The following is a 72,089-nucleotide window of genomic DNA, read 5'->3' on the forward strand; positions in this document are numbered from 1 at the left end:
CCTTCAAGAATCTTCTAATGAGCCATTTTAGGATACAAGTACCACAGGAAAGCCTCTGAACGACTCCATTCAAATATTTCAAAGATATATGAATCTGTTAAATAATTCTTGCACCATGAGTAATTCTAGGTACCCTGAATATAATGGCAGTACTCCAATTCCATGCAGAAGTGTTAAACTATATGATTCCAAGCTGGATGTAATGGAACACACCTATAATCACGATACCTGGGAGGCTGACACAGGAGAATCACAGGTTCAAGGCACCCTCAGCAATTTAGCAAGACCCTCACAGCAACTTAGTGAGACCCTGCTTCAAAGTTAAAAACCGGGCTGGAGGTATAACTCAGAGCTAAAATGCTCCTGGGTTCAATCACCCATACCACAAAAACAAACAAACAAACAAAGTTGTGCTGTAACTCAGAGGTAAAATGTCCCTAGGTTTAATCCCCAGTATTATTACCAAAATAAATAAATTTTTAAAAAAGATGATTCCAACTTATTTTCAATCCTATACAGGTATCACCTTTAATTTTCAAATTTCGGTTAGCTTGGTATGTTGGTATAAGCCTATTATCCCAGTACTGGGAGGGTGAGGCAAGAGGATCTCAGGTTCGAGGCTAGCCTCAGAAATTATCGAGACCTTGACTCTAAATGAAAAATAAAAAGGGCAGAGGGTACACCTTGGAGGTAGAATGCCCCTGAGTTCAATCTCTAGTTCAAAAAATATAATAAATAAAATATTGGGAGTAGAAGTGACTGAGATAGTCTATTTAAAACATTCATACTCAGGAAGCTGAGGCAGAAGAATCACAAATTTGAAATCAGCTTGAACAACTTAGCAAGACCTCATGTCAAAATTAAAAATTAAAAAAGGGCTACAAGTATAGCTCATCAGTGGAACACTCATAGGTTCTATCCCCAATAGTGTAAAACAAAAACAAACAGCATCTAAAGTTACATACTTAGATTTTCAACTAATATATTGACCTTTAGATTCATATTTACACACTGTTTTTCTACGTAAGACACTGCATCTAGATGACAAAAACTATTTCATGCCTTCTAATACAAGTAATGCTTTTCTCCCCCTTATAGTGGCAACTCAATTTTATTTTAGAACTGAAAAGAGAATTATTCAAGTATTTTCATCCTAACTTTCAATTTGAAAACCTTGCTCAATATTACTAAATTAAATGAAAGACTATAAAACACATGTCTCAAAACATTTTAGTAAATGAGTATGTATCCATTTCTATCATCTGACTGTGCTATTCAGAAAATTTTTTGTAAAGCTTTAGTGTGACCCAGAAACAGCTTAATAAAAGATATTAAAGTATAAGATGTTGAGCATTCCTATATTACTACTTAAGAACATTTATTCACATTTATTTATATTAAAATGGCAGCTCTATAACTTAGTATGACTAAAGTTAAAAAATTGAGATAAATACAGAAATGTACTGCTGCTTTTAATCACTTGATATCCTGCTCGTATATTTTCCTTTATGATAACAAATACCAAGCCACAAGCTACTTTAACTTTAGTCATATAACACTTGTAATAGTCAAATGGCTTTGCAAATGTGCTTCAGCACTTTGTTTTTAGGGTGACAGTATTATCTTTCCATATGTAACAGATGCAAATAGGTACACTTAGGTGATAGGAGGGAGCTATGTTTTCTGCAGAAAGATAGAAAAGGAGATAAATCCTTTTCAAAAAGGAACAGATCACATTTATTAAATAATTCTCTTATACACTCTAAATCTTGGGCTTAGTTTCACAGAAATTTTGGAATGATATCAAACAGTCTTACTTCCTCATCTCTTTTTGTTTAACAACTATATATTAAATGTCATCTAGTTTAATAACTTTTAAGGCAACAATGTGGAAGTCTCAAATCAGATGCAATATTTTTTGTTGTTGTTTTTTGGTGGTATTGAGGGTGAAACCTAGGGGATTTTCTACCTCCGGGCTATACTCCCAGACCTATATTATTCTTTATTTGGAAACTGGGTCTCACTAAGTCGCTGAGAGCCTTCACTAACTAGCTGAGGCTGGCTTTGAACCTGTGCGATCCTCCTGTCTCAGCCTCTCAACCGCTGGGTTTACAAGCATGTGCCACCACGCCCGGCTAACCAGATGCAATATTTGATACAGATTTTTTTTTTCTGACTTCATTTCTTCACTGGTTGGATAAGTCTATAAAAAATAATTTTAAAAAGTAAATTGTCCAAGGGTAAAACAACGAGAGGCTAAAGCATGTCATACATACTTCCTAAAGAACTGTTACCTTTGAGTAAATATGAGAATTTCCACCTCAGTTATTCTCTCATGCAAAAATAATCTAATGCTTAAAATAAATTAAGGTCATTATTTATATTATTTATTATAAAAAATGAGGAACTATAAAAGTAGAGATCTGTTGCTTCTTAAACCACATTTGCCAACTTATTAAAATTAAAGCCAACACTCCAAAATCAGAAATACAAAACAAAACTTTTCCCTACGTACATTTTTCTCAATAGCTTACCAAAAAATGATACCGATTATTCCTCCAAACTACAGACATATAGATTTATGAGTTGTAAGGCAGAGAAATATTAACTTCAAAGAGTTACTTCATCTTAATTATGAATTGGTATTACATTTTAAAACAATGGTAATACTAAAATACACTGACAGATATGATCACTATGTGCATATATGTAATGATCTTAGCAAAATATGCAACTTGCCAGTTAAGTAGAAATATTTCTTTTCACAAATGCTTTGAAGAAAAAGAATCTTAAAATTATATAAGAGCTGAAAATATAACTTTAACAAAGTTTACATGAAAGGTGGAACATTAGAAACTGGTGAAATTGTTTTGATTTTTTTCCCACAAATGATATCTTTATAATCCCTGTCAGAGGATGAAGTATTTTTCTAGGAAAAATAAAATACAAATTCTGCTTCCTGTATTACTTTATGTTTCAGTCACTTGCAGATCCTGGTCTGTTGTTATCTGCCACATCACTTTCTTTGTCCCAGTCTTTCATAGAGGCTCCCATCATGAAATCATCTCGTAGAATTGTCCAGCCCGGGCCCTCTTCTGATTTCATTTCCATCTGAGGAAAATTAACAAATTAAAATATTCAAGAGTCAACTTAATCACAAAAAATTTAAAAGTTCAAGGAACAGAACAAACTTTCCAATACTTAATTCTACAACAGAGGTGAAACCAAAACAACTTATAAGTTGACTTTACTTATACACTAATAAAATATTTTGGCAACCCTATAAACATGAAAGCAAAATATTTTCTGGAGTGGGGGAAAATACTGTGAATTCTAGGTTTGATATCAATTTTCAAAACCTTTTGACAACCCAAACAAACTTAAAATATTATTTAACTTTCAATGATAATTTATTAGAAACTTCTTGGCAAATTGTTTTAATATAAATAGAAATTTAACAATGACTTTTAGCCCAATATGTTATAGAAGACAAAAAGAATCTAATCCTTTTTTTTTCTTTTTTCAGTACCAGGGATGGAACCCAGGGGCATTGTAGCTCCAAGCTATACCCTCAGCCCTAGTTTTCAGTCTTTTTATTCTTGAAACAGGGTCTCACTGAGTTGTAAAGGGCCTTGCTAAGTAGCTGAGGCTGTCTGTGAACTGCAATCTTCCGGTCTCTGCCTCCTGAATGCTGGGATTACAATTGTGTGCCACCACACCCGGCAAGAGTCTAATCTTGATCCTGTGCTAGGTTTTATAAAACTATCTCATTTAACATTTAAAAAACCTGAACAAGAGCCGAGCATGGTGGTGCATGCTTGTAATCCCAGTACTTGGGAGGCCAAGAAAGGCAGATCACACAGGTTCGAAGCCAGCCTCTGAGGCTCTCAGAGAGACTGTGTTCCCAAGTAAAATAAAAAAATAGGTCTGGGAGTATAGTCCAGAGGTAGAAGACCTCTCGGTTTCATCCCCAGTACCACACCAAAAAAAGAAAAAGAAAAAAAAGAAAAAAAAAAACCTGAACCAAATGTTCTATATTTAGGTTATGATCTCATTATGTGACCCAATCATGTAGTAAAAGAGTAATCACATGCTAATGTTATAAATAACTGAAGCAGACAATAAGCATAATATGCAGTTCATTTTATTTAGTCATAGTATTACAGACCACTAATAAAACCCCAGCAATTACAGGCTTTCATTTCGTGGTACAACAGTGCCACCTTGTGGTATTATTAGTAATACAAAATGGGCAGCTCTGAACTAAATAGTTTTCCCTTCTTTCCACAAATATTTCATGAGACCTGTGTATCAAGCACTGTTCTAAGTATCAGAAATACAGTGATGAACAAAATAAAGTCTATCTTCACAGAGTTAACAGCCTATAAATATCTAAGTATTAAGTATAAATGACATTTACTTAAAAAAGTGTTATCTTTATATGTATTACAGGCATCTGCTAGGATACGAAAGATTACTTATCTAACGCTATTGAAACTTCAATCCTGAAACTTCAATCCTGAATCCTGTATTGACACTACAATCCTGAAACACTCATTACATTTTTGAAAATTTGCACACTACTAGTACATGAAAAAATATCCTACTGGCTAAGTCCTATATTCTTGGGATCAAAAATACAAGTAGAACTTGTGCCTGAATATAACCTGAAAGTCTGGATACTTCAGTAGAGTTCAGAACTGACTCAGTATGTTAAATATCAGCACTTTGTACTATAATTTAACCAACATAAACAAAAAAAATCTATGCTAGTTAAAAACTTATAATAAAACAGCATTAATACTTCTCTTGCCACATTAATGGAATAAAGTATGAAAAGTAATTTCAAACTCTCCTCATAGAGTATTTTAACATCTGCCATTCCCTTAGCTCTTATTTTCACTATATAAAAACTATATTCCAAAAACTAAAATCCTACTTCTATTGGATTAAGCTACTTCACTGGTAAGAGGCCACTTTTTCTGTTTCAACCAAAGTTTTCTTTGCCAATCTCTTCACTGTGTTTTGTGTGTACGCGCGCGTGTTAGTAACTAGGGATGGAATCCAAGGACAGTCTACCTCCAAGCTATACCACCAGCCCTATTTTATTCTTTTATTTTTGAAACAGGGCCTCACAAGTTGCTCAGGCTAGCTGCAAACCTATGCTTCTCCTGTCTCAGCCTCCTATGTACTGGGATTATAAGTATGCACCAACATGACCAACTCTCACCTTTAAAAAAAAAAAAAAAAGCTTAATAATGAACAGATACTCACTTTGAATAAGCAATTATAAGACTTCTCCTGGCACATGCTTGCAATCCCTCTACTTGGGAGGCTGAGACAGGAGGATTGCAGGTTCGCGGCCAGCCTTGGCTACTTAGTGAGGCCCTCTGTAACTTAGATCTTGTTTCAAAATAAAGATAAAAATAGGTCTAGGGTATATAGCTCAGAGGTAGAATGCCCCTGGGTTCCATCCCTAGCAACACACACACACACACACACACACACACACACACACACACACACACACACAACCTCTGCTGTCAAATTAACTCAAAGCCTTTAATTAAACTGTAAAAGAATGTATGGTCATATCTCAAATTACTCACTAGCAAAGACTTGTCCTGACTTTGATATTCATGTTTACGTATGAACATGCTCAATCTCAATATTAAGCCTCTAAGTCTATACAACAACATCCAACATGCTATCAACACATTACCAACCCAAAGCAGGCAGATCCCTCCCACCTGACCTCAATGCAGTGTTTGTACAGAGGGCTCCCTAAGACAGCCAACCCTGGTTGGTCTCTGAGTTACTCCTCTGCTAGGTAGCATCAGAAAAACTGTAGCAAACAGAAGAAATAACAAGAAAGGGAAGAATTCAGAAAAAAGCTTTTAAACAGATGTGTCAGAAAGAAGCAAACAATAGTAAAACAAAAGAAAAGATTAATTAAAATGGCAATACCAGTATCGCACAAGTTTGTCTCAAAAGACAATCAGTGTAAACATACAGTGGTAGTTTGTAGGGTGATTTTGGTGATTCTTTTTTTTTTCTTTTTTCTTTTTTTTTTTTTTTTTTTGCTCTTGAAGCAATTGATAACTTTATATCCCCGAGTCTTAAAATGTGATCCCAGGCCAATGGTATTTAACATCCACATCATTTGAAACTTTGTTAGAAATTAAAACTCTTCAGCTCCATTCCAGACCTACTGAATAAGAAACTCCATGGGGTGAAGCCCAGATATCTGTTTTTATAAGCTATCCAGTGATTCAGCAGTAAATCCTAAGAACCACCCATCTATAAAAGGACAAGTATTTTTTAGCAACAGTTTTCATTCACTGCTATAAGACCAAGTATTCTTTATGATCAAGAGGAAAAGATCTTAGAAAATCTGAGATTTGAAAAGCAGTATTAAGACTCAGTTCTGTATGCCGTAAGTATACCCATCAGATTGAAAAGAGCTTTCTTGAGAGCCCAATACACAAAATAAAAATAGAGCTACATCAGACATCATTGTAAACTTTCAGAACAATGGGAAATAAAAGAATATACCATAAGCTTCTAGTAATACAACAAAAAAGTCAAATAAACACAAAGAATCAGTAATCAGATTTCCTTATAGCAACCCTAAAAGCAAAAAGTGTTTTGAAAATGCCAAAAAATTCCAATTAAATTATAATACTCAAGACACATTATTTTTCAAGTATAAGTACCCAAGAGAGATATATGCAGATATAAAAGGTCCGCCAAATGTATAATTTAATGCAGTCTTTCTCAGGAAAACCACTGAGGATGTCCTCCACAAACAGATGGAGTAGGCCAAAAAGAAGAAGACATTGTACAGAAAAAAGAGGAAATTTAACAAAAGAAGTGAAGGGAATGTTTAAATCTGAGTGAAGGAAAATTCCAGAATAACTTAATGTTAAAAAGCTCTCCGCCATGGTAGTATCATTTACTATCATTTTACTCTGGAGAGTGATTTAACAAAAAAGTAGAAGTAAATGAAGAAAAAAGCAAAATATAAGTACCAGGATAGGAAAATCAATCAATCCAGTAGAAATTCAAAGATCACAGGAAATTTAAATCCCAGAAGGATAACTATGAAATAACCTCAGAGACCAATCAACCCGGAAAAAGGAAAATGGAGGCTTCTAAGAAAAATGTCTCAGAGAAAATAATTATAATAGATGTATTATATGAAGTAATTAGATTTTTGGAAATTAAATATACTGTGGAAATTGAACATGGAAATTCAAACAGTTACCCCAGACAAAACAGAGAGAAAACATATATGTGGAAAATTACGACATTCAGCTGGTAATAATACTTGCATGGACATAATAATAAATACCAGCTTAGCAAATAATTGTAGACCATATTGACAGGACAGGGGAGAGGAAAAAGACCATGTAAGAAAACTAAATCTTTGCCTATTAACATAGAAAATTAACAAATAATACCTCAAATTGATTGCTCCAAATATAGACTATATACACATTTGTTAAGAATACAGAGAGTATAAATGCCAACAACACTAGATAAAGAAGTAAGTAGCTATCACTGCGTTAAACCTATTCAGAATTAGTCAGAAAATGACATTATGTTATAGTATTCATTCTTTGGCAAAATGCAGCTTTATATATCATATAAATAAAAAGTTATTTAAAACAGAAAAACAGAAAAGCAGAAACTAAAGAAAAAAAAAACAACAACTAAATCATTTCTACAACCTCAAGTTTCCCAAATTTCTTCTAAGGTCTGCTCCCAAAAATTTCTCCCAAGAAACATACCTTTTTTGAATAATGATTCCACTTCATTTTTGAACTTATTCAATAAAAACATTATTCACAAACACAAATTATAGTATGAAGTCGTTATGTGGCAGATACTTTATAATAGTCATATTTTTAATTCTCTTAAGGGTCCTAGCCAGATGGCAATTATAATTCTTATCTTCACTCAAAGAAGTGAAGGAATTTATTCAAGTCCAGAGTTTATAAATTGCTGAGTCACTACTCAAACCCAGGTCCACTGATCTAAGCCCATATTCTTTTCACAATTACTACACTGTTCTAAAACCGAATCAATGATTAGAAAGCATATTACTTTGCTTCCTATTGGAACCTACTAACTACACAGTAGAACTACTACTCAAATTATAAAAAAAGATCTAACTGCATTTAAGAAGCATAATTTGAGCAAAATTATATTACACATTGGGTTTACTCGTTTCAATTTACTGTATCTTGTCCATAAACATGATCTACTACTGACTACAAAACCTAGAGCATACATTTGACAAAAACCAACACTCATTCATGTTAAATAACAAACACTGCAGAAAATTGGAATAGAAGGAACACATTTCAACATCATTAAGGCGATATACAATAAACCCAAAGCCAGTATCATACAGAATGGGGAAGAACTACAGGAATTTTCTCTAAATTCAGGAGCACGACAAGGATACCCACTATCACCACTCCTTTTCAATATAGTCCTTGAGACTCTTGCCAGAGCCATAAGACAAGAGATATCAAAGGAATTCAAAGAAAAAGAGGAATTAAAATTATCCTTGTTTGCAGATGGCATGATCCTTTATCTAGAAAACCCAAAGAACCCAACCAAAAGACTACTAGAGCTGATTAACAAATTCAGCAAAGTTGCAGGATACAAGAAATCAGTTGCTTTTTCTATATGCCAACAATGAATCCACAATGAAAGAAATAAAGAAAACAATTCCATTCACAATAACCGCAAAACTAATAAAATCCCTAGGAATAAACTTAACCAAAGATGTAAAAGACCTCTACAATGAAAACTACAAAACATTAAAGAAAAAAACTGAAGAAGACCGACCTTAGAAGATGGAAAAATCTCCCTTGCTCATGGATAGGCAGAATAAATATCATCAAAATGGCCATTCTACCAAAAGTGTTCTACAAATTCAATGCAATTCCTATCAAAATACCAAAGACATTCTTCATAGACCTAAAAAATTAGTCATGAATTTTATATGGAGAAAGAAAAGACACAAAGAAATAGCCAAAGAAATTCTCAGCAATAAGAACCATGCAGGAGGCATCACAATCCCTGACTTCAAATTATACTACAGAGTAATAGTAGTTAAAACAGCATGGTAGTGGCACAAAAACAGGCACGCAAACCAATGGAACAGAATAAAAGATACAAAAACAAACTCACACACTTATAGTCAATTGATCTTTGACAAAAGGGTCAAACTCATACACTAGAGAAAATACAGCCTTTTCAACAAATGGTGTTGGGAGAACTGGCTATCCATTTGTAGAAAGATGGAACTAAATCCTTACCTCTCACCGTGCACAGGAATCAACTTGAGATGGATCAAAGACTTGGAAATTAGACCAGAGACTGTGAAACTATTAGAGGACAGCATAGGCTCAACACCACAACATATAGGCAGAGGAAGTAACTTTCACAACAAAGAACTGAAAATTAAAGCAAGAATTAACAAGTGAGATGGCATCAAACTACAAAGTTTCTCCTCATCAAAGGAAACCATCAAGAACCGAAAGAGAAAACCTACAGAATGGGAGAAGATCTTTACCAGTCATCACTCTGAGAGGGCTAATATCCAGAATATACAAAGAGCTCAAAAGATTCTACACTTCAAAACAAATAAGCCAATCAAGAAATGGGCAAATGAATTGAATAGCCACTTCACAAAAGAGACAGAAATAGCCAATAGATACATGAAAAAATGTTTAACCTCATTAGCCATCAGGGAGATGCAAATCAAAACTACTCTGAGATTCCATCTAACCCCAATCAGAGTGGCAGGCATAAATAAATCAAAAACAACAAATGCTGGTGAGGCTGTGGGGAAACCGGAACTCTTTTACACTGTTGGTGGGAGTGCAAACTAGTTCAGCCACTATGGAGATCAGTGTGGAGAGTCCTTAGAAAACTGGGAATGGAACCACCATATGATACAGTTATGCCACTCCTGGGTATCCTTCCAAAGGGTTGAAACCAGAGAACTACAGTAACATATGCATACCTGTGTCCATAGCAGCACTATTTGTAATAGCCAAAATATGGAACTAACCTAGGTCTCTATCAACAGATGAAAGGATTGCAAAATTATGGGAAATACACATAATGGAATTCTATTCAGCAATAAAGAACAAAATCATGTCATTCGCAAGAAGATGGAACAATGTGAGATGTCATTATGTTAAGTGAGATCAGCCAAGCACAGAAAGAGAAGGGACATATGTTTTCTCTACTATGCCCAAGCTAGAGAGGATTAGGGATACCAGAGGAATTCCAGATAATGGAGGGGGAAACTTAGCAAAGCTAGAAAGGAAAAGTTGAAGACGAAGAAGGTTGAGGTTGATTAACTGGAGGAGCTACAATAGAATATGTGTATAAATGTGAATGTAGCATGGTCACCTGGACACTCATTGTGTTGGGAAGGGAGAAAAGGGGAAGTGGGGTGACACCAAGTACTGTGTAAATGTACGCCATTTTCAATATGATTCACATAAAAAAAGTTGGGGAAAAAAACACGGAGCACACACAGGATTAATAATAATTAAAAAAAAATAGAAAATCAGAGGAAAAGCTTGCTTAGGGTGATCCTAAGACATTCAATACAAAAACTTGCTTAGGGTGATCCCTGAGTAGATCTGATTAAATGTTAAGACATCAAAAGAATGAAGGGGTTTAGGCTTATTGTTAACACAGAAGTAGCAGAAATTTGATGCATTTTCTTAGAATAGTAATAAAAACCAAGAGAGTTCTGAATTTGAATCTCCATTAATCCAATGACTGGCACTTCAAATCAGAATGTTTTAGAGGACAAGGATTTGAAAGAAATTAAAAATTTCTTAACCAGGGTATAAATAAATTACAAGCCAGAGTAAGCCATATTATATATGTGAGGCACAGATATTTATTACCATTAGTCAGCTTTGCATTATTTTGACAAAATAGCTCAGTTATATAACATGAGGAAAGGCTTATTTTGGGGTCATGGTTTCAGCCTGTGGTCAGCTGGCTTCATTCCTTTAGGGCATGGTATGAGCACATATTAGAAGAAACTGCTCACCGTCTGATAATTGGGAGGCAAAGAGAGTGAGAGGAAAGCAGCTGAGGGCTCAATGTTCCTTTCAAGGCCACACACCCAATGAACTAACTCCTTCCAGCTAAGTCCCACCTCGTAAATGTACCAACACCTACCAACCGCACCAGAGCCTGAGGGCCACTCCTTTAACACATGGGATTTGGTGGACATTTTAGATCTAAACCATAGCACAGTGTTAACATCTAAGTAAAGACTGATAATCAAAACTGATCAACTTATGGAGTCCTTCAGTGTTGATGTAAGGCAGCACTGATTCAATGACCTAAAGCAGTCTACAGGATAAAAGTGGCTCTTTGGGCTTACATGGCCTAAAAAGTGATTAAATGCAAAATTGTAATGAAAACCATGACACAAAAAGCAAACAGCCCCCCAACCTAATTTTATACAAATACTTAATCTGCATCATATAGAGGCCATCTGTGTCAATTATGAAGATGGAGACAACTCTGAAGCTTCAATTTCAGTATTTAAGCATACACTTGCAGCTATTGAAAAAAGCATCAAAAAAATGTTTGGATTTATTAGTACAACACCAAATAAATAAAAGCTTAACCTCAGTTCATTTTGAAAGGGGAAAACTATATGAAACCCTAAAAAAATATAAACAGGTGGAAGTTGGGCATGGTGGCACATGCTTGTAATGCCAGTACTTGGGAGGCTAAGACAGGAGGACCATAGGTTTACCACCAGCCTCAGGTACTTAGTGAAGCCCTATTTCAAAATAAAGAATAAAAAAAAAATAGGCTGGGGTGTAGTTCGAAGGTAGAACAGCCCTCGGTTCAATCCCCAGTTCCATAATCAATCGATCAATCAAACAAATACTAGAGTCATACCTATATTTGCAATAAGCAACAGTTGATTTCATTGCTTTTCCCTAAGATTGTATGATTTTCAATTTAGGTTCATCGATATTTAAAAAGGTTCTTAACACTAGCTAAATTCAACTAAATACCTTTGTTGCTAACATTTTTTAGTGAGCTATTTATAACTGCAGTTAGTAATCTAGCTGAAACTGATAAACCCTACTTGAATATGCTTCTGTGGAATGAAGGATATACTGGGTAATGTCTTTACATTAAAAAAATTCTTGTAGAAATAAACAAAGGTAAAATGTAGGCTCTAATCTTCAGAAGTTGAATAAGAATATAAATAATTTTTAATCATTCAAGATATTCTAGCATCCTATTAGTCATTAAGGATTAAAATTCTTTCTTTTGCAGTGCACAAAATTTTCAATTAAGAACCTGCAAATCAGGATTATATGACAATATAGTATATTACTATATTACAAAATATGTAGGATTATATATAATCCTGTGTATCAACACAACCTGAATTTTTATTCTGCTTCTCAAAGAATTCCTATCAAGCAAATCCTAATCATCTTGATCTATTTCTGTCTTTTCCATCCCTCCATAAACCTAACTATTTATGTAGAATAACATTCTAGGCATTAAGTTCACTTGAGCTTCAGTTTTGTGAACTGTGTGTGTGCGTGTATGTGGTACTGGGGAAGGAACTCGGGTATTCTACTTCTGAGTTACCATCCCCAGCCCTACTTTATTCTTTTATTTTGAAACAGGGTCTCACAAAGTTGTGGAGGGCTGTACTAAGTTGCTGAGGCTGGCCTTGAACCTGTGATTCTCCTATCTTATCCAAGTACTGGCATTAAAAGCATGTGCCACCATCCCCAGCTTGTTAACTATCTTTATACTTTTCAAAATTTTTTATAGTTTTCAGATTCAGAGAGATAATTTATAAGGTCCATGTAAACTAGAAAAACATGTATTAGACTATCCTGCAGGGGGAAAAAAATCAATAGTCTGAAATTGCACCACCTTTAATGATAGTAGAAACATATGTTAAATGTATAGAGTTCTCTAAGAAAATCTATTTTTGTCTTTCCAAGCATTCAAGTTTATTACTCCTGAAAACATGCTTTGTTTATTCACTGTTTTTCAACCAATGCATTACTTTTGTTTTAATTTCACTTTCTGCCCTTGGTCTTGCCATGTAATCAACACATATATGTACTTGCTCAAAATGGTTCTGTTTGATGGTTTCTATTCCAACTCACTATTCTACAAAAATGAGTTTTAGGAAACATTAATTTGACAGTGATTTTCCCCACTGCTTATATCCTCTTAAGAATTATAAATGACTTAGTCAACTAAACTAGCTAAAACGCCAAATGAAACATCTCAAAGAAACTTTCAACACAAAAAAAGCTCTACACATTTTCACACTAAATTAAGAAAATGTTTGAAATATTTAGAATACAATCTGGCAGTTAATCTCTTCAAATACATACTTGCTACATTATTATATATTATGTAAATGAAAATCCAGATTTATAAACAAATAAATTGGCAGAGCCATGAATTCATCTGGAAAACATAGGAAGGTCTTAATATCAGAAATTTGTTAAAAAGCTTAAATGGGAAAATATATGTAAAAGAGCTTTTTAAAACATGAAATATATAAACAAAATTAAGCTATATATAAATATAGAATCTGCATATTATCAGTATTTACTGAATCCCATGGAAGATTTAAAAATAGAAGGATGGCTCTCATCAAAAGGGGTGATTTTAGGTTTGTAACACAGAAAGCACAAGGTTTGGGATGGAACATCTTGTCCCAGAACCCAAAAGGGCATGGGCCAGTTTATATGTTTTCCCACAGCCACATCTGTGAGTTTAAGACAACACAATGATTACAAAGAACTGTAAATATTACATGAATAAAAATAACTATGTTTGTGATATTTTTAAAAGATGGACAACAAAGAAAGGTAGGAAGGTTAACTTCCCAGCATAAGAGGTAACTTTAAAATTTATTCCTTACCCTGGAAAAAAAGTAATTAAAAGAAACAGTAGCTCCCATTTTGGGGAAGTTTAATTTGTCCTCCCTAAAATATTAGCTAGTAAGTTAGGAAATTACCATTCTGTAACCTCCAATGAATGACCTATGTGTTCTACTCATGGATCAGTAATTGAGGCTAAAAGAAAAGATGGGTGTTGAAAGTGTAGTTGCTCCTGCAAAAGCATTCATCACAGAAACTTCTTTCTAACCACAGGGAATGTGGAATGCAACATTAATAAGGAAACTTTTATTTATTATCACTCTGACCAAGGAAAAAACTGAAAAACTAATATGGGGCATTCTGACACTGTGCCTCCTGGCACAGTATTTAAGTATCACACATATGAAATATGATACTAAGAAAGTTAAATCTAGGCTGGACATATTGGTGCACACCTGTAATGCACCTGGGAGGCTGAGATAGGAGGACTGCAGGTTCAATGCCAACCTTAGCAACTTAGAGAGGCCCTATATATCTTGGTGAACCTGTTTCCAAATAAAATAGATATGGGGGTATAGTCCAGAGATAGAATCCCCAGTTCTACAAAAAAAAAAAAAAAAAAAAAATTAAATTTCATCAAACTTTTAGTCCTAATTGCCAGCTTACAGAAAAAAGTTAAAAATACTATGATGAAACAATCAGACAACTTCAAGCCCTGGATTTATTAATCATTCTACATGACAAGTGACTTGACTGCTTAAAAAAGTGAGTCTTTTTTAATTTTTGCAAGGAGCTGGTCAAGAATAAATAAGATACAACCAAGGTATGACCTTAACTGGATTCTGGTCCTCATAGTTAGAAAAAAAAATCTTTTAAACTGCATAGTATATGAATTGTATCTCCATAAATCTGGTTTTTAAGAAAGAGAATCTTTGGCATACATGTGGGTACTGCTTTTAAATAATCAGCCCAAACAAAATCTAAGTAAAAAAAAAGATAAGCAAGCTATATAAAACAAAAACAAGGATTGACAATTTTTAAATGTATCCTTTCAAGTTTACTTTGTTTAAAAATGTTCATGAAGGAACTGAATAAAAACAAGATTCTAAATTTGTATTAGATATACAATAATTAAATACAAGATGCATTTGATTTATACTGCATTTTAATTTGCAGATAAATAGCCAATTCTAACATTTACAGAAAATTTTCTAAACTAAATTTAATTCTGAAACATCTAATTATATTTTATATATTATATAAGTTTTGAGAAATTAGTATTTTAATATACATCAGTCTCTATTATGCTCTACATCAAGTGAAGAGGATGAAGAAATAGTAAAAGTCAGTCTTCAAGCTGCTTCTCACCACTCTTCTCACTCCTGAGACCACAGTTCCTTAGCCAGCCCCAACTCTAGCTCATCTGGGTGAGAGTAGAATGAGATGTTTTCTGTTCTGATTCTCTTTGCATCAAGCATCTCCTATCTTCCAAAACCCAGCACTAATGTCTACAACAGGGTATTACTGTAATACGGGCTGCATGAGAATCCAGATTCTATCAATGAATGTCTCTTGGGATAAGTGATTTAACCCTTCTGATTCTAGGTTTTTCAACTCTAACATAGGAATTCTACTACTTCTAAAAATGGTAATTATGACAAAACATTTTACATAGTATCTAGTACAAACCAAATAGGCCTTCTCAGCTACTATACCTACTTGCTGATGCCCTAAATTATGTTTCCTCAGAATTACCAACTTAAGATATCTGTAATTATCCAATGATGTTCTGCATACTATTCATAAAGAAAAAACATTCAAGTAAAATGACAGCATCCACTTAGAAACCTCACTGTCTTGATAAGTATATTTTTATATGTAATACATTTTATCTTGCATAGCCTGAAATGAAGAAAGAGAAAGAAAATTCCTGCTTCCTCAAAGTCTAGTTTTATTATTTTCGAAGAATTATAAATTGCCAAATCCAACATACCTGAAGTGAGGATTTTACAAATCCAAACATAATTTTTAATGTTTTTGGTATCTTTTGAATTGTCCAGTAATAAAGTAAGAAGCAGTAAGTTTCTTTGAAAACTGGTTCCCAACTTAAGAAATCATCTTTTAATATTTATTAGAGGAAAAAAATTAGTACTAAGTATAAAGATCTTATCCTGATAACATCCAATACAAAATAACAATAACTTACAAGAATTGACATAGCACTTACTATGCATGAAACATCTTTCCAAGCACTCTCTATATATTAACTCATGTGGCTCACATAACATCCCTTTGAAGTGGAGAGGACTACTACTACTATTGCTGCTGCTGCTACTACTATATGACAGGTGCTCTGAACCTAGCAGACTGGTTCTTGAATCCATAACCTACTACTTATACCCCACAAATGCTCTCAATTATCTACTACTCAAAAATAATGAGTTTTGGCTGGGCGTGATGGTGCACACTTGTAATCCCAGCATTTGGGAGGCTGAGAAAGGAGGATCACAGTTGGTGGAGAGCCTCAGCTACTACTTAGGGAAGCCCTTTGCAACTCACTGAGACTCTGTTTCAAAATAAAGAATAAAAAATAAATAGAAATAGGGCTGGGAGTGTACCTCAGAGGCAGAATGCCCTGGGTTCCATCTTCAGTACCACAAAAACAAAAGAAAATAAGAAGATGAGTTTTAGCAAGAAATAATATTCTTTGAATTTTTAAAATGTCCACATAGGTGGAAATGTAGTACAACACTCCTTTCTCCCTCTTTTTTTAATGACACAGTCTCACTTATGAAACTCCTATACAGGCAGCTACTTAGACAACATTTTTTCATATACTGACAGAATTTCCTCATATAGGGCCAAAGGATGCATGGTACCATTATTAATTTTAATATAACAGTAGTAAAGATGTCCACAACAGTTCCATACAAACCTACAATGGTTCTTATACTTTACTTATCCCCTTATTTTCCCCACGTCAAAATGCTGCGTGTTACCATATTGCCAAACATAAGTTCCCTCTGATTACAACTGCTGTTCGGATGAGAGACTACCCTACATTAAAACCAAATTGCATACTTTAAAGGAAGTAAACACAATGAGAAACTGGCTTTAAAGAGTTCCCATCAACAATAATGTGTACAATCCTGCACATTCTCATTCAAACTTGGAGTCTATCTTTTGTATAAACTCTAATCTATTTAGGCATTTTCAGTAAACAAACATTAAGCTGAATTACTTACAAATTTAGGATTCCACACATTCCAGTGAGAGCAGCTTTTTTGTGAGAATAAAACACTGCTGCCCTGCAAGCAGGGGCAATTTAAGGACAATATCTTTCTCCTCCCCCTTGCCTGTCTTCCACACCCCCAACAACGCTTGAATACGAGCCCTGAAAAGTGCTGGGGGACCACCTAGAGAACTGTGTGAGGAAGTCCTTCCTTCCACTCCTGGGTTTCCTTCTTTAGGACTAAGAACTCAGTCATCTAAGAGGCCTCAGAGGAATTAACAGTTTTAAAGTATACAGCAATCCACACTCTGGGTTATAATTTACAAAAGAAACCAGGTATTTCAAAAGCATTCAACCACTAAATATCTAGCTATGAAGAAATTACAAGGTCACTATTTATGAAAAATGTATGAGAAACAGAGCACCCTAGTTTATCTCTACATTTGGCATTTGCTTTAGGATTTCATTATCACAAAATCAGAGAAAATTATACAAAGCCTATTCTGGGAACTTTTATTGAAATCTGTTGACCTACAATCACTACAGAAATTACGTAGTTAAGAAAACTAGCTAGCCGGGCGTGGTGGCACACGCTTGTAATCCCCACGCTTGGGAGGCAGAGACAGGAGGATCGCGCAGGTTCGAAGCCAGCCACGTGCTGGCTTAGGAGACCCTGTTTCCAAATAAAAATGTAAAAATAGGTCTGGGAGTGTAGCCCGGAGGTAGAAGGGCTTCCAGGAACCCCAGTACCACCACCAAAAAAAAAAAAAAAAAAAAGAAAAGAAAACTAGCTAACATTTCCTCTTACAACAAAATTACTGTGGTTTTATTATAACAAAACATGTCCTGAAATATGGGTGATTTCTGATAAATAAAAACTTTGAAGAAAGTCTAATTCAAGAGTATAGGTAACATAACCTATGGTTTTCTTTTTTTGATTTTTTTTTTAATTGGTGCATTGTAGTTATACATCTTAATGGAATACAAGATGGTAGAGGTAATATAAGCACACATCACTCAATTAACTCTTCCCCAATTCCCACCCCATTCCCTTCCCACTCCCTCCTTCTCATGTTTGGCTTAGTAATTAATTTTGATATGTTTGTCAATATACATAATGTACATTAGGGAATAGCAACCAATATATTCTCCTTTGAGACAGATTTAAAATGCATTATATTTGCTTCTGTCCTGCCTTTATGAAAAGAGAGCTAAATTTCACGAAATATGACAAGTTTAGTTAGCTTTTAAAGAGAACAACAAAAAAATTACAACTTTAAAAGCTAATAAAAAGCACGAATGCTTCTTCATTAAAATTTTTTAAATTACTTTAACATACAGAGAAAATAAATCCCTCTGGAGAGGTATGTGAATGAGAGAAGAAAGGTATTAAGAGTTAAAGCTTATAATTTTAATAAAAACCTTTCTTAAACAAAATACAAGTTTTTGTTGCTTCTTTGAACCATGCCCTAAATACAACTTAACCTTTGATGTGGGGGGGGGGTCGTCAAGTTGAAGGCTGGCATGCCCCTGTGGCTGGCTGAGCCACTCCATTCATTTGGTCTACAGGAAGACCAATTACAGGGCCAGGATTAGGGCAGGTTCTCCAAAAATCAATTTTTTACATCTACAAACTTTAGAAAAACTCTCTGAAATACACTCTTCATCTTCCCTAACTTAGTAAACAGGCTACCTGTCCTTTAGAGATTTGGTGACCCTGCTGAGACACAGGAGCTCATCCACGTAGCCTCCTACCATGTAGCCTCAGATCTCTGCCTCCTCCTTTGTGGCCATGCTGTTTACATTTGTTAAGTTAAAATTCTTTAGCAGAAGGTATGAGTTTTAAAATTTTATCCCAACCTACTTCCTTGGAATCTTTTTTTTCAACTCCCCTGGTTAGAAAATGCCCTTCTTGATTTTTTATTTTGAAACAAGATCTCACCAATCTTCCTATCTCAGCTGCCTAAGTATTGAGATTTCAGGTAAGTACCTATGGGCCCAGTAAGAACAAACAGGACTTTAAGAGCAAGTCTTTCCACTGAAATTATAGCTCGAAAGACATTAGCTGTAAGAATATATGATTAAATACATGTGTACTACACATAGTACACAAGTATACACAAACATAAAGCAGCCTCCTAAATCACAGTTATGTAACTTATTAAGAAATGAATCTCAGTAATATGGGCATCTATACTCTCTTCGTTATCTAGGAAACAATCTAAACACATACATGCACATGTCCATATATATAAGTATCAAAAGATCCACAAAGGAATACAGATAATCACAAAAAGTTGCAAATCCAGAGAAATACAACTGTCTACATCTTCTTTACATATATGGACATTTTCCTCCTCATGAGGCTAAAAATTTAAAAAGATACTTAAAAGCTGCTTTCAGATTAAAAAGAAAATCAAACATAAGATATGAATTTATCTCTACTCCTTACAGGAACTCAAAAAATTAAAGTTAAAAAAGGTATAAATGAGCAAGTAAATAATACAGAAGAGAAAAAAATCAGAAGACAAATAATAATAATTTTTTTTGAGGGAGTAAAAACTGGGTAGAATAGTGTCAACCAATTACAAAAGAAAAAAAGAGGTCTTCTTTTTTTTTTTTTTGCCAGTACTGGGGTTGGAACCCAGGGGCATTCTACCTCCAAGCTATGCCCCAGCCCTATTTTTTATTCTTTATTTTGAAACAGGGTCTCACTGTTTGCAAAGGGCCTCACACTAAGTAGCTGAGGCTGTACGCAAACCCGGATCCTCCTGCTCAGCCTTCCAAGCACTGGGATTACAAGTGTGTACCATCAAGCCCAGCAAAGATGTTTTCTTTTGTAAATGAAAAAAAAAAGCAGAAAATGAGAAACAAGCAGTATGGAGAGTTGAGGGCAATCTGAAAGGAAGAGGGAATAGTTGTGATGGGTATGATAAAAACAGAACAGTGGCTTACACTCTATTGAGAAGCAGACCCATAGGATCCCAACATGGAAAAGTAGTTTAGTCCCTAAGATATGACTAGTATTATTATTTTGGTATTGGGGATTGGGTGTCTAATCCAGGGGTGGTCTACCACTGAGCTATACCCCCAATTATTTTTATATTTTCATTTTTTATTTTTATTTTTTGTGGGTCTGGGGATGGAACCCAGGGCCATTCGATCTCCAAGGTACACCTGCTGTCTTATTTTTTATTCTTTATTTTAAAACAGGGTCTCACTAAATTGCAGAGGGTCTCACTAATTAGCTGAGGCTGTCCACGAACTGCGATCCTCCGGTCTCAGCCTCCCAAATGCTGGGATTATGAATGCTGGGATTACAAACCTGCGCCACCATACCCAGCTTCTTTTTATATTTTAATCTGAGATAGGATGTCCATAAATTACCTAGGCTGGCCTTGAACTTGAATGCACCATCCCATCTGGTCCCTGCAAGTATTAATCCAGAGAAGTCTTGTACTCTGGAACACTGAACAGCACAAAGGACTTTGAGGAAGTCTACATGCTGAGTTTTAAGAGCCTCCCAAACTATTTCTACATTCAAGGAATGTAAGCAGCAAATGTCTTATTCCATAACACTGCAGACTAGAATTGTTCTGTTAAAAAAAAAAAAATCTAAGGGATCCTAAAGAAACAAACAAAAAAAAGAGAACACTGTGTATAATGGTTTGGGTTTAGAATGTCCCCCTACTCCTCACAGAAACAAGGTAGTGATGTCAGAAGCTGGGCTTGGTTGCTAAGGTTGTAGCCTTGAAGGTTAGAGAAGGTTCTCTCCTCCCCTTGCTTTCTGTTTCTGGCTCGCTCCAGTTTCCATGATGTGAAGAGCAGAGCATTGCAGTCTCCCTCTCTGCTCTTCGCCACCAGGCCCTGAGCTCACATATACAGCTTGACAAGGACTAATCCCAAAAATCTCCAAAACATTGTTAACAAACAAATCTTCCTTCCTCTAAATTGTGTGTGCAGTCCATCTTTTTGGATTATATCAGTGAGAATGTTGACCAAGACACTTGGGCATCCCACAAAGAGAACAGACTCTACTTGATTTTCTACAGCTGAGATCACCAGTCAGCAAACTCTGGGCTGACAGGAATTTTCAATCAATTCTTTAATACTTTACTCTTTAACATAAAACAGACAGTGAGGATCATCATTCATTTGAGAAAAGGCCTCCAACTCAAAAGACTAAGACCAGCTGGGCATGGTGGTGCACACTTATAATCCCAGCATTCAGGAGGCAGAGACCAGAGGACTGTGGTTCACAAACAGCCTCAGCTTCTTAGCAAGGCCCTACATAACTCAGTGAGACCCTGTTTCAAAAATAAAAAGACTAGCCGGCGCATGGTGGTGCACGCTTGTAATCCCAGCATTCAGGAGGCTGAGACAGGAAGATTGTGGTTCGCGGACAGCCTCAGCTACTTAGGCCCTCTGCACTTTAGTGAGACCCTGTTTTAAAATAAAGAATAAGCCGGGCATGGTGGCACATGATTGTAATCCCAGCATTCGGGAGGCTGAGACCTGAGGATTGCGGTTCGTGGACAGCCTCAGCTACTTAGTGAGGCCCTCTGCAACTCAGTGAGACCTGGTTTCAAAATGAAGAATAAAATATAGGGCAGGGGGTGTAGCTTGGAGGTCAAATGCCCCTGGGTTCCATCCCCAGACCCGCAAAAAAATAAAATAAATAAAATAAAATAAAGAATAAAAAATAGGGCTGGGGGTGTACCTCAGAGGTAGAAAGAAAGAAAGAAAGAAAGAAAGAAAGAAAGAAAGAAAGAAAGAAAGAAAGAAGACTAAAACCTAGGGCTGGGAGTGTAACTCAGTCAGAGGTAGTATCCCCCTGGGTTCCATCCCCAGTACCTTAAAAAAAAAAAAAAAATACTAAGACCAAAATAAATAGCACAAGTGAGCTAGAAAGAGACTAAGACAATACAGAACACAAGAAAAAAATCAAACCACCTATAATTAATTTCTCAAAGAGAAAATACATACCATATTTATGAAATAAGACTCAAAAATTAAAGAACACCAAAAAGGTATTCAAAATTTAAAACTACAAAATTATGTCCCCCCCACTCCCAATTTAACACATGGGCTGGAAACCAAAAAAACTTTTACAAGCCAGGGGTGGTAGCACATGTCTATAATCCCAATACTTGGGAAGCTGAGTCAGGAGAACCATAGGCTCAAAGCCAGTCTCAGCAACTGAACATGGCTTTTAGCAATTTAGTGAGATCCTATTTCAAAATGAAAAATATAGGGCTGGGACACAGCTTGAAGGTAGAATGCTCCTGGGTTCAATACCAGCACCAAAGGGAAATAAAAAAAACCTTTTCCAGAAAAGTGTTAGAGCAATAAAAAAAATTGAAGAAAAAAAGTTATGAAAATCAAAGAACCAACCTTAAGACCCAACAACCATTTAAACAATAATCTCAGAAAGAAAACACAGAAGAGAAAGGGACAAAAGTAATCAAAGACATTAAAGCAAACAAGAACAAAACAGCATGTTTAGAAGAGAGAAATATGAAATCACTAGACTAATAACAAAGCCCAACAAGTATCCCCAAAAAAGGCATGAAAAAAAGCTACCCCAGGGCATTTCACTGTAAAATTTTAGAATAACAAGTATAAAGAGAAGATGTTAAAAGCTTCCAGCTGAAAGCAGCAGTTACTGATTCTGTCACAGAAGTCTAAAACCTAGCAAGGCCTCCCTCCATCTAGGGGAAAGCCTGTCCTCTTCTGCCTCCGGCTTCTAGTGGTTGTTAGCATTCCTCAACTTGTAGCCCCATCTCTCCCACCTCTGACTCCAGGGTCACACTGTCTACCCTGTTTCTGTCTATTAAATCTCTCTCATGTGTCTTGTGACACTTGTTACTGGATTTAGAATCCACTGAATAACTAAGGATGATCTTTTCATCATAAGATCCTCAATTACTTCTACAAAAACCTTTTGTCTGAATAAGATACTTTCATGGGTTTCAGAAATTAGGATACTATGTATCATTTCTGTAGTCATATATCAGGTTAACACATTGATATGAAAAGAAGACATACAAAGCCAGGTGTGGTGGTGCACTCTTGTAATACCAGTACTTGGTAGGCTGAGACTGGAGGATTCGGGTGTGTGGCCAGCTACTGTAGCTACTTAGTGAGACCCTCGGCAACTTAATGAGACCCTGTTTCAAAATAAAGAATTAAAAACTCAGGCTGGGGGTGTAGCTCAGAGGTAGAATGCCCCTTGGATCAATCTCCAGTACTGCAAAATAAAAAGAAAAGAAAAGAGAAGAGAAGAGAGGAGAGGAGAGGAGAGGAGAGGAGAGGAGAGGAGAGGAGAGGAGAGGAGAAGACAAGACATACAGTCCAAGAAACAGAGGCTACCACATAGGAAAGAGGCAAAGGGAATTCCCAAGATAATTAGAAAGCCTTGATGCAAAAAGACAGTGCACAACAACTAAAGAACAGCCAGGCAGTAGCAGGAGAACCAAAAGGAAAATGCAAACGAGAAGGGTTCAGCAGTTCTTCTGAAGACTTTGGAAAACAATCCATATGAACTCAATAAATGAAGAGGCAAGAACTAGCTCAAGGAAAAATAAAAATTATATGAAAAAATATAGTTATTACTTTTTTGTACACTGTCTTGCTCAGTAGTGAGCAATATCTATACTGAATACTGATTTAGCCAAAAATATGACTACACTATGTTGGAAGGCCACAGAATGTGGTTGGCATGAGAACAAATGGGAGTTCAAATAGTCTTTACCTTCAATAAAAGAGAGTAGCTAGTAGTATTGATAAAGAAATGGTGTAAATATGAGTGAAGATAGGAGAGTAAATACTAAAAGATCTAACAGTTGAAAATGTTTACCTACGAGTTGAAGATGCAGAGTAAAGGGTACAGAGAAATGGGCAGTTACTATTTTATTTAATTTTAGGCTTATTTGTAATATTATGCTCTTATTGCTTCAATAATTAAATTTTAAAATTCTAACCCAGAAAAAATATCCTGAGAAAAATTGCTTGTTCAGGCCATAACACAACTAAGAAGCATTTGTCAAAATGTCAGCATTTCCTATATCTTGAAGGAATATGAAATTTCTACAAAATTCTTGAAAAGGAATTCTTTAAAATAAATTCTCAAGTCCTGTGTTCATTATGAGAAAGAAAAAAGCCAGGCATGGTGGCAGACGGAGGCTGAGACAAGAGGATCATGGTTTGTGGCCAGCCTCAGCTACTTACTGAGGCCCTTTGCAACTTAGTGAGACCCTGGGGCTGAGGGTGTAGCTCAAAGGTTTTATAAAGCCCCTGGGCTCCATTCCCAGTACAGCAAAAAAAAAAAAAAAAAAAAAAAAAAAAAAAAAAAAACACGGAAGAAAGAAAAAGAACCCTAAGACTACTGTAAACTATGCTGACTATAATGGACATAACATCTACAACCACTGTAAACTATGCTGACTCATAACATCTACAACCTCTGTTATGTTAGTACAACTCTATCTAGTTTTACTTTACTGGCTCTTTCTTTTTTATACCTAAGATATTAAAATCACAACTATGAACTAACATGTATGTATAAGTGGGATATGGAGTTTAAGTCCTTATACCAGAGGTATAAAGCATATAGAAGGTAATGCCTTATACTGAAGGCATTTTCAAACTGATGTACTGATAGAAAGCAGCTAAAGAATCCGGTTTATATGTCCATAGACTCTAACTTTAGAGATTTTACAATATCAGAAAGATCTGATTTAAACAAAAAAAACCCTGCACTCTGAATATCATTATGGCACAGAAAGGAACAAGAAGCAACTTCCATAGAGTTCTGCCACACTGTATTGAGAAGATGCATGTACTAGAAAAGGGCACAACAGCTATATGTTAGGACAGTGTAAAAATATAAAAAATATTATTCTCTACTTAATATCTTCCTTTACACTGTTCACTAATCTACAACTCATTTCCAAATAACACTTTGGCATACCAACTCTACCCATCTTTGCCTCTCCCTGTTCATTTCACATGCCTGAAAAGTCAACCTATTTCAAGTAACATTTATAGATTTAGTGTTCTATGCCCTAAAGGAATATTACCAGTTACTATGAAACTGCACCCACAAATAGATCTGAAGAGCTGCTTACTTTACCTTTTATTATATATGGTGTAATTCATGTTAACATGCTATCTAGAAATATTAATCTAGAACCTATACTTGTCAAGTTAATCTTGTTTATGTAAAGTTATTTGTCTGTCTTAATCAGAAGACTTTAAAAGACACAACAGCATCTTTAGGCACTTAATACATCAATAATTGATCCTATCACACACAGTTGTCCTTTTATAGTTATTCAAATGCAAATTCAAATATAATGTTTTAAAGCACAAGTCTATTTCTTTTCCCTAAGAAATAATTTTACAATGACAAAAGTATTTTTAAAAGTAAAAATGTGGCAGAATATTGATGGCATGGAGTAGGTAGCTCTAAAAAAAATTTTAGAGCAAAGCCACTTTGGCTTGAGTCACAAACAATATGTGAGACCTTGTCCCAGATTAATACTATGTCTGAGATCACTAAGTAGAAAAAAAGAAAGCCAAAAGCAAGAGCAAATGGTAAAAGAAGAAAATGTGATGCACCATTGAAAAGGACCCTTCATTTATTTTTCTAATTTATGAAAGAAAGAAATAATCCCAAAGCAAAAATAAATGCTTCTACAAAAACTTATTTTGAAACCAACAGGAAAAGAAAAAAAATCCATCTTCCCACCAGTTCTTTCTCCACATCATTCCAACACTTAGTTTTTGTCTTTTCAATAACAGGCATTGGATAATAGCTCTTTAAAAAAAAAAAAAAAAAAAAAAAGACCGCACATTCTAACAACCCCAGTACTGAGTTTCTACACAAAGGAAATTAAACCCGTATGTGGAAGAGAGACCTGCACGCCCATGTTTACTGCAGCACTATTCGCAATGTCAGGATACGGAATTGATCTAAAGGCCCCACAGATAAATGAATAAAGAAAATATATTCAGCTAAAGAAAGGAATGAAATCCTGTCATTTGCAACAACATAGATAGACCCAGAAGGCATTAAGTTATGTGAAATAAGCCGGGCAAAGAAAGACAAAATACCACATATCTCATTCAGAATATGAAATCTAAAAAAGTTGACTGCATAGAAGTTGAGGGAATAGGGAGAAAAGGTAGAATAAGGATAGGGAAAGGTTGGCCAATGGGCACCATGCTACAGTTACATAAGAGAAATAAGTTCTGGTATTCTATGGCACAATAACACACTGTGTACCTCAAAACAGCTGGAAGTGAGGATTTTGAATGTATGCAGTAAAAAAAAAAGATTAAGTTTTTAGCGATGGCTATGCTAGTCATTCTGACTTGATCATTATCCAAAGTATATATGAATCAAATCATCACAGTGTACCTCATAAATAAGTGTAATTATCATGTCAATCAAAACAAATAAATAAATGGGGACCCAATCAGGGAACCTGGAAACTACTTCAACCTTAAGTTGGCATTAAATTCCTACATGTTCTTGCCAAAATTTGAACTATTTTCCTAAAACACAGAAAAAAACTCAGGACGGAAACTCTTATCTCCTGATTGACTGAAATACTATTGGTGGCAGTAGAAATCAAGTTATCAAATATAACTATGTACTTTGCTTTAATTTTTTTTTAACCTGCCCTATGAGATTAAAGCATATTTCCAAGCCTTATAGCTGGGACATTAAAAGGAATCTATTGAGATCCCCAGGTCAAGAGGGCTGGAGAAGCAAAGATACTATGCTAAAAGCCACAAAAAGTATTTATAATCCTAATCGCCTAATCAGACAAATTTTACCAAAGCTGCCTCAAGGCAAGGATGACTGTCTACCATTATTTCCTACAGCTCTGACTCTTACATTGCCTCTGTGGATAAGTCATAAGCTGAAATTGTCACCCTCACTTAGGTTTCTACTATCTTACAATGCACAAACAGCAGGATTTCAGCTCAAGGAGATGCAAACCCCATCTCTAAGCAATTTACCTGACTCTGGCTCTTGGATTCCAATGACAGGAGTCTAATGCCTATCCCAGTAACTTGCTGTGTATGTCATTGTGAAACTAAGGAATACAAACTTTTAAATTAGGCTGTAAGATGTAGGAATTCTAATAAAATCTAAAAAAAGAAAACCATAATTCTATTTAACAACTCTTCAATTTTTAAAAGCAAGAGTCTGACACACTGAATCCAATGTCTTACCTTTTTGGCTTTTGGGTTCTTCCCAGCTGAACTTTTTTCATTTGTACTCCCATCCGTTCCTCTCAGAACACTGATGAAATCTTTCTTGGAAACAGTTGATATCAACTTGGCACGCTTTCTCCCAGACCCTCCTGCTTCCTTAACCTTTTCATCAACGTTCTTTTGATGCTTCTGAACAGCATTAAATAACTGCACCACACCCCTAAGGTACATAAAGTAATCAGAACAATGTAGTTAAATGGCCATTACACTGTAATATAAATTCCATGTAGAGTATTTCACTACCGAGGCAAGCACTTAATAAGTATTCAAATGAAAGAAGTGAATGAACAGTTAAATATATGAGAAATAAAAACACATTTCACTGAATGAATATAAATTTCTGAAGAGAGAATACGTGAATTGGTACAAAATTTTCAAAAGTATCTTTCTAAATCAACTTTTGTGCTACTAAAACTTAGAATTACTTTTAATTTAGAATTACTTTAAAAAAAAAGTTCCTCAAAATATATACAATGAGTGAAGGCATTTACAGTAGCATGAAAGAACATAGCCTGTACAGTTATTTGTCAGAGCATGTGACTCTAAAGAAGAGTTGTTAGTTCTTAAAATTTCATCTGTAAATTGGAAAAAATACCTGAGTAGCTTAAAAAGTATTCAGCTACATATCTGCAACTCCTTTTTATGAAACCAATTTTAACAGCCCATTTTTAATTTAAGGCTAGGCGTACAGCTAAGTGGCAGAGTGCTTGTCTAACATTCATTAAGATTTTAGGTGCAATCTCCAATACCATACACAATTAAAATACAGGAGCCTTAAGCTACATGTGGCTACCAAGCACGTGAAATGTGACTGATCAGAATTAACATTAAATGTGAAAGACTCAACATGTAAAAGAGAATTTTAAAATCTCATATTTTATATGATTTCATTTTAAAATATTTTGAATACACTGGGTTACATATTATTGAAATTAATTTCAAATCTTTCATTTTAGTTTTAGCAATGAGATTATAAGAAAAATTTTAATTATATATGTGGCTAACATTACAAATTCTCCTGGACAGCAATGATTTAGACCATTAGGCTCTAAAATTCTGTAGCCTATAAATTCTTTTTCTGTAATAATTCTTAGGCAATGCGCCATGGGCCTGAGCTAGGTTTTTCAAGAATAAAGGCACTGACGGCTCTTTACCCAGGCCATTTCTCAAGTTTGTGTTTTCAGTAAATGACCCTGACTGATAAGGCAATCTCTCCCCCAAAGAACAGATTATTAATAAGCACCATAAGGGCAACAGATTCCCTAGCACAGTGTTGGACTCAGTAACAGGGCCCACTGTATATGCAGGTATCCATCTAGGGCACCTGCACTGCCCCTGAGCCTCAAAAGACCCGGTAAGAATGTGATGCTCTACCTATGCTTTCTGCCATGAGGAATAAAATCCTTTGGCTCTGATCCAGAATTCTTAGCATCTACCAGCATTCAAAAATAGGACAGCTTATTAGCTTTAAGGAGAATAAAGTCCCAGACTTTTTAACAGGTCTATGACCACCATGAAGCAAGTGAGATGCCTAGAATACAGACCTAAGGAGTTACTCATTCTAAGTTATTTCTATTTCTTAAGCCACTTAATTCTCAGAGACACTCTATACAGGCTAGATAAAATATTATCCTCTTCTAGCAGTCTGGTCCTATTATCTATTCCTTAAATCACTATATCCCACTATCTCACTTTGTAATACCTAGATAGATTAGAAAATGACCAACCAAAATAATTTAGGTAACTAAGGATTTTAAAAATAATTCCATTACATTCTGTAAGTAATTCAGATGTTATTTCCTCTGTGAAGCCTTAGCATGCCCCTAGCAATCTCCCCTTTTATGTTCCCAACACACAATACATGTGTCTATTCTTTAAAAATCTTAATTCCTAAAGATGAGTAGGCAAGAACCATTGAGCAGCCACCATATCCTATTAACCTTTGAATGCAAAGGGCATCAAATACATGTTTGACATCATTTTTTTTTTAAAGCAGAGTAAAAGGACAGCATGAAGCTGCCATAATGTGTAACATATAACAAAAATTATCACCTTGCACCACAACTTTAAGCAAACCATCCTAACAGAAATGCAGCAAGAGGTTTGATTCACTGCACACTGTTCTCCTAACTAGAAAAAGATGATCTGAAATTAGTTCATACCAAATATACTCTTTGCACATTATTACATTCTTGCTTCATGAGATCTCCAAAATCTTTGGTTGAATCCAGTGGTGACAGGAAGGAAGCTTAGACACGTAACACTGACTCTTGAGATGGCAGAGTTTAAGAATCAAATCTGATCAAAAGTAGATCACTATGAAAACTTCAGTGTACTTATTCTTGAAGAGCAAAAACATGTCTTACCTTGTTGCAATTCTCTGAAGATTTCTCTCCGTTTCTTTGTCTTTGACAACATCTGGCTTTACTCTGCACATCATTTCCCACTCCCGCTTTTTATCAAGCTGTGTTATAAATATTGTTATGTGAAAAAATAGTGGACATTTTAGAAAGTACAGAAAACTCTGATATGATACTCTGTGAAAGAACAAAGGTAATAAATCATTCTGCCTTATTGTGTCATAGGGACTTTTTAGAAAACCACAAGTTTAGGGGTTCAGCTCAGAGAGCCTGTGGTTAACACTCAGCATGTTCTGTGAGCAGCACAAAGTAAGCTCCTATCAGGTTCTCTTGACTGGGGCCTGGAGAGCTGCCAGCACTCGGGGGGCAGTGCAAGGCAGGGTGCAAGGGAGCCATATGCTGCTCTGCCATCATTAGTCATCAGTGGGAAACATAAGAAAGGCTCCCTTTGGTAACTACAAATTTAATCAGTTTCCCTTTATTTTCAGAAGGCGAATTCTTCAATGGTCATAATTAAGACTATGTATCAGCATTTAGAAGAACAGTATCTTATCCAGATAATCAGAGTGACTACTTCTCTTTGAGCAAAATCCCCTAATTCCATTTCTCCTCTCCGATGCACATTTGGTCCTATTCTTGCCATACATAGCACATCAGTCACAAACTATAACCAACTGATTCTCTGCTATCATGTAAAAACAGAAGGAAGGTTGCGACATAAGAAAAACCTACACACAACGAAATTTCCTTAAAAATGGTCTTCGAGTAGCATCAGTAAAATCCTGGTCTCAGGTACCAAATTTGATACATTAGTCGTTTGGATCTCTGTCTCAAGCCAATAATTAACCAAATATTAAAAACACTGAAAAGAACTAAATTACATAGAAGCTAGTAAGTATCAAAAGCACATATCTCAGTAATAAAGACCAAAAGGGGAAAAAAAGTCTCTTTCATCCCTCCCTTTGTTCATCTATCTCTCATTTGCTATTAATAAAAATGTCTAATAGCAAAACCGTATTTCTATTCTCACTATAAAGAAGCCGGATTTCTTTCTAAACAAATAGATTTTTCTCAAATTAGAAAATATATTTGAATGGTCATGAATTTCACTGGCAGATGCCACAAATAAATCATATACAGATTCTACAGTAGAAATGCTCTACAAAAGCTGGGCATGGTGGTACATGCCTATAATCCCAGTAGTTGGGAGACTGACAGGAGGATTGTGGGTTCAAAGATAGCCTCAACAAATAATAAGACTCTCATCAACCTAGCAAGATCCTGTTTCCAAATAAAAATAAGAATAGGAATAGGGGTGTAGCTCAGAGGTAAAATGGCCCTGAGTTAAATCCGTAGTACCACACACGATCTACAAAGAGTATTTGTAGCTGCTAAGTTGTTTCTGCTATCAGTAAGTCTGCTTTCATGCATAATATGAACAGCACCATCATCCCTAGCACTCAAAGATATGAATTAGAACACAGTTAAAGATTCATTCCTCTTGGCTTCAAAATCGTGTGCTTGCACTCACTAGGACTTCAAGACTAGAGGTAATTAAAGATTGTGATATCTTTAAAATCTCTTCTAGCCTTTGTCAGATAATAAAGTTTGAAATTTTCAGTTGAAAAGATATTTGTAAGATTTTGAAATAAAATTTATCTTAAGTTACAATGAGAATACTGAATTAATAATAAAGTACATACTGTGCATTGTGTCCTAAAGAGCAATGCCTGTGAAGTTCTACCTTTCACAGAGCCACCAATAATAATAAACAAAGAACACGGTCATCTTGTAAACAAGATAAGGAGATGGCAAACAAAGGATATGTATGCCTATTCAGATCTATGTTTCTTTAATTTTTACCTAAAAAGTACTTCTTGGAAGTTAGCATTTCTATATTGCTAGCATAACTACCAAAAGTAATTTTTCTTTCATTAAAAAATAAAACTTATGCTGGGCATGGTGGCGCATGCCTATAATCCCAGTACTTGGGAGAATAAGACAAGAACATGGAAGGTTTGAGACCAGTCTCAGCAACCTAGTGAGACCGCTTCAAAACAAAAAATAAAAAAGGGGCTGGGTGTAGCTCAGAGTTAGAATGCCTTTGGATTCAATCCCCAGTACAACAAATAAATGAGAAAAAAAATAAAAGAACAACAACAAAAAAAAAACCTTAAGACAGTGGCACAAACCTGCAATCCCAGACTTAGGAGGATGAGATAGGAGGATCAGGGATTTCAGGCCAGCCTCAGCAACCTAAGCAGAGCTGTCAGCAACCTAGGGAGACCCTGTTGCAAAATGAAAATCAAAAAGGGCCAAGGGTATAACTCACAGGTCAAGTGTCCTTGGGTTCCATCCCCAGTACTACTAAATTAATAAATAAAACTATTTTAGTAACCAATATATTAAACACATACTTCATCAAGTACCAGGGAAATGAAAACCTTAACATAGTTTATTTTTATAATATACAATAAAAAAACTTAAGTCCAATATTTGGTCTTTAATATAGTGGTGTAGTCTACTTCTATCATCAGTGGTTTAAACAAAGCAAAATAAATTCCAGTTTATCTGAAAACAAAATACTCGGTTTTCAGAACCACAAACAACCTAATTTGTGATATCTTCATAAATTTATATTATAAAATAGGGTTTTAGCAAAAAAGTGATTAATATGCATCTATTCAGAACCTAATGAAGCCAGCAGATGGTAGCTAAAATTAATAAAATATTTAGAAGCTGGGCATGATGGTGCACACCTGTAATTCCAATACTTGGGAGGCTAAAATAGGAGCATTGCAGGCTTGAGGCCAGCCTCAGCAAATTAGTGAGGCTGTCAGCAACTTAGAGAGAGCCTGTTTCAAAATTAAATAAATAAAATCAGGCTGGGGGTATAGATCAGAGGTAAAATGCTCCTGGCTCTAATCCCCAGAACCCCCCCCCCAAAGAAGACCCTCTGAACTTTGGGTAACCACTTGATTTTTTATAGTTTATGTTTCTATGGTTTTGCTTAGATAAAAATGAACATGTTTACCAGAAAACTTTAGACTAATTTCTGAACATTATCCTGGTCATCCACCCCCACATAAAGAACAAGTTGAAATATTTACTACATAAATATTACAATGAACAATAATGGCACAACTGAGAACCAGAATAGACAAACGCCTAATCTACGAGACACCTGGCAAAACATACATACTTGTTTTCTTTTCTCTAGTCTTTCTTGCTTTAACTTTTCCTTTTCCTTTTCCAGCTCTTTGTTTTTGGTAAGAATGGTGGGTTTACTTTTGGGGGTTTTCTTGTTAAGGATTTTAGCCATGGCGTCTGCCCAGCCCAAATTAATGCCAGTGCTTGATCCTGCAGCCTTTTCCTCTTCATCACAGGGTTCAACTTCTTCCTCATTGTCGGCTTCAATGGCTTCATCATCAGACAATGGATCCTTTTCTGATCCACAAGTTCCTATTGAACCTAAGAGTAAACACAAATGAAACTTTAGTACCCCAAGCAGAAGTTACCACTGCCATGACTGGACCCCTGGGACCCTTCATGAAACTCTTGAAAGAAGTGACTTTTCTAAGTCTGAGAGCTGCAGTAATGGGTAACAACAGAAGCATCCTACTATTTCCAAAACAGTCAGCTCCCTGAAGACATGACCCAATTACGCAGGGAGCTCCAACTGGCTTTAAGACCCAGAACCCAAGCAGAAGAAACAAATCCAACAACCTCCACCACCTTGCTATTGTCAGGGTGGTGAGAGACAGTCATAAGGCCAGAGCAGAGTGTATTCAAGTACATGGGCCTACCTGCGTCATTAAACTATTTTTTTTATTTTATTGGTGCACTATAGTCTCACATCATAATGTGGACCATGTTGACAATGATATATATTCACACAGTACTTGGTGGCCCCCCCACCGTTTCCCCTTTTCCCTCTCTCCCAATACTGAGTGTCCAGTTAACAATGTTATATACACATGTATACACATATTTGAATGTAGCTTTTCAATGGATTAAACTCAGCCTTCTTCCTCCCCTACCCTTCCTTTCTGGCTTTGCTGAGGTTTCCCCTCCACTATCTGCAGTCCCTCTGGTATCCCTAATACTCCCTAGCTTGGGCATATTAGGAAAAATGTCTGTTCCTTCTCTTTCTGTGCTTGGCTGATCTCACTTAACATAATGTTCTCCAGGTCTTTCCATCTTGCAAATGACATGATTTTGTTCTTCCTTATAGCTGAGTAGAATTCCATTGTGTATATTTCCTATAATTTTGCAATCCATTCATCTGTTGATGGAGACCTAGACTGGTTCTATATTTTGGCTACTGCCAATTGTGCTGCTATGAACATGGGTATGCATGTTACTGTAGTTCTCTGATTTCAACCCCTTTGGAAAGATACCCAGGAGTGGTGTAACTGGATAATATGGTGGATCCATTCCCAGTTTTCTAAGAAATCTCCATACTGATCTCCATAGTGGCTAAACTAGTTTGCACTCCCACCAGCAGTGTAAGAGTTCTGGTTTCCCCACATCCTCACCAGTATTTGTTGTTATTTGATTTAACGAGACTAATGAAAACTATGTTAAATACAAAGAATGACAAAAAATTTTACTATGTTAGGAAAAGTGGTGTGGTGTTAAAGTAACTTCTTTAAGAGATCTGGCCAAGATATTTAAAATCATGAATTTGTATACAGAAAAGATACCACAAACCAGACTCATCTCATTTTAAAAGAATTCAGACATAACATTATAAACCTGGTCATTTTTAACATGGGAGAGGTATTGAATAATGTGACCAAGATGCCAAAGATTCAACTGTGCTGCGGGGTGAGGAAGTGAAAACAGCAGGTTCTGAGTCAAAAACATACATCTGTAAGTGTAGGAGTACATCTCATCATGCAGAACCCCCAAGGAGGCGCACACAGGTTATCCGCTGCTTCCTAACTGATCCAATTCTGATATCTTCTCATACAAACCAGAACCTTCATTTACATGTATTGAGCTGAAAAGCAAACTGCAGCTCCCAGGCCCTGCCTTCCAGTGAGTCTGCTCTGTGCTCCTTAACCTCTACCTAAGCTAAGCATCACAGCGTAACCTCTGCTTCAACCTTCTAAGAAGCCTACTGATAATTCTGTTACTTAAAAATTACCTTCAACTTTAAACCCCAGTTTCTTCTTTAAGCAGCAAATTGGAACATTTTACCTTAAACATCCTCTTAGCCTTTTTATATCGGCATATTGCTACAACCAAACTAAAAGGAAGAAAATATACAGTAGACTATTAAGATAGGAGTGACTGCATCTCCTGACTTTAAGCTATGAATCAGATAGAACTGCTAGTTAGACCTGACTTTTAGCTAGTGACTATAATACTTGGAAGTTAGATATTATTTTTGCATAATACAAGGCTGCACATTTCTAATCAGAAACTCAATACCAGCCAGGCATGGTGGCGCACACATGTAATCCTAGTGCTTGGGAGGCTGAGACAGGAGGATCACACGGGTTCAAAGCCAGCCTCAGCTACTTAGTGAGGCTCTCAGCAACTTAGTGAGACCCTGTTTCTAAATAAAATATAAAATGGGAGTGTAGCCGGAGGTAGAAAGCCCCTGGGTTCCACACCCAGTACCACAAAAAAAAAGAAGAAGAAGAAAGAAACTCAATATCCAAGATGCTTAAAATTTCAAATTTTTCTTCCATGTTGCACTAAAGATTTTTGATCTTGGAGCATTTCAGATTCTTGGACTAAGAATACTCCCAGCAAAGTCTATGCAAATACTTGAATCTTTGGAAAACTGTGATATATTCTTGTCTCAAGAATTTTAGATAAGTGATACTCAACAAATACCTTTATTTTTTCAGTGCTAAGAGCTCATGAAATAAAAAGGACATAGAAATGATCACTACTGCATTTCAAATAAAGATCTATAACACTAGAAAACAGCAAAAAACATATTATCCAACAATAAACCTTAAGAATGATTAAAAATTAAATACCACTGGGCGTGGTGGTGCATGCTTGTAATCCCTGTGCTTAGGAGGCGGAGACAGGAGGATCGCACAGGTTCAAAGCCAGCCATGCTGGATTAAGAGACCCTGTTTCCAAATAAAAATATGAAACAGGTCTGGGAGTGTAGCCCGGAGGTAGAAGGGTTTCTAGGAACCCCAGTACCACAAAAAAAAAAATTAAAATTAAATACCTTCATGAAACTGACCACTACATAAAACTAAAGAAAAATAATATTTCATATTCCTTAAATGAATAGTCTTAAAACATACAGTAAGCTTATGGTGTAAAAAATGTTTTTTAAATGTTAAAAGCAAGAAATGGTTTATAATTCTATCACCCTGATGGAACTGCACCTATTTCCTTTTTTTTTTTTTTTTTTGTACTGGGGACTGAATTCAGTGGCATTCCACCTCCAAGCCATGTTCCCAGCTCTTTTAAATTTTTGTTTTAAAACAAGGTCTCCTAGAGGTTACTGTGTGTCTCGCTAAGTTACTGAGCCTGGTCTCAAATCTGAGATTCTTCTGTCTCAGCCTCCCAAGTACTGGGATTTTACAGATTACAAGAGTGTGCCACCACACAGCTTAATCGTGTGTGTGTGTGTGTGTGTGTGTGTGTGTGTGTGTGTGTGTGTGTTACTGAGGATTGAACCCATAGGCATTCTACTTCTAGGATAGATCCCCAACCCCCATCCCTTCTTTTTTATTTTATTATTTTTATTTTTTAATTTTTTTTTGGTGGTACTGGGGTTCCTGGAAGCCCTTCTACCTTCAGGCTACACTCCCAGACCTATTTTTACATTTTTATTTGGAAACAGGGTCTCCTAAGCCAGCGCGTGCGGCTGGCTTCGAACCTGCGCGATCCTCCTGTCTCTGCCTCCCAAGTGCGGGGATTACAAGCATGCGCCACCATGCCCGGCCCCCATCCCTTCTTTTTTAAACAAGGTACTGCTAAGTTGCTAAAACTGGCCTGGAACCTGCAATCCTCCTGTCTCAGCCTTCCAAGTACTGGGATTACAGGCATGTGCCATCATACCTGGCTGCATATTTCCTAATAAAGACAAATATGTTTTTAAAACTAGAAACTCATAGTACAATGTATTAATGCATGCCTATTATCCCAGTACTTAGGAGGCTGAGACAAGAAGATCACAGGTTCAAGACCAGCATCAGTAACCTAGCAAGACCTTGTTGCAAAAAACAAAACAAAACAAACAAACAAATAAAAAAAAGCTGGGACCATATCTTCTAGGTAGTACACTCCTGGGTTCAATCCCCAATACGATTAAAAAAAAAAAAAAAAAAAGGAGCCAGGAGTGGTGGCGTTCGCTTGTAATCCCCGCGCTTGAAAGGCTAAGACCGGAGGATCGCATAGGTTCTAAGCCAGCCTCAGCTACCTAGTGAGGTTCTCAGCAACTTAGTGAGACCCTGTTTCCAAATAAAATATAGGTCTGGGAGTATAGCCCGGAGGTAGAAAGCCTCTGGGTTCCACCCCCCCATACCACCAAAAAGAAGAAGAAGAAGAAGAAGAGGAGGAGGAGGAGGAGGAGGAGGAGGAGGAGGAGGAGGAGGAGGAGGAGGAGGAGGAGGAAGGAAAGGAAAGAAGGAAAGAAAGAAACTACTTTAGCACATACTTCATTTGAAGCTTTTCTGTATCTTAAATGTTGGGTCAATTTACGAAGTCAGAAGTCCTGTGACTCTAGGCTTTGATATACAAATATAAGTAATACACAAGAAATAGAGCTATTACCTACAAGTTAGGCATGACAGTGCACAATTGTAATCTCAGTACCTGGGAGGCTGAGACAGGAGAATCATGTTAGGAGTCAGCCTCAGCTATTTAGGGAGATCTTATTTCCAAATAAAAAATAAAACAGGGCTGAGGGGTGTAGCTCTGAGGTAGAATGCCCATGGGTTCAATCCCCAACACCAAACAACAAAAACAACAAAAAGCCTACAAGAGTTATTACAATATTTTTTAATCTAAATTTTTTAAACAAAAGTTGAAAGTGCTTTATTCATTAAAAATTTGGTCTAACATATACCAGAGCCTAGTGCTACAAAACTTTTCCCCAGTTAGCACTGCATAGGACCAGAACATTGAGAAACACCATTTAGAGAATAGTTAAATATATATTATTTTATATGCTTTAATTTTCAGAGTCAGCAGCACTATACAGATGCTAATCACAATAACTCTTTGAAAAAGTGCTTTCTCTAATAAACATTATCTAAATGTAAAAAGGCATAAGGGCTTAAAAATTTGTCAGTGAAAACTATTTGGATGATTTAAAGCAGAAAAATCTTTACCAGCTCCTGATAAAGTGTTATGTCAAAACTACAACACTGACATCCAGTGTTTGTCCAGATGTGCTTTACAGGATTTCTTTGGTGTTTCTTACCCAGCTTCACAATAAATCCCTAAAAAGTTTTGTAACACCACTAATATAAAATGTACTCACCTTACCAATAAAATTAAAATTCCAGAAGAATTTGCAAGTCATAGTTATATTTGTTTTCTTAAGAAGCTCTATCTCAGAAGTTTAGTCAAGCATTTACTGCCAATAGAAATGATATTTTATGTAAATAAATTAAAATGCCAATATAGAGAAGCCTCCCAGTATACTAAAAATACAGGATTTACATCTAGAATGTCAAATTTTATCACTATGCAAAAAAGAAAATAGAACTGGTTCTTAAAAATTTTTGTACTCTACTAAGATGAATTTCCTCTAATTTTCCACTAACCAATCTTTAACAGTAGAAATGTATAAAATCCAGGCATGTCAAAGCACAGGTAGAAATCACCAGACAAGTAAAAATTACTTTGAAGTTCTGTGTGCTTTCTTTAACATTATTTCTGCATTCTACTTTAAAATAAAAGTCTGGAAATAAAGTAAGGGACACAGAGGATAAGTAATGACAAAAAGTTCCAATCATGGCAATGTTCTACATCAGAGCCACCTATGAGCTACTAACCACAAGAGGCTACTGAGCACATGAGGCTGATTAATAGCTATCATACTGGACAGAGCATCCTGAGACTTCTGAAGTCCTGAGGTGGACAGAGGCATTTCTCTCCTCCTGCTCCCTTCCTTCCCAGCCCTCCAGCTTCCTTCCCAACCTGCCATCTCCCCTGATCACCAACATGAAGGTAAGCTGCTGGCAGGAAAGTGAGCCAATCTCCTTACCATTTATAACTGAGATAAAGTTCTTAAAGATGCAGTCTCCTGGCATTTACTGACCACCCATGAATGATGGACAAGGAAGAAAAAAATTATACAAAAACCTAAATCTAGGTTTCTCTTCCTGGGGAACTCAAGAGTTTAACAGAGCAGGTTTTGTTTTGTTTTGTTTTTAATGCAATAAAATTTGTTAACTATTCTAAAAGAAAAGGGATATGGATGATGGTTGGAGATAGTTTAGGGAGTTTTACAAAATGATATTCAAGTTCGTTCGTTCTTTCTTTCTTTCTTTCTTTCTTTCTTTCTTTCTTTCTTTCTTTCTTTCTTTTTCAGTACTAGGGATGGAACCCAGGGGCATTCTACCTCTCTACCTCCAAGCTACACCCTCAGCCCTATTTTTTATTCTTTATATTGAAACAGGGTCTCACTGAGTTGACAAGGGCCTTGCTAAATAGCTGAGGTTGTTTGTGAACCGGGATTCTCCTGCCTCAGCCTCCAAAATGCTGGGATTACAAGCATGTACCACCATGCCAGGCTCTCAAGTTGTTTCTTAAAAGACAAAACAAGATTTTGAATGATGGTAGAGGGGAGGAAGTCTGAGAATGAAGGTTCTATAATCCAGGCCAACGGATCAGGGGGCAAGGTCACTAAGCAAAGAGCCAAAAATATCCGAGATCTGTATGAAAACAAAGATTATAATATACAATATCTGTGAAAACAAAGATTATATTATAATCATACTATGACTGGCATTTGAGGCAGGAGAAAGCAGCATCTCCATGTACATGGCAATGAAAGATGATGATGCACTTAAGTTCAGATGGGCTGAAATAGGGAGATTTGAGGAATGGATCGTTAAAATTTGAGAATAAAAAAGCACGTTGAGAATTTCACAAAAATTTGATTTATGATCCAAGAAATAAAGTATACAGTAACTCAAAATTAATCAAGTACTATGAAAGTTCCTTGCTACAGATATGTGCTTCCAGTAAGAGGCCAAACTGCTAGTGACTTTTTCCCAGAAGTTATTTTAGGACCTTACTTTTAAGTTTTCCCCATTGGATTAAGAAGCTATTTTTTTCAAGTGCAAATACCACCTTAGAGCCTACTGGGCAATGTTTAACTTACTTCATACCTCTGGAATTTACCCTAAATCAAACAGAATTCCTCATAAAAACTTGACTGAGATCAGCTGATGGATGGTTAAAAGTAGGGACAGAGAAGTTAGGCTGCCTGTGTGCAATCTCAATTCCAGACACAAAGCTAAAGCGACTTTTCTGACATTGGTTCTGTGCCTAAGTTTTTGCATCTGTAAAAATAAGGATAAAATAGGATCTCCTTTACAGGGGTTTATGATAATTAAATGAGCTAATAAAAGAATGTCTACCCCATAACAAACATCATTGTAATGTGGATTACAAACCACCATACACCCTGAGAATTTTTACATGACTGTGATAGAGAAGAAAAAAGAAAGGAATAACTCTGATATCTGGTCTCAGCATTACATGTGAGTTGTTGAATAGGAAGCTTCACATGACCAGTTATGGCATAAGAGTTGAACTCAAACCACAGAATCAGACAGACCTGGCTTTATGTCCTAATTCCATTACTTTCTAATAGCTTAATTTTGAACAAGTTACCTAAATCTCTCTGCAACTCAGTTTATTACTAAAATGGGGATAAAAATTGTACCCATCTCATTGTTGTTAGAATGATAAATGAGATACACATAAAAAGTGCTCAGCACCGAACTGGTATTAAATTAATTATAGTAAATAATCAAAGGACAAAGATAATGAGAACCTGAGGGTCAGCGCAATAGGGGTAAGAGGAAATTAATTACAATGGCATAATTCTGCCTAAGGCCTTGGTTAGGCAATAACTATGTGTCAGGTAATCACCATGTGCACACTCTCTCTACTTTATTTCACAAGTGGCCGATGTCTCTGTCTAAAAATTTTTAAAGTATAGCAAAATGATAATACAAACTAGCTAATGTGTTTAGAGCTGTTTAAAACACTTTTTAAAATACATTTCACAACTTCTGCAAGTTGCTCTTATTATTCTATTTACACAGATGATGATTCTAAAGCTCAGAACAGTTAAAAATATGACCAAAGTCACAAACTTGACAGGGCAGGGTGTTGCACTCTTAGATTGCTGAGATACCACAAGGCTTTGAATCAAAGATTCAATTCAGAATCTACAGTAAACAACATAGGTTCATTAACTACTTTTAAACAAAGTTTAGTTAAGCTTGAATTAAAAAGGAATTTATGGTTAAACCTCGGCTAACCAGAAGAGGCCATTCCCTGTTTTTATTCTGAGTTTTCCTAGGTACACCCATCCCTCTAGTTATTAGAAGGTCTGTAAAACTACTGCGCCCTATTCTGTTGTAAATCATCTGTTCTGCTCATGCCACAGGTCTTTCCTGCCAATTATTACTAAACTTAAGAGTATCAAAGAATCAACACTTTAAAGTTTTCTTAAAAGCATTTACTTTTGAAAAAACAATGAAGTTGCCCCAGGTTTCCATAAAAATAACCAAAAATAAAATGCAAGTGCTACCATGGGACAACACTGTAGGATGTGATTACATGAACTATGTGGGCAAGCCAAAGCAGAGAGAGCCTCCAACTCTGCTTCCTGAGTGTGTCTTATAAATTGCTAAAGCACTTGAGTAGGCTAAGATATACTTCATTTCTTAGGCATGTTCCTTTGCTATTTGAAGTAACTTAAATGATGGAGGCTATAATCAATCTACAGTTTGATGAAAAGCACATTTATCTGCTGGGTTATGATATCTTAAGTACAGCTTTGTAGTTTATCAAACTGAATGTATATTTCCTAGGACTCTCTAAACTGGATTGTTATCAAGTCCCATGTTAAAAGTAGATGGCCATTTTTCATGTATGTAACCAGAACAATTCAGGCTTTCCTGCTATCTAGAAAGCCCGAAATTAACATCAGCCTATTTTATAGTCATCCAGATACAGTCCATGAGAAAGGGGTCAATCTGATGGTGGTATAAATAGCAACAGTGACCAAGGCTTTTTTCACCTAGAAGCTTTTTTCTCCAATACTGTGAGCTTAAGAATCTAGTGAGCATTATGCCAGTCCTCCTACAATGTATCAATTCAAGATACCTAAGTGGTTCAAGAGTAACTCAAAGAGGTAGAGGCTACCTTCCTTAGTGATCATCAGCCACTGATACCTCAGAGAGATGTATTACTTAGAAAGCTATCCGATTTTTTTTTGTCTTTGTGTATCGTTTTTAAGATTACATTTTTTTTTTTTTTTGGTATTGGAGATTGAACCCAGAAGAATTTTACCCCTGAGTGACTTCTCCAGTCCTATTTCATTTTTCATTCTGAAATATTCTAAGGTACTGAAGATGTCCCTAAATTATTGAGGCTGGCCTCAAATCTGTGATTCTCTTGTCTCAGCCCCGAATCTACTGAGATCTCAGCCACTAGCCACCTTAAGAATCAAGTGTATGAGTTTGGTCCCTTTGTCAAAGATTTACTGACTATAGGTGTATGGGTTTGTTTCTTTATCTTCTATTCCACTAGTCAAATGATGCTGGGAGAACTGGCTATCCATTTGCAGAAAGATGGCACTAAATCCTTACCTCTCACCATGCAGAGGAATCAACTTGAGATGGATCAAAGACTTAGAAATTAGACCAGAGCCAGGCATCTTAGTGCACGCTTATAATCCCCGCGCTTGGGAGGCAGAGACAGGAGGATTGCGCAGGTTCAAAGCGAGCTGCACTGGCTTAAGAGACCCTGTTTCCAAATAAAAAAAGATGTAAAAATGGGTCTGGGAGTATAGCCCAGAGGTAGAAGGGCTTCCAGGAACCCCAGTACCACCAAAAAAAAAAAAAAAAAGGGAAAGAAAAAAAAGAAATTAGACTGGAGACTATGAAGTTATTAGAGGCATAGGCTCAACACTACAACATATAGGCATAGGCAGTAACTTTCTCAACAAGACCTCCAAAGCACAGGAAATTAAAGCAAGAATTAACAAGTGAGATGGCATCAAACTACAAAGTTTCTCCTCATCAAAGGAAACCATCAAGAACCGAAAGAGAAAGCCTATAGAATGGGAGAAGATCAAAAGACTCTACACTAGCAAATCAAATAAACCAATCAAGAAATGGGCAACTGAACTGAACAGACACTTCACAAAAGAAGAGATACAAATAGGCAATAGATACATGAAAAGATATTCAACATCATTCGTCATCAGGAGATGCAAATCAAAATTACACTGAGATTCCATCTAACCCCAATCAGAGTGACAAGCATAAAGAAATCAAACAACAACAAATGTTGGCAAGGATGTGGGAAAAGAGGAACTCTTTTAAACTGTTGGTGAGAGTGCAAACTAGTTCAGCCACTATGAAATTCCTTAGAAAACTGGGAATGGATCCACCATATGATCTGGCTATACCACTCCTGGGTATCTTTGCAAAGGGGTTAAAATCAGAGAACTACAGTAACATATGCATACCCAAGTTCACAGCAGTACAATTCGTAATAACCAAAATATAGGGCCAACCTAGGTCTCCATCAACAGATGAATGGATTGCAAAATTATAGGAAATACACACAATGGAATTCTACTCAGCTATAAAGAAGAACAAAATCATGCCATTCACAAAAAAATGGAAAGACCTGGAGAACATTAAGTGAGATCAGCCAGGCACAGAAAGAGAAGGAACATATGTTTTCTCTAATATGCCCAAACTAGGGACTATTAGGAATACCAGAGGGACTCCAGATAATGGAGAGGAAACCTCAGCAAAGCTGAAATGGAAGGGTAGGAGATGAAGAAGGCTGAGGTTGATTAATGGAGAAGCTACATCGGAATATGTGTAAAAGTATGAATGTACCATGGTTAACCTGGCCACTCACTGTTGGCAGGGGAGGAAGGGGAAGTAGGGGGTGAGAGAGGGCACCAAGCACAGACTGAATGTATGCCATTTTCAAGATGATCCACAAAAAATAAATAAAAATCAAAAGCTCTAAAAACTTAAAAAAGAAAAATGATCAAAATCAAGTATATATTGTAGCTATACCTCCAAAAGTGTATCCATTCTACTAAATCTGAACAGTTTAAATCCGGATAACTCAGGCCTGTCATCCTCTCCTTTACAGAATGCAGACTGCAGCCTTTTACCTTCGCCTGTCTCTGATTCATGATTGCCTGTAATTCCAGTACAATCAAATTTTAAGAAAAATTTAATCTGAATTGTTTGCCATCATTCAAGTTTACATTATGCACAACTTCAGTTAATTTTGCCTTCAGTGATAATCCGGTTTGTGAAAAGAGTGTAAAAAAGTTATGCTAAGAGAAGTTTCTGACTTATTCAATGAGTAAATGGCTACTGAATCCAATATCACACATCAGGCTCTTCCAAATTCTAAGATACAACTGTCATCAAAGCTTGAAAAAGTCTCTGTTCTCACAGAACCTAGGAATCTTCGGCAACACAGAATATTTAAAGAGTCTTGCACTTATAAAAGCATAATTTTCAAAAAATTAAAACTATAACATAAAACAAAGTTCTAAACATATGGATTATACTCGTATTTTGTGAAATATAAGCAGCAACTTTTTTTTTTTTTTTTTGCGGGTCTGGGGATGGAACCCAGAGGCATTTAACCTCCAAGCTACACTCCCTGCCCATTTTTTTATTCTTTATTTTGAAATAGGGTCTCACTGAGATGCAAAGGGCCTATGTAGCTGAGACTGTCCATGAACTGCAATCCTCCGGTCTCAGCCTCCCAAATGCTGGGATTACAAGCATGCGCCACCACGCCAAGCAGCATCTTACTATAGAAAGTTGCTTCAAATGTCAATATAAGGACACCCTTATCAATGTTATGCTGCAGTTAAAAATGCAATCATGTCTGGCTCAGTTTTTCTAATAAACTAGGCAGTACTCTTTAATAATGTTTATAATTTGCATACTGACTCCTCGTGTCTGAGGCCTTAGCCTATAGTTTTTCAATACTATCCTCTGAAAACTTGATAACTTAGTTCTACCAAGGCCACATTTACAAAACTATTTAACTAGAAAAGCTGTTTTCAAGAGTCATCTTTCCAGACCTATGATTTCCAAGATGAAAACAGCAATTCCTCATACTAAATAAGAATGAATTAGGATAAGAATGTACATCATTAATCAACATGTCTATATTACTGAGTTATTAAGGGGTCCTTTATTATTGTTTATCTGCATCTCAGAAACTGCCCAAATCCTGAAAGGAAAAAATGGATGGAAACAGCTTAATTGAAATCTAAAGGCCATAGAAAGGGAAGTTAAGAGAGCATGCTAGTAGCACAGCATAAGCATAACTAAGAGGGGAGAGAGCACCTAGATTCAAGAAACTAGAAGCTCAGAATGCTGAGATGCTAGTAGCACAGGGAATGACAGATGTAAACGGAGGAGCAGGGTCAGAACACATAGGTTCAGTATGCAAAGTGTTTCCAGTGCACAAGGAGAGAAAGTCCATCTTCATTTATGGATTCTATATCTGCAAATTTACCCACTCGGTAAAACTTATCCAGAAGCCCAAATCAATACTCATGGTAAATTCATTGTCATCCACAGACAATTTCAGAGTGGTGGAAATTTTGAGTCTCCAATATCTACATACAAAGCTGAGATAACATTCTTCTTTGTTTTAGCTCTCACTGTGTGAACAGGCATTTTCCCCAATTTATCTGGCACCATGTTTTTCACCGTTTTGTGCTTTTTCTTAGTGGTTTCACTATTTATTTATTTATTTTGCAGTACTGGGGATTGAAACCAGGGGCATTCTACCTCTGAGCCACACCTCCAGCCCTATTTTTTTTTATTCTTTATTTTGAAACGGGGTCTCACTAAGTAGCCGAGGCTGGCTGTGAACCTGTGATCCCCCTGTCTCAGCTTCCCAAGTACTGGGATTACAAACATGTGCCACCACGCCTGGCCAGTGGTTTCACTATTTAAAAGGCCACAGAGTATACTGCTAAATTGCTTTTGAATGTCCTTAAGTACACACAGATTACAGTGTACCTTGCAGAGAAAATTCATGTTATATAAGCTTTGTTCAGGCACAGGTTATGTTATTTTTGGCCATGAATTCAATGCTAATTTAGAAACATATATTATTATCTTTAAACAAAAATACACACAAAACATGATTATGTAATGAGAAGTTGAAAACAATGTTCTGACTAGAGGCTCAGAGCAGCCTAATCTTATATTTTCCTTAAAAGCAATATTCAATAATTACTATTTCAGTGTTTGCTATGAGCATATAGAAATTACCACAAATAGTGAAAATACTTATAAACTAAGACAAAACATTTAGATACTTTTATAGCAATTTGATACTACCATGATATCCAAGCATGTGATCATATTTCTTGGTCATTTTCTTTTATTGATTTAAAAAACTACCTGTCCATGACAGACTAAAAATTAAACACAAAAACAGTCCTTCATCATTGGTAGTTTAAAAACAACACCTAGATAGGAAATCCTTGGGAATGGAAATGCAGACAAGGAATACAAATTGTACTTTTTTTTTTTTTTTGCAGTACTGGGGATGGAACCCAGGGCATTCTACCTCCAAGCTACATACCACCCCTGCCTTATTTTTTATTCTTTATTTTGAAACAGGGCCTTACTGAGTTGCAAAGGGCCTAAGTAGCCAAGGCTGGCCAGGAACAGTAATCCTGTCTCAGCCTCCCAAATGATGGGATTACAAGTGTGCACCACCACACCTGGCCAAATTGTACCCTTTAGTACGACATAAACAAAAATAAAAGATGTAGGCAAGAATCATGGTGGCAGCAATACAAGAAATGGAAGAATTAATCCAGAGATGTGGAAGGAAAAGGAAGCGGGAAAATGACACTTGTTTCCTTCATGGGTAGAGTAAGATGGTGGTGTCATTTCGGAAACAGAACAATCCTGGGAAATTAAAATTTTAGTTTTGCAAATGTCTATGAAACTAAGTAGAGAAAATCAATAGTTGTCAAAATCATTATCACTAATTCTGAACTCTACCACAAAGATATGATCAAACAGATTACAGAGTAAGAAAGGAGGAACAATAGGTAACATCCTGCATCTGTGGATATAAATTTTCTACTGACAGGCACTGTGGTATAATATGGTATAATTTTCCAAGCTTATTTCTCTTATGTGAAACAAAAATGGATCAGCTTCTTGGCAGGGTTAGTGAAGAAAATTCAAACCACTTTTTTGGAAAAAGTTCCTGCTAACAAACTCCACTGTTATCAAATGCTGGGAGACATATTTGACAACAGAAATGACAATAACGGTTCTGTTGGATCAAAAGGGAAATCATCATCATTCACAATATCTGAGTGGGTACTATGTGCCAAACATTAAATGCTTCATATATATGAACTCATTTCATCTTCACAAAAATCCTAGAGGTAGACATAATCCCTCTTATTTTGCCAATGAGGAAACTGAGGCAGACATCAAGTATCTGAAACACTTGAAGCCAGAAGTGTTTCAGACTTAAGATTTTTTGGATTTTGGAATAGTTGCACATATACAATGAGATTATCTTGGGAATGAGGCCCATGTCTGAACAAGAAATTCATTCATGTTTCATATACACCTTAAACACATAACCTGAGAATAATATTACACAATATTTTTAGTGCATCTATGTTTTGACAGTGGCCCATGTGTGTGTGTGTGTGTGTGTGTGTGTGTGTGTGTGTGTCATGCCCAGATTGGGTTCCACATGATTTTCTCTATCCACCCTTACCATTTCTGAATCGAAACATGATCTTGATCATTCATTCATTCATTCATTCATTCATTCATCTTCTCCTTTTAAGCTGTTGAGGCTGGCCACAACCTTGCAATCCTCCTGTCTTAGTATTCCAAGTGCTAGAATTACACACATGTGCCACCACACGTGGCATAATAACTACTGTTAAGAATACCTTTAAGAATACTCCATACATTATATTATACTCCTGTGTTTTATATGTCTTTCCTAAAATAGTAATCCTAAGGAGAAATTTAATTCATCCTTTGTATTCTCAACACCTACAGGGTTACATAGTAGAACACAATTGTTCATTAACTGAACTGGATAATTAGGTTTCCTTATTAGCCAAAAGCTTTCCCACCCCCACTTTTGTTTTCTAAGGTACCATGATTGAACCCTTGAGCATTCTAATTCTGAGCTACACTCCCAGCCTTCTTTTATTTTAAAACAGGGTCTCACTAAATTGCAGAAGACCCTACTAAGTTGCTGAGACTAGCCACAAACCTGCAATCCTGTCTCAGCTCTCAAGTACAAGAATTACAAGTGTGCACCACCATGCTAGGCTGCCTAAAGCCTTAACTCATGATGTAACTGATCTATAATAGCAAGAGAACCTCAGAACCTAACCAGTATTTATAATGCATTGAGCAGTAAGATAAGTTCTCACTTGAAATTATCCAGTATTTGAATAGAGAAATACAATTTTCACTGAAATTTGTAAGCAGTACTTACATTTTGTTCCAAATATAACAGTGTTTCTTTCCTGGACAATGCATGAACCAGTCATTAAATTAAAAAAAAAAATCAAATTGTTTTTCCTGTTTGGCAGAAAATGAGGATTCTGAATTACCTACTGCAGGAGCATATTATAGATTCTTCTAGATCCTGAAGTACAAGTTTTTTCATTCACTTAAATACCTACAAAAGATCCATTAAGCAACAGATACTGTTTTAGGCACTGGGGATACAGAAGTCTCTACTTTCATGAAATTTGCTGTATGGGAAAGACACAGAAAATATATGTCAGATGGCATGAGAAGTGCTGAAGGGGAAAAGAAAGCAGAGTGTCAAGTTAAAAAGTTAAGGCAACTAGAGTAGAGATGGTAAAATAGAAACATGGTCAAGGGAAAGTGCCTTTGATGAGGCACTGGATCAGATATGAAAGGAAATGAGAAACACAAAAGCATCTAAAGAGTATTTTAGACAATGAAATCAGCAAGTGCAAAACCCTGGAGTGGAAGCACATCTGATGTATAAACCAACCAAGTATACCAATATGGCTGGATGAAAGTAGTCAGTGAGGAACAGAGTGGCAAATGATAACTGGAGCCAGGTCACATAGGATAAGGATTTTGGATTTTATTCTGAGATAAGAAGCAACTAGAGGACACAATCAGACACACACTATATAACAAAAAAAAATTTTTTTAATCTTTGTTAGTATTAGCTAGTACAATGGAGCAGTAACTGGTTAGCAGGAAGTCAAGGATTGTTTACAATTCCTTGAAACCTAAGAAGCTGGTGCCAAGAATGATAATAAGCAAAGAGAAAAAGTGGCATGGACAAAACACGATTGAGGGTCTCAAAATATATCCTACCTTCCTCTCGTTATCAAGTATTATCAAACAATACTTTTATTTATCCCACTTTTGCCATCTACTCTTCTTTCACTCACTACTATTTAGTCCCAAATTCACCTAACGCACAATAACAATCAACTGCACCACCCTTCCTCTTAACCTTCTTTTGGCCTTTTGCTCCTCTCTCCCTGAGACCTATTCCACTCTTGTAATTTCAAACATCTTCCGTACTAACACCCTTTGCTACAGTTAAGTTTCTCCATAACAGCAACCGATTTTCTCGTTTTAAATAACGCTAACTCTCAAAATAAGTGGTGAAACAATGCAGAAACTCAAAATTACAAGCGACAGAGACCCTTCTCTGAATACCCCCTCCCCGAGCCTTCTCACTGAGCCAAAGGCACGCCTCTGGCTGCCAGCTAAGGCACTCGTTTCCCCAGCACCCCGCGAACCAAGCCCTGCCTTTCCTCTCAGACGCCGAAGCTCAGCTTTACTACTTTACCTCCACTGTCGGAATCGTCCCTGACCTCATCTTCCAGCTCCGACGCTACAGCCCTGGCTACCATTTTCATCTTCTTCCTCTTCTTCAGGGAATTTTTCAGCTTTTTCCCCGCACTCACACGTGTGTTTTGAGCGGCCGCCGCCATTTTTCTCTGCCCGGAAGCGCCACCTAATAGTTGAGTCGGGTGGCAACACGAGGAACTTCTGCTTCTAGTTCCGGTAACACAGGTTCCTGGGCGCGATCGTCCAGACCAAAATATTGGAATGTAGATTGGAGAGAATTCAGAAGCCACAAGTGTCCTCACGTGAAGCTAGCTCCAGGACAAGAATCAGCGAAAGAGCGGTGTCAGCCGACGCCGCGGCGCGCTCGCCCTGGCCCCGCCTCGTGCACACGGCATTTCCTTCCCTCCGCCCCTTCCGGTGTGAGCTGCCTGCCTGAGTGTAGCTTAGGGGTCCTCCGCAAAAGTCCCTTTTGTCTCCAGTGAGCCCTCCTGCAGTCAGGAAGCGGGGAAAAATACCTTCTGCATCGATAGTTAGGTATAATATTTTCTTCTCTCTCCCAATCACCACAGATTGTCAACACTATACGCGAGACCTGTCAGCCTCCCTCCCGTTAACCTTTTTCAAACACTTTCCAATTGCAAACTGGACAGTCTCTTTGCCCGGGTCCCAGCTGTTAGGGGATCCAGCTGCGCCCCTCTCCCTTCGACTTGGCCCCGGCTGGCTGGTGCGATGCGAACCTCAGAGTGCTCCTTTCCGGCTGGCTCCTCTCCTGCTCTCTGAGCACCCTCTCTTTCCTTCCAAGTATCAGCCACAGTCTTTCTCTGTTCTCCCCATTGAAGATAAGGACTATATCTCATTCAAAAATGTACCCCCAAGACTATCCATGGGGCTCCGCTCTAGTAGGAGCTCAAATATAGACGTATTTTTGGAGTGAATGAGTGACTAAATAATGACAAGTCAATTATTAGCAGCGTTAATGAAATCAGTCCGATAATAAAGCAATCCTTTGCATCTGTTTTAAAGGCTAAGCATGTTCTAATGGCTTTCTCTAAACACACTTTTCTTAAATAGATTCTTGATTTATAATACCCCAAATTTCTAAGAAATAAAAAACAAAGAGCCGGGAATGGTGGCACACACTTGTAATCCCAGCATTTGGGAGGCTGAGACAGGAGAATCCGGGTTCTTGGCCAGCCTCAGCTACTTAGTGAGGCCCTTTGCAACTCAGTGAGACCCTGATTCGAAATGAAGAATAAAAATAGGGCTGGGGGTGTAGCTCGGAGGTAGGGAGGTAGAATGCCCCCTGGATTCCATCCCCAGTACCTTCCCCCAAAAACACACACAAAAGAGACTTTATTTTTACATGTTTAGTCTGATGTCTATATAGGAAATATATTTACATCCCAAACATACAACACATTTTAAAAGCAACAGAGTACAGGAAAGAAAATGATATTCCAAACATAATGGGTAAGAGATCACATTCCAACATAAACCTATGAAAAGTGCAAAAACTGTCAACAAAAAAGGGGTGTGTCTTAGGGGATATTGCTGATTCCCCAAAACTAGCCATCCTGCTCAGTGTGATGGCTTCTTGAGTACAAAATGCTTGTCCTGAGCCTGCTGCCTTTCATATTTAGCCTAGTGTTATACAATGAGTTCCAAAGTTGAAAACATATTAAATAATAAAACTGTAGAGAGGGAAGCAAAGTATGGGAGAAACATTATTTTCATAGTATAATGAAAAGGGTGTGTGTGTGTGTGTGTGTGAGAGAGAGAGAGAGAGAGAGAGAGAGAGAGAGAGAGAGAGAGAGAGAGAGAGAAAAGAGAAAAGAGACTGGGGATTGAACCCAGAAACTTCCACCTCTGAGCTACACCCCCCAGCCCTATTTTGTATTTTATTTGGAAATAGGATCTCTCTAAATTACTGAGGATGGCCTCCAACTTGTGACCCTCCTATGTCAGCCTCTTAAGTACTGAGATTACAGGTGTGTGCCACCACACCTGGCCAAAACACACACCTTTTAGAAAGGCTAAAATTAAAGCTGACCTTTCCAAATATTGACCAAACTATGGAGAAGCTTGGAGTCATATACACTGCTAGTACAATGTTAAGTGGCCATCAACTTATAATACAAATTGATGGTTTATTAAGATTGTACATAAGTGTTCATAGCAGCTTTATTTACACACTGAGGCATAGCCATGCAATGGAGGATGATGCTTCACAATAGAAAGAAGTAGAAAGAAATGAACTATTAGCCGGGTGGTGGCGCACGCTTGTAATCTCAGCACTTGGGAGGCTGAGACAGGAGGATCACACAGGTTCAAAGCCAGCCTCAGCTACTGAGTGAGACTCCCAGCAACTTAGTGAGGCCTTGTTTCCAAATAAAGTATAAAATAGGTCTGGGAGTATAGCCTGGAGGTAGAAAAGCCCTTGGTTTCCACCCCCAGTACCACAAAAAAAAAAAGAAATGAACTATTGATCTCAGAACAACATGGATGTATTTCAAAATAATATGCCAGACCAAAAAAAATCACATGTTATATGATTCCAGTTATATTAAACTCTAACAAATGTAAAGTAACCTCTAGTGACAGAAATAAACTAACCTATAGTAACAGTGATAATTGAGAGGGACTTAGGCCAGGAAGGGGTGGAGTTATCAAGGAGCATGTGGGAATTTTTGGAGCAAAGGATATTTTTATTATCTAGATTGTACTGACAGCTTCACAGGACATATACATGTGGAAACTTATCATTCAATATGTGCAATTTATTATAGGTAAATCATGTCTTAATATAGCTATAAATATATGCTAATGATTAAGTATACACATCATAAAATACAAATATGGACTAAATATATAAAAACCATAGTTTTACTGATAATTAAGGTCATGTATATTTAAAGAAGTCTGTTTCTGTAGCAGACACCTGTAATCCCAATACTTGGTAGGCTGAAACAGTAGAATCACAGGCTTCAGGTCAGCCTCAGAAACTTAGTGAGATCTTTACTCAAAATAACTGGATATGAATTGTGGACGCGGTCAGGTGCCTAACCAGCTCCCATTTTTTCTGTTTTGCACCTGAGCAGAATGCTGTTTGTTCTGTTTTTAACTCCTCCTTTTCAACCTTGTGCCTCACAAGAAGCTGAGCCTATATGCCAAGACCAAGGACTGAGTCTGAATGGTCTGAGGGTAAATTTGTGAACTTTGCTAGTGACTAGTTCAGAAATAGAAATGTAACCAAATGAGGGAAAGTCAAGGGGCAATTTCCTGACTGTAAGGAGAGAACCACAAATATAGGTGGTCTTTCTTCTTCTCCAAAGTTGTGTTTAAATATGGGAGCTGAGGCCACTGCAGCCAGCTCTCACAAACCAGCACTGAGAGTACACTGGAGTGTGAAGGCATCTGAGGCCTTAGCAATATGTCCTCATTTAGCTTTTAGTTTTTAAGTTTTGGTGGCACTGGGGATTGAACTCAGAGGCATTTTACCCATTCTACCTCTAAGCTATACCCCTAGCCCTATTTTATTTCTTATTTCAAAACAGGGACTAAGTTGCTGAGACTGTCCTCAACCCTGCAATCCTCCCTTCTCAGCCTTCCAAGTACTGGGATTACAGGTATGTGTCACTACACTGGGTTCCTAAATGGTACTATTAACTGCTCAATCAGGACTGAATTGTGTTCTACAGAGTTCTTGTGTTGAAGCTCTAATGCCCAGTGTGATTGCATTTGGAGGCAGGGCAAATGAGATTGCAGGGGTGAGACCCTAATCAAATAGAATGTGTATCCTTAGAAAAAGAGAGACACCAGGGATGTATGCTCACAGAGAAAATGCCATGTGAGGAAACAAGAAGGTAGCCAATCTCAGGCCAAGAGGAGAGTCCTGAGGAGACTCCTTCCTGCTGGACCTCCATCCTGGACAGCCAGCTTCCAGAACTCCTGAGATGATCAATGTCTGCTGTTTACACTATCAAGTCTGTGGTATTTTGTTGTGGTAGCCCTAGCAAACTACTGTTCTCACACTACACCCATTGTATAGCCTTCTTGGTAAGATTAATTGGTTTCTTATTTAGATCAATTGCAATAAGTCAAGTTTTCTGCAATTTGCATCCAAAAGTCATTGCACTAGATACACGAGGTGACCTTGTTCAAGTTACTTTAGTTTTAAGAGGTAAAAGTCTAAGGCTAGGGTTTAGCTCAGTGGTAGAACGCTTGCCTAGCATGCACAAGGCCTTTGATTAAAATCACCATCACTGAAGGTTTAAAAGAAAGCAGACCTAAAAAGGTAAACATGAGCTAGGCACAGTGGTGCACTCCTGTAATCCCAGTACTTTGGAGGCTGAGATGATAGGATTACAGTTTTGGCAACCAGCCTCAGCAACTTAGTGAGGCCGTCGGCACCTTAGTGAGAGCTTGTTTCAAAATAAGAAATAAAATAGGGCTGGGGATATAGCTCGGAGGTAGGATGCCCTTGGGTTCACTACCCAGTACCAGGGGGAAAAATGTTTCATTTTCTTTATATTTAAAAATGAAGGGCTGAATTAAATAAACTAACATTCAGCCTCTATTTCTGTGCTATCATGGAATCAATCATTCCAAGCCAATTTGACTTTGTTTTCCCAAACCATTCCCCCTCTGTCAAAAATCTGCAATTCAAGGTTAAAATTCAGACCTCTCCAAAGGTATTTAATAAAATAAATGATAGATGATGATGACAATATAGTAATTCTATGTTTATCTTGTTCTAAACTGTATGATTTTTTAAGGTGGTAACAAGAAGGAGATAATATAAAGCCAAACATATAGTGAGATCATCAGCAACTTAGCAAGACCCTGTTTCAAAATAAAAAAGGGCTGAGGGTATACCTCAGATGTAGAATGTCCTTGCGTTATGTCCTTGCGTTATCCCCAATATAAAAAAAAATAAAGAAAAGAAAGTAAGTGACCATATACTCTCTTTTGTGAAATGGCTGTGAACACAGCAAAGTATATATCCACACTTTTTTGGAAGTGTAGATTCAGAATGTGGAAACTTGAGTGTCTGGCATTCTGCACCTCCTCTGGATATTGACCCTTAGAACATAAGAAATTTCTAGTAATAGTCTTATTACTTATTACTTAATTCATTACTACACAATGTGTCACCTTAAAGCTTTTGAGATTTATTCAGCAACAAATAATAGAACTTCACTTGCATACGTCTGGCAATGTTGTTTTCTGAAGAAAGAGTGAAGCAGCTTCCAAACCCCAGGGATTTCTAACTCTTGTTTGTATGGCTCCTTATGAATTCTATTAACTTCTATTTTAGAAATACATGTTTCTAAGTCCTTCAGTACATCTTTAAAAAGAGGGTGTCTTTTCTCTTTATTGTTACTCTCTGCTAGCACTGAACTCCTGTTTGTGATATAATTAAAACCCTGGCAGAATCCTCATTACTCCTAACAGTCTGAACTTGTAATGCTTTGCTTGATGGCCTGTTTAGAAACATCGCTGTACACAAGAAAGGGACAGATGACATTCTCTGGTTGGTGTTAAACAACAGAGTGGGTGAATACTGGCAAGACTAATAGGCTTTATTTCATTTGAACAAATTACTCTTGGACTCCTGGTCTCAGAGCCTGCATTAGTGAGACAGGCACCATCATGCATCAAGGAGACATATTCCACCTTGCATAAAACCTTTCCATTAAAAACTCACCTTGCTCTGGGAGTTAAAAGTCTCTCAGGCAGTATTCATCAGCATTGACAAGATTTTCCCAGCATTTCTGAATGATCAAGCAAATAAGAGAAAAGGGGCGATTTGCACACTGCCAGACTTTCAGATTTTCATTTCTGTTGGTATAAAGCGCATCATAAGTTGCATACGAGAAACTGCCACTTCCTTCCTCTTGTGATAGTTGAACCCAGCCTGTATGTCCTCAGTAGACCAGAGACACAGCTGAGAGAAACCTCCAGAGTTTGCCGATTTCACTTCAGCCTTATCAAATGGAATGGCTGCATCATGCAAGGCGTTTGTCCAGTGGTAAGGTCCCAGGGTCCACTCTTCCTAGACAGTCCATTCATTCATTCGACAAATATTTAATGAGCTCTTGCTATATACCAGTTTCTGTTTAGGCACTTGGGCTTCCTAGAAAGACAGAAAAGATCCTTCTTTTTATGTCATTTGCATTCTGTGCAAGTGAGAGAACAATAAGTAAGTAGATTTTAAAACTTAAATAAATGTTTGCAGATCGTGGTGTTAGGAAGATAGTAAAATGAGTAATAGAAGAGAGAATGGTTTGGGACAGGGGTGGTGGGAGTGGAACATTGTATATGGGGGTCAGAGATGCTCTAAGGAGGAGCTGGGACATAAATGGTATAAGGGGGATGGCTATATATATGACAATCCAGGGAAAATTATTTCAGGAGAGGGCAACAAGCCCCTCTAAGGAGCAAAATCCGGGGTGGGTAAAGCACAGTGTGCATGGAGGTAGTGTACACGTTGGGGCTAGAGCAACCCATAAAATCCAGGTTATGTGTGTCCTCGTGGGTCATGGCAAGGACAATCAACTTTACTCCAAGGGAAATGCAGGGCCATCAGACTGGTTTAAACAGGGAAATAGCAGGCTCCAAATTCATGTCTGAAAGTGCCCTTTAGAGCTGTTGGAGAATGTGGAGGTCAAAGTGTTAAATACACAACCCAGCAAGAAGGCTACTGTGGAAGTCCATGGGAGAGATCATGGTGGCTTAGACTAGGGCAGAGATAAATTAACACATGAAATATTTCTGGTATATTTTGGAAGTTAAAACCAAATAGCTGTTGATGGATTGGCTGTGATAAAGGAGAGGGAAAGAAAAAACTTACATCTAGATTTTTCTACTTAGCAGCTGAGTGGATGATGGTGCCATTGGTTGTTGTAGGGATGGCTGGGGAAGAACAGTTTGGTGGGAAAAAAGGTTCTGTTTGGACTTATTGGGTTTAAGATCTTGACATCCAAGTCTGCTATAACAGACTGCTCAGGTTGTTATAACAGAATACCACAAACTGAGTGTTATATGAACAAGAAAAGTATTTCTCACAATTCTAAAGGCCAGGAAATCTAAGATCAGGGCGCCAGATGATGTGTCTGGTAAGAGTCTGTTTCCTGGTCATAGATAGCTGGCCAGCTTCTCCCCGTGTCCTCAAAAGATAAATTGGGAGAAGGAGCTCTCTGTTGATTCTTTTTATAAGAGCAATACTTCCATTATTGATGGCTCTTCCCTCTCCTAAAGGCCCCACTTCTTGATACCATCACATTAAGGGCTGTGTGTTCAACATATGAATTTAGAGAGGTCACAAAAATCAAACTATAGAAACATCTCAGATATTAAGTAGTTGGATCTCAAGGGAGAGGTCAGGGCCAAAGATATAAAGAATATTTTTTTGTTTTGTGATGCTGGGGATGGAACCCAGGATTATTCTACCTTTGAGCTACATCCCCAGCTCCACTTTTTATTCTTTATTTTGAAATAGGGTCTCACTGAGTTGCAAAGGGCCTCACTAAGTAGCTGAGGCTGTCCGCGAACCATGATCCTCCTGTTTCGGCTTCCCAAATGCTGAGATTTCAAGCCTGTGCCACTACACCTGGCTTTGAAAAATAAAATTTTAAATCACCATACTGGCAGCTTTAAAAGCCCAGGAATGAATGAAATTTTTTCTAAGAAAACAAAAAACAAACAAAAACAAAAACAAAAACAAAAACAGGGCACTGGGGATGTAGCTCAGTGATGGAAAGTTGATTACCATGTATGAGATCCTGAGTTTGATCCCCAGAACTACAATTCAAAACAAAACAAACTGGGCGTGGTGTCACAACACAATTGTAATTCCAGCATTTGGGAAGCTGAGATAGGAGGATCGCAGGTTCTCAGCCAGCCTTTTAGTGAGGCCAGTGATTAAGCAAGGCCCTCTGCAACTTAGTGAGACCCTATTTCAAAACAAAATAGGGATGGGGGTATAGCTCAGAGGTAGAGTTCCCCTGGGTTCAACTCCAGTACCAAAAAAAAAAAAAAAATTACAGAAAAAAAGTTAAAATACTAGAGTTAAAGTATTAAAATTAAAGTTAAAAGTAAATACTAGAGTTAGAGTAAAAAAAAAGTTAAAAAATACTAGAGTTCTCAAGAACTCTAGTATTTATTTATTTATTTATTTATTTTCAGTACTGGAGATTGAATCTAGGGCTTTCTACCTCCAAGCTACATCTGTAGGGGTGCTGGAAAGCAGGCTGGAAGAAGCACTTTCCCTCCCCAGCATGAGAAGTTAACTAGAGAAGTCTTCTCCCATATTAGGATTAGAAATAAGATATTAGAATATAGAGTTAAGATATAGAAGTAAGGTAGGATTTCTTCCTTCTTTCCTTCCTTCCTTCCTTCCTTCCTTCCTTCCTTCCTTCCTCCCTTCCTTTCTTTATTTCTTTCACTGGGAATTGAACCCAGGACCCTATGAATGTTAGGCAAGTGCTCTACTTCTGATCTGCACCCTCAGTCCTAAGCTGTGGTTTTAAAGAGAAGCAGGATTGGCAGAAATGAACATGATAAATACTTGAGATGTGAAACAAAATAAAAGTTAGCTTCCCTGTGAGAAAGTTGTAAAGTCAGCTAGGTTCTAGTTGAACAAGGCTGCAGAAAGATTCTGAAAGAAGAGACTGAGGATACAGAGAATTTTCTGATGAAAACTTTTGATTGAGGTAAAGCACAGGAGAAGAATTTAAGAGGACAGAGAGTAGCGGGATTGAATCAGATTAGAGATTTTCCAAGCAGCATTGACGAAGTATTTGACTGAAAATGGATGTCCTCGGGAAGACTTCAATGGAGACTGGGGGAACTATAACCTTCAAGTGAACCATCACTCCCTGTTTTTGGTCCACAGGAAACTTCTCTCTTTCCTCTGTTATTCTTGAAGTAATTACTCCTTCTTCCAACACCCCTGGGAAACATAATCTCTTAGAGTAATTCCATGATCTACAAGGACTGGAGGAAATAGCAAATTTTCAACAGCTTGTTCATCACTCTGCAAAAGTCAGAAGGTAGCCAGGCATGGTACTTGGGAGGCCACAAGAGGATCGCTGGTTTGAGGATAGCCTCAGCAATGTCGGGAGACTCTCAGCAATTTAGCAAGATGCTGTTTCAAAACAAAACAAAAAAAAATATTAAAAAATACAAAATGTCTCAAGGTTAGTGAAATACAAAGACCTTGCTATCTGGTTGTACCTGGAAAGGAGGGAGGAGTTTAGAGAAAAACAAAATTGTATCTAAGAATTTCCATTCATGCCAGGTGCAGTGGCACATGCCTGTAATCTCAGTCCTTGAGTGGCTGAGACAGGAGTATTAAAGGTTTGAGGCCAGCCTCAGCAATTTAGCAAGCCTCTCAGCAACTTAGAGAGACCCTATTTCAAAATAAAATAGGGCCATGGGTGTAGCTGGCAGGTAGAATGCCCTTGGGTCCAGTGCCCAGTACCTCAATAAATAAGTAGTCATTCATACTCATCTTTCAGGAAATACTTATTTCAGGCTAGTGTCCATTGAGAATAATAGTTGTTATAAAGAATCGCCATAAAGTCAATAGGATCTTAAATATATTTAAGATATATATTTATATCTTCATATACTTACAAATAAATACATTTATAAAATATAACATATATTTGTTAATTTTATTCAGACAAAAATATTTGTTGGGTGCCTCTAATATACCAAACACCATCCTATGTATTTAAGATTTAGCTGAGAACAAGACAAAGACATTCTTTTTATGGAGATTATACTCATAGGAGATGAGGTAGACCATAATCTGTCGGGATCCAGCCCGACAGCTGGTGGGGTTTGGTGAGATGATGAGTACCGACGACTCGAACACAAACCCACGAGCCGGGAGTCAAGTCAAGCGAGATCTCACTTATTTCTCTCCAAGCACCAAGCCACGAGGGGAATTCCCATGAGAAATAGCCTAGCCTATCCGGGATAAAGATCACTAGCACGTAGTTTACAGCCAATCCCAGGCTAGTACATGAGCCATTCATGTGTGCAGAAAGCTCCTTTAAAGGTAGAAAGGGAAAAACCGCTCAGTCTCCCCACCCACAATGAATGGGGAAACCATGCCTTCCTAGCTTCCTCCACGCGCCATCTTTAGCCCATTTTCTGCTGAATCACTTTACTTAAAGTTTTGCCTTAGGCTGCAGGCCGCTCAGGCCGAGGGAGGCTGCATCTCCTTAGGCGCTGTATGGACACACCCCATCAATAATCCAGTCATCCAAAAGAGAAATGAACAAGAAAATGCCAGGTAGACAATTCAAGTAGGATGATAAGAACCAAGAATGAGTGGCAGGCAACTTTGAATGGATAGGTGAAAAAGTTCTTTCTAGGATGGGCAGATGAGCACTTTGAGTAGATTGATATAAGTGATCTAGCCCTGGGCCAGGCAGGTAAGGAAGAAGCTGGCGCGAAGGCCCTGGGACAGAAATAAGTTTAGCTGTTTAAAATACCAAAAGCTGGTCAATGTGGTGGGATCATAGTGAACAAGAAAAATGGAGAGAAAAGGAAAAGAAAGCAGGGATCAGATTATGTGATATCTAGACAAGCGCGGGGCTGTTTGAATTTTACTACAAGTGTATGGAACATCACTGAGGGGAATGTCAAGAGGGGGCAATTTTGCTGCTCACTTTACCTCCTGGATGTGATCCCCATGAAGGCAGAGCCTATCTGATTCTCTGTGTACCTCCAGGGTCTAGAATAGGGCTTAGTGCAAGTGAGAACTTCATACTTATTGAAGGAATGTGTGAAATCTCACTAATTTTCAATGAAAAAACAACAACCTTTAATAGAATGCAAATCTGGTAGGCTTGGGATTTTCTTTTCTTTAAAAGATGGAGTTTTGTAAACTGTCATAGTGGCACACACTTGTAATCCCAGAACTTGGGAGGCTGAGACAGGAGGATCGAAAGTTCAAGACTCCCCTTGGCAACTTAGTGAGGGTCTAAGTAAAAAGGACTGGGGGTGTAGCACAGAGGTGAGTTCAATCCCCAGTACAACAACAACAACAACAACAACAACAACAACAACAACAACAACAGAAAAGATGCACTGTTCTTTTACATGAAACTGGAAAAAGAGTAGATGTAATCAGAACATCTGTATTTGGCATCTCAGCCCTTGTGTACATGAATGTGGTTTTTTATTTTTTATTTTTTGCAGTACTGAGGATGGAACCCAGGAGTATTTTAAGTCCAAGCTACACCCTCAGCCCTATTTTTATTCTTAATTTGAAACAACATCTCACTATGTTGTTGAGACTGGAAGCAAAGCTGTAATTCTGTCTCAGCCTCTCAAGTACTGGGATTACAAGCATGAGCCACCAAGCACAGCTCACCAATTTTTTTTTTTTTTTGGTGGTACTGGGGGTAGAACCCAGAGGTTTTCTACCTCTAGGCTATACTCCCAGATCTATCTTATATTTTATTTGGAAACAGGGTCTCACTAAGTTGCTGAGGCTGGCTTTGAACCTATGTGATCCTCCTGTCTCAGCCTCCCAAGCGCAGGGATTACAAGGGTGTGCCACCACGCCGGGCTACAGCTCATCAATTTAAATGTATCATTTGATGAATGTCTGTACTTATACAGAATTGAGTAGCCACCACCATCAACAAGATCCAAGGTCCCTTGGTGCCTTTGTGCTAGATGCCCTTCGAGTCTTTGAGGATAACTAATCTGCTTTCTGACACTGGAGTTTTGTCATTTCTAGAATGTCATACAACAGAATTCTATACTACATAGTCTCTTGTATTGAAGAACTATTTTCATTGACTTGTGGTTTTAACTTCATTAGAAGCATTCCATGAAGAAAGGAAATCATATTCAACTTTATCTACAAAAAGATAATGTTCATACACTAGCTAGTTCAGAGCATAAAAGAAAAGCCTACCCATTTTTGTTATTTGCACAATAAAACACTCCAGGCAAATGCTCATATAAAGCCAAGTGCTTTGAGACTCCCTGCAGGCATACTATGGTTCTTCCTTCTAATTAGCCTTTTTATCTCTCAAGTCCTCTCCCCACCAACAGAAGCAGGAGGAGGAAAAGGAAGAAGAGGAGGCATTTGGATGCTGTAATATAATACCCATCCCTACTGTGCTTAGCCAAAAGTAGTAAACGTTTTGGCACAAAAATGTCATCAATATACAGAGATGATTTTTTAAAAATACGAGTTATACCTGGAGTAGTTTCTCAATTTTCATAGCATTGCTGAATGTTTCTTTTTTTTTTTTGTAGAACTTGTTGAATTTTTAAAACAAATTAATAAAATTTTATAGTAAGAATTTTGAAAAGGATGCATATAAAGAAAAATATTTATATTAAAATTTATAACTTGAATCATAGTTGTATATGTCATTTCTCTATTAAATATTATGACATGTGGGTTTTGTCATTAGATTTTTATTCCTTTCATTTTACTGTATGGTTTTCCCCAATACCTGGAAGGGATGCTAAGCACAGAGGACTGAAGCTATTGCCCTACAGATTTTTTCAGCTTAATCCTTATTGAATTTCAGGATTTGGGTGACACTTGCTGGGATCAAGATATGAACTCAGCATGAAGCACTATGGTACCCCTCAGCCCTCAGGCTTCTGTGTCTAAAGAAACAGGGATTCTGTTGTCTGAGTCTGTAGTTCACAGATGAGTAATAACAGGAAACTAGAAATTTCAACAATTGAGAGATTTGTCTAAACTCTCAGTCTTGATCTGAACACTTGCTTCCTGTTAGTAGGAGAAAAATCCTTCCTCCTCTTCTCTTTCTCCTTCTCCTTCTTCTCCCTCTTCTTCCTTTTCTTCTTCCTCTTCTCCTCTTCTCCTCTTCCTCCTCCTCTTCCTTATCCTCCTCCTCTTCCTCCTCCTCCTCCTCCTCTTCCTCCTCCTCTTCCTTCTCCTCCTCCTCCTCCACCTCCTCCTCCTCCTCTTCCTCCTCCTCCTCCTTTTTCTTTGGCAGAAAAGGAACAGGAAACATTTCTTAAATGATCCTGGATGGACCTGGACAGAAAGAGGTCACAATATGTAGCAAGTCTGATGAGGGAGTTCCCAAGTTGAGAAAGAGATTAGGGACTTAATCACCTAAAGACAACTCGTCAAGTAAATTTACCTTTTCAGTTGTTTATTATGAGCATATTAAAGTCATGGAGAATTAAAAGAAACAATGTAACCCTGTAGACTTCCTTTCTTTCTTACCTTCTCTCTTTCCCTTTCTTCTTTTATTCCTTCCTCCTTTTCTTCCTTCCTTCCTTCTTTCTCTTTGTTTCATGCAAGTTATTGAGCCCAGGGTCCTTCTATTTCTGAACTATGCCCCCAGCCCTGTTTTATTTTGAAAGATCTTGCCCAATTGCTGACAGCCTTGCTAAATTGCTGAGGCTGGCCTCAAACCTGCGATCTTCTTCCTCCTGTCTGAGCCTCAAAAGTACTAGGACTACAGATATGTCTCTCCAGACACCATGTATGGCTTATTTCTTTAGCCATAGGATTTTAGTGTCTGACAAGGCCTTTGATGCATGAGACTCGACTGGGTTCAGACCAGTATGGCCCAGGCCACGCAGTACTCACAGCCTACCTCCCTTCTGTTTTCTGTCTTCTGTGCCATGATGCTTCTCTATAGCTAAAAGGATTGCCCCTTCTAGGCTCCCTCCTAGACTCCACTGAAATCTATGCTTTCCGGTCTCTTGGATTCTACTTCCTTGGGGAATTATTGTAATATTGTGGAGAAATGTCATCAATGGTATTTCCTTTAGAAAAAGGGGGTGTAGTCATATGTTTGATCAATCCTCATTGTAGACATTATCACAATAATTGGAAAATGACCATCACCACAGCAAAGTCTTTGCCTAATTGTTTTCTATTTTGTTTTTTGGACTGGGAATTGAACCCAGAGACACTCTATTACTGAGCTACATTCTTAGCCCTTTTAATTTTATTTTGAGGCAGGGTTTCAATAAGTTGCCTAGGCTAGCCTCGAACCTGAGATCCTCCTGCCAAAACTTCCTGAGTCACTGGGATTAAATGCATTGCTCTTCTAATTTTTAATTTTTTCTTCATTTGTCATTTAAAGTTGACCTATTCTCATAAAAGCAGAAAACTTTTTTTTTTTTTTTTTTTTTTTGCGGGTCTTGGGATAGAACCCAGGGGCATTCGACCTCCAAGCTACACCCTCTTGCCCTATTTTTTATTTTTTATTTTAAGACAGAGTCTCACTAAGTTGCAGAGGGCCTCACTAAGTATCTAAGGCTGTCCGCAAATCAAAATTTTCCAGTTTCAGCCTCTCAAATACTGGGATTACCAGCATGTCCCACCATGCCTGGCTAGAAAACAAAATTTAATTTTTATATTTACAGAAGAAAACTGGATGCCATTGGGTTTTAGCTTTATCACACTCATTGTACTAGGTCTTGTCATTGTACAGAAAAAAGAAAACTGGAAGGAGAATGTTGGGATCTGCAAAAGAATTTTGTAGCTAGTTTCGCCACAAAGAAGAGGGTGTCGCCATGAATTGAATGATTCTCAGTGACTTAAGACCAGGTTCAGTCGTCCTAATCCAGACATGGACCTACAGCTAGAGTTAGTGCTGGGTACTACTGATTTTGTTACTACATATGTATATTTACAGATCCTTTGGAGGAGGTCTTTTCACACTATTCCTAGAACATTGTTGGCTTTCAGGACACCTTGCAGAGGGTAAGAGTTTACATCTCAGTACTGATATTATTTCCTGAGCTTGCCATTGAGTATGATTCACTATTGTCCATTTTCTGTTGCAAATAACACAATTTCATAGACTTGGTAAATTTAAAAAAGGCTAATTTTGGTTTATAGTTTGGGTTCAGAGTTGAAGGGTTGCAAGTGCAATGGCCTCTTGTTGGTAGAGTAAAGAGGTCATATGGGATATTACATGCCAAGAGAAAAACACTTGTGTATGCTTTGGTCTCTCTGTCTCTTCTTACAAAGCCACCAGTATTTAATTACAAGGGTTGTACTCTAATAAGCTTATAGAATCCTAATCACCTCCTAAAGGCCCCACATCTAAACATCATGACTGAATTAAATTTCTACTCTCTAAATCACAATAAATATTTAAATTCACATGTTTTAGAAGAGGAAAACCATATTCAAACCATAGAAACTATTGTAAGACTAGATATTTAGAATGGCTTTGGATAAAAAAAAAAAGTCTTCCGGGAGTGGTGGCGCATGCTTGTAATCCCCACACTTGGGAGGCGGAGACACGAGGATCATGTAGTTTCGAAGCCAGCCTCACTGGTTTAAGAGACCTGTTTCCAAATAATAAAAGTATAAAATAGGTCTGGGAGTGTTACCCAGAGGTAGAAGTGTTCCCAGGAACACCAAAAAAAAAATAGTTTTACATAGATCCTTAGCCAAGAAAGGAATATTAATAGAATCCCTGGGGCTGGAAACTCTCATTTAAAAAACCCATAGTAATATCCTTGTTACTCTTTGAACATCCATTGATAATCTGTGTCTCACTCACAGGAAAACCAACAAGAATGAAATTGTGTATTTTTCATTTTGTAGAGGAGCTTGGTAATGACCCAATTATGTTCTCTAGTAAAGGGTCCTTCTAATTAGTGGATAGAAGTTCCAGGGAAACTATGACCTTTTGTTCCTTCTTTTACTAATGGAAAAGGCCTTGTACTAAGTGAGAGTGGGAATAATTAGTTACTGAAACCCACTAAATAGGGTAATAAATATATTTTGACAATTGTGGATTTTTCTATGAGATAGCCAGAAGACTGTTCTGTTGATTTCATCAGATACTCAGAGTGTGGCAGACTCATTAATAATTATTTTTTCTTTCAAGTTGCGATTTCTCCCTGAGTATTTTTTGTCACATGTATAGCAGCTACTCCGACAAACTTGTAGTAATCCTGAATTTAGGGAAAACAGGTAGAAAGTCAAAAAAGATCTGTGTAGCTTGGGTTTTACATCAAGAAGAGATGGAAACAATATCGTTCAGATTGCCAACAGTTCTGACATCAACTTACTAGAAAGTGCAGAGTTTGAAATTACTGTCTATAAGTAATAAGCAGTTTCCTAAATATTAAAATATATACATGAAGGATATCATCAATTGAAATGCAGAGACTGAGAAACACTAGGCCCTAGGCCCTGCCTACCTGTCATCTCATTTTGAACAACTCTTTCCCTGCCCTATGCATCAGTCATGCTGTATTTTTTTTATTTCACAAGGCTGCTATTTTATCTCCCATTTTTTTATCCTTTGTATGTATTTTCATTGAAGGATATGCTCTTTTTCTGACAACTCTATCTACTCATCATCTATATATTGCCTTAAAACTGGGGCTGGCAGTCCACAATTGTAACCCCAGTACTTGGGAGGCTGAGACAGTTTTGAAGCCAGCCTCAGCAACTTAGTGAGATGCTCAACAACTTAGTGAGATCCTGTATTAAAAATAAAAGAAAAATAAAAAGAGCTTGGAGTGAGGCTAAGAGGTAGCATTCCTTAATACCAAAAATAATGAATAAATAAATATCACCTTAAAAGTACCTTCCTCAGGAAAACCTTGCCTAATGTCTATTCTGCTTTGTATATACTTAACAAAAAATGTTAGTATTGTCTGAAAGATTGCAGGAGATTTTTATTTTCTGTACTTCCACCTTTTATATAAGAGATGTGTGATAATTATATAATTAGAAAAACCATATGTTTAAAACAGAGACTAATAAGTCAGGAATGGTGGCATCCAAGCAATGTGACTAAATGCTTACCTTTCCTTCTGCTTGATCAATTCTGACATTTACATGCTCTGTTAAACTTTTCATTTTGTTCACTGTGTTTTTCAACTCTGGGATTTCTATTTGAATTATTTTATTATCATTACTTTATTCTACCCAATTTATCTTTCTGATTACTTATTGTTTTCTTCATTTTGCTAAATTGTCTCTCTGTATTTCCTTGATGTTTGCTGAGTATCTTTCAAATAGCTTTTTTGAATTGTTAGGTAGCTCACATCTTTCCAGTTATTAGTATCAATTCCTGGTACTTTATTTGTTCCATTTGCTGAGTCATGTTTCCCTGATTGTTCTTTATCCTTTATCATGTGTTAATGTCTACAACTTACTTCTGTCCACACAAACTGGAAAAATTCTGAGACAAGCATGGCAATGGGCTGCGCAGAAGCCTGGGACCACTGGGGGCTCCCCACTGCTAAGGAATGTCTTCTTAAAGGGGGAGGAATACAAAGATAAACAAGACATGTTCTCATACCATTTGATATTCCATGCCAATTGAATGAAGAAAAGCAGAATTAAGAAGTGACTGATTACCGGGTGTGGTGGTACACATTTGTAATCCCAGCATTTGGGAAGCTGAGAGAAGGATTGCGGTTTGCAGACAGCCTTAGATACTATTTAGTGAGGCCCTTTGCAACTCAATGAGACCCTGTTTTAAAATAAAGAATAAAAAAATAGGGCCGGGGTATAGCTCAGAGGTAGAATTCCCAGTACCACAAAAAAAGTGACTAATTTTCTCTGTAGTCGTTCAAAGTTACACAAGTATTTATGGAGGGTCTACTAATTGTCACGCATTTTATAAGGTGACTATGATGCAAAGGTAAATAGAATTCTACTCTTATTCTTAAGAAATTTACAATTTGTGGGAGTAATAGTTAATTTTATTGAGCTTTATATTTTCTTCACATGAATTATCACATCTGTTCCTCATACCTCATACTCTTCTCATAATTAGGTGTTATACTTGGTGGAACAAAACTGAGCTTCAGAGAAGTTAGTTAAGCAGAATAAAATTTCTTCAGTAAATATCCCTTGTCTGACTTACTTCATTGTTGTGACTCCAGTGTCTACATGCACTGGGTAGTCAAAATATATTTGTTGAATGAAGGAGTAAGCTTCCCTGTCAAGGAACATAACTTATTAAATGATGAACTAACTCTCTCTCTCTCTCTCTCTCTCTCTCTCTCTCTCTCTCTCTCTCTCTCTTCTCTTTCTCTTTCTCTCTCTCTCTCCACAGTTCATATTCATTTTACTTCTCTCTTGTTTTCCTAGAACTGTCACAACACAACTCTGCACCAAGCGGCATAAAACAACAGACACGTATTTTCTTACAGTTTGGAAATTAGCAGTCTAAAAGGAAGGTTTCAGCAGAGTTAGTTCCTTCTGGTGGCTCTGAAGCAGACTGTGCCCCACGCCTCTCTCCTAACTTCTGGTGGTTGCCTGTTTTTTTTTTTTTTTTTTTTTTTTTTTATGTTCCTTGCTTGTGAATGCTTCTCCTTAATCTCTGCCTCTATTGGCTGCGGTATTTTCTCTATGTCTCTGTGTTCTCAAGACTCTCTCTCTCTCTCTCTCTCCAACATTTATAGGATTTAGGACCCATTCTAGCCCAATATGACTTCATCTCTTTTCGATTATGCAAAGACCTTGTTGTTGCAGAGCTTACTCCTTCATTCACAGGGAGTGGGGGGTCAAGACCACGACACAACTTTGGGGGGATACAATTTAATCCACAGCAATGTCCTTCGCTCTGGGACTTAACTTTCATGTTAGTGTACCTCTCCACCTGGCTTTCTTCACCCGGCTGGCTAGGCAATCCCAGCAGCAAGCATGATTCACAACCCCAGATGCCTCATGACCAGAGCACCCATTAGAGCTGTCTCTCCCACAGTAGCCACCATCTCAATCCTGGATTTGTGATTGGACCTGCTGGCTCTTTCTTGTGGCTCAGAAAGTGGGAATGCATGGGGTGAGCAGCTGGCACAGTACTGCACAACGGTGGTCATTGCCAGCTCTCAAGCTGAGCTCACTAACTGCATCTGTGCTGAGTCTACTGGCGGTGAGGAGGCAGTAAGCCCCTGAGAAATGGCTATGCCATTGCTGAAAAAGGTGCAGTCATTGTGTATCCCTCCACTTGGTGCCTTTTCTTCCTTGATCTCCATCTCATTCATATTCAGATTAAGAAAAGGGCAAAAATAAGTACTTGTAACTATACACTGATATTGTCATACTTGAAGTCCTTGTTGCAGTTCCTTCTGTAAAACATCTTTCCCTCTGGGTCATACTTTGTAGGGCCATGAGATTCTGAAAGAAGGATGAAAGGATTTGCTATTGGTTGCTATATAACTTTAAACCTATCACCATTATTTAGAATATAGAAGTCACAATCTAAATATGGATGCATAGTTACAAGGGGGACAGGATACTAGTAAGTCAGTGTTTCACATTTGCAATCGTAATTGATGGAGGGCCCATCTATGGTAGGGACTGTGAACATGAGTCACATCAATCTCACAAATCCTTAGTTTTTTCAAATTAATTTAACTTAGTAATAAAATAATTTATATAATATAGATTAGCTCCATGTAATCTGTACTTAATTTTATACTGTATTTTATTATTATTATTGTTAATGTTTGTTTATTATTATTATTTATTATTATTATTATTATTATTATTATTATTATTATTATTATTTGGTCCTGGGGATTGAAACCAGGGGTACTCTACCTTCAATTTCCATTCTCAGTTCATTTTATTTTTCATTTTGAAACAACTAAGTTGCTGAGATCCTCATTAAGTTGCTGAGCCTGGCTTTGAATCTGTGATCCTCCTGTCTCAGCCTCTCAAGTACTAGGATTACAAGTGTACATCAGCACCCTTTGCTATACAATTATTTTTAAAAGTCCAGATTTTGAAAAAAATATGTTGTGCTGACATGAAAAGTATAGGAAACAAAATATCTGAAAATTATTTTCCTAAACTATACCTGTAATGATTTTCCCAAAGTATAATGGCAAAAAGCAGATATGATTGTTCCTTGCTTACTTACCATCTTCTTATTGCAACTGCAGCTGAAATAATTTTAAAAAGAATAATTTAAAGTAATTTATTTTTAAGCAAAATAAATTTCTAGTTATTGGAAAAGCTTTCCTTCTACTATTTTTGATGCAATAATAATCTATGGGAGAACAAAACAGAAAAGCCACATTCAAATCGATACAGAAAATACCATGAACACATTTCCATCTTGCCAGCCTCCTTAGTTGTATTATGCCACATTTGCTACATGAAAATCTTGTTATTGTCTTTAATGTACAGACATGCACATCCATTTACACAATTAGGTTTGGTGTGTGTGTGTGTGTGTGTGTGTGTGTGTGTGTGTGTGTGATTCTACTACAGAGCTACATCCCAACCCATTTAATTAATTGATTGATTAATTCATGTATATATAACAGAGTCTTGCTAAGTTACTGACTGCTGGCCTCATATTTGTGATCCTCCTGTCTCACCCTCCCAAGTACTGTGATTACAGGCCTCCTGGGCCACCGAACCTGGCAGACATGACAAAGTTTGAAAACCAGTGTGATATATAAAAAAGTGGTCATTTCCAAATTCATGACCTAAGAACTCGTTTCCCTTTGAGACCCTTCCGAAGCATAACAAAAGAGCATAGCTGTGTGTGTCCGAAATCTGAAAGTGTTTTGTGTCCCCAGTGGTGGTCAACTCGGGGCGCTCTGCTTTAGAAGGTCCTTCCTCTCTCTCCAGGGGACTGCCATCTCTGGCCTTACTTTTGCATTCTTTATTTGTATGCACTAGCCTTTTTATTGCAAATAGGGCTCTAAATCTTACTTTAGAAATGGATATTGCACCCTGTGTGAGTGCATGTGCGGGAGAAGCTATCAATAATGTTAGTTATGAAAACCCGATCATAAGTGTTTTTAGTCCATTAGCCATTTCGTTTTATTTATGTCCCCTTTCAGGCAGGATTTGAAGCCAATATTCGAAAGATGAGGTTTGGATGAAGAGCAACACAAGAGGGTATAAAACATTGTCACATTTTTTCATGCTAGAAAATATTTCTTCCTTATATTATTTCTTTAAATAGCTCCTAATAATAAGTAACCTCTCAGGGGAATAAGGAGTGCAGAACAAAGACTGGGCCAGGGATAGGTATTAATATCTTTTTACCTACCTACTTACCTGCCTATTCTTTTTACTACCATTACATTTAATTATTTTTAAATTTTAAAAGTTACTTACTATGCACCCCATAAATGGACCTATAGGCAATTATAAAATACTGTGCTGCATTGTAGCTCCTAACAAACTCAGTTCATGATTTATTAATAAAATCCCATTTGCTCTTATGCACTGCTTTATCTTCCAAATAGCGTGCAGTGTGAACAGTTGAACCTGCAAGGAGATAAGGTGTCCTGTGCTTTTCCTGGTGTAAGTGGCTGCTGGCTGTTGAGATTGCTGGTGTGTGGTTCCCAATTTAACATCTCCCCAAAGCCATTGCCTCATCCAGCTGCAGCGAGAAAGTTTGGAAATGTCAGCCCATGGACTCTTAGTGCATTACCGAGCTGTAGGTGGCAGGGCCATGGTAATCGCTCCCAGAGCTTGGCTCATAATTTTACAACGCCCAAGGAGAATGAGAAGGGAAAAAAAGATTGGCGAGCAAAGGAGTGCCTTGAATAGTCTTTCTTTTACATCATATTCAAACCCATCATAATATAAATGCAAAGAAAAAATGCATTTTCTCTTGTAGATTAACAGGTATTTGTGGGAATCAGTCTTTTAAATAAAAAAAAAACAACAACAACAAATGTTTAGCTTAATGCCTAATCCAATAAGTGTGTTGTAACTCAATGTTGGGCCAAATGTCTCACTTGAGCTCAGCATTTCATTGTGAGCCTCTGACTTCTATATTAATATCCATTAACGACAATGCAGATACCATGTTTTAAATCTTCTTGCAGACCCAGAAAAAAGCAAATGCTAGGTCTTGAGTCACCTACTCCTTCTCTGTGGAATCGTTTCTAATTGAATGTTAAGATCAAAGTTTAAGTTTATAAGAAAGAAAAACAAGTGCAGATAAATAGTTATTATCTGACATCCTTATGAAAATTCATGACCTGCAGTTTTATCAGAGGCCTTATAAGAATTCTAATTGTGAAGTATGCAGAGCCATTAAATGGCTAGTACGCTTCAGTCTCTTGATAAGAAGTGAGTTAAATAATTGTCCTGTTTAACTTGTGCTTGTTAACCTTTAAGGTCAACTAGTTTGAACATACGTTTAATGAAATCCTGGAGCCAGAATTTATGATACTGCTGCTG

At 37.2% G+C, this 72,089-nt stretch overlaps 1 protein-coding gene across 1 annotated transcript; it reads right to left on the reverse strand.

The window, feature by feature from the left end:
• Positions 1-2,976: 2,976 nt before the first annotated feature.
• On the reverse strand, positions 2,977-50,061 carry RRP15 (ribosomal RNA processing 15 homolog; the record flags this gene model as incomplete). Its single annotated transcript, XM_080699465.1, has 5 exons — positions 2,977-3,111; positions 27,421-27,622; positions 29,829-29,926; positions 33,025-33,284; positions 49,917-50,061. 5 exons carry the CDS (start codon positions 50,059-50,061, stop codon positions 2,977-2,979), a joined length of 840 nt encoding a protein of 279 aa, XP_080555591.1.
• Positions 50,062-72,089: the final 22,028 nt, after the last annotated feature.

The sequence above is a fragment of the Muscardinus avellanarius genome (assembly GCF_963383645.1).
Source record: "Muscardinus avellanarius genome assembly, chromosome: 7".
Taxonomy (NCBI): Eukaryota; Metazoa; Chordata; class Mammalia; order Rodentia; family Gliridae; genus Muscardinus; species Muscardinus avellanarius.